This window comes from Neoarius graeffei, chromosome 17, assembly GCF_027579695.1.
Source record: "Neoarius graeffei isolate fNeoGra1 chromosome 17, fNeoGra1.pri, whole genome shotgun sequence".
Taxonomy (NCBI): domain Eukaryota; kingdom Metazoa; phylum Chordata; class Actinopteri; order Siluriformes; family Ariidae; genus Neoarius; species Neoarius graeffei.
In genome coordinates, this window is record NC_083585.1 from 56664686 (window position 1) to 56736774 (window position 72089).

Below are 72089 nucleotides of genomic sequence, written 5' to 3' on the forward strand. Positions count from 1 at the left end.
TCATAAAAAGAATTTTCCCCAACACTCAATTATTTTTGTTTAGTGGACCAAAAGCTACTGAATTCGAATCACAGACTTCCAGTTTTATTCGCTTTTTTAATAGAACAATTAATAAATTTCAGGCCATGTGGCCCTAAATTCTCTGCTATTTTTTCCTGCTTCACCATGACCCAATTCAATATGCTACATCATGCGTCACGTGGTAGGCTTTCCCCGTTCACGCAAGGCATTGTGGGATACAAATTTGAAACAGGAGAGAAAAATGGAGGACGCGAGTGTGAGAATGAAATGTGAAAGACCGACTACAGTAACGGAAAGCAAGAAGAAAAGACGTTATGTTATATACGAAGGAAAGGAAGCACAATGCAGGACCAAACTAATAAATATCGGTGCTCAGCGAGCACCTCGGTGTGATCAGCTGTTCGTTTAGCGACAGAATGATGGAACTGTCAGTGCACGCTCAAAGGGAAACCTGTAGATGGCAGTAATGCAACACTGTGGATGCCAGCTGCCATAAAACCCAAAAGAAGAAGAAGGAGGTAAACCTGCGCATGCGCACACGGACTTCCTCTGTCTGCTTGACTGCGTGAAGTGAGTGATTTCATGCACATTATTTGCTTTAATCCGCTCAAATTAAATAACTTCCCAGCCACAGAATGGCCTGGGGATTTTTTTTTTTGAGATATTACAGAAATAAACATATCACAATGATCAAATTTCAGAGGGAACTAAATTTCACTGATTTTACGAAATCGAAAGGCCATCTAGCTTAAAAAAAAAAAACACCTGGAAATGTAAACACAGCTGCACTTACAGAATTGCTGTGAACACAGGAAACACCTGTCAAAGGCTCTGTGGCTATTAAATCTGTGTAATAATCGACATTTAAATGTAATAAAGGTGTGTGGGGGAATAAATGAAAGAGAAAAACACTACACTAAAACATTACAGTGGTGTAAATGATTATACGGCGCTACTTATTACATTCCAGGATTTAAAAATATACTGTAATCATATTGACTGCTCATGGTTACAGGTTTTGTGGTCTTACTCTCAGATATTTAGCTGAATGCTCTGGACAACTCTGCATGAGGATCTGCTTACGCTAGGAAGTCCGAAAATACGCTTTATTTCAAGGGACGTGATCTTCTTCTTGCAAGTTGGCGTTCATGGTGGGGGACATCTGAACATTAGTTTCGGAAGTTCTGTTACATGGTGGTCTTTGTATGATGTGTTTAATGTGTGATGTCATGCTGGGTAGATTCTATTTCATGAGTCCAATGACAGAAATTAGCACACTGAGCTGATATAGCAGCACTAGCAGGAAACAGTTAAGTGTTGTTGAATGTGGATATGAGCAATCGTGTGCCCTGATTGGCTACTCTACTACTAGGATATCAGCTCATATACCATGAGTAGAGAAAAACAAAATGGCGGAGTGTGTTGCTGAACCAACCAAGGACGAAATAAAAGCTCTCCTTAAAAACAAAACCCCAAACAATAAAAAAGCAACAAAATATGGAATATAAAAGTATTTGATGGTAAGAACATATCTTTTTTTTATTTTTCAAGAATTATTATTATCGCATCTTTCACAAATTGCTCCTGTCATTTTGCTGGTTTGTTTATGTTCTAAGCGGAAATTATTTTGTCGGACGCTTTGTATTTATCGGATTTTTTTATTTATCGGATTTGCAAAAAATAAAAATGCTCTGTTTCTCAAAATCCAGTGAATGTGGATAGAATAAAACAGTTCTTCCACATGGCCGCCAGGTTTGCTTCATTAAATACGGAAGATTTTGAGAGAAGTTTGAAAGAGAAAGATGTGTTGAACACCCGAAAGGAATGTGTATGTATAATAATGATAATATTGGCTAGCTTTTTTTGTGTGGTCTATCAATTGCTTTCGCTGTGAACACTATCTAATGACTATGTGTCATTATCGCTGTCCATGCTGTAAAATGAATGCTATTTTGAATCCTCATTCACGGCTGTAATGCAAATTGCTTCCTCCTCGGTATACAAGTGCACTTCCATGGCAGGAAAAAAACTACATTTTGCCGCCTATGTAGTCCCCTATTTATACAAATAGGAGTCATTCAGCATTCAGCCATGTTTTTGCTCGGCGTTAGCAACAGTTACAGGTTTTTTGCTTTCTCCTGAAATGTTTTCTTTTATTTCTTCTTCCTCAGGGTAGCAAAACTCGCTTTCGCTGTGAAGACTGTCGTTATTGCTATCCATGCTGTAAAATTAATGCTATTCTCCTAAGAAATGCTGGCAAAAATGTATAAGATTTTTTATAAAAATCTTATAAATAAATCTTATTTATATAAAAGATAAATGTTGACAAAAATTGCTACTATGTTTGTTGTTGTGAACAAGCGAGTCACCAGAGGTCCGTAACTGGGGTCCGTAACCGGGGTCCGTAACTGGGGTCCGTACCGTAGGATACGGACCCGCTCGCCAGCCAATCAGAATGCAGGATTTGATGGAAACCGGACCGCGAAAAAAATAAAGAGATTTATATCATGGTTTTGGTTCTCCATGTCCTGGATGGAGCTCGGGTGAAAAATACGAGTGGCGTATTTCCCAGTAAAACACTCATGTTTATATTATATAAAGGATATATATGAGACTGTCGTGTGTGAAACTCCCAGAAAATTAACAGTTTCTGAAATACTCGAACCAGCCCTTCTGGTACCAACATCCATGCCACAGTGAAAGTCACAGCGATCACACAATTTTCCCCATTCTAATGCTGGATTAGATTTGCTGATTCGATAACTGCATGAATGAACAGATGTACAGGTGTTACTATGGAAGTGGATGGTGATATCAATAAATAAATATTTTAAAAACTATTTGTGGCAGCAAGGGTGTGATCGAGCGCTGACTGTGAACGGCGAGGAGTCGGATTGAACCAGCAGGTAACGTGATGAGTTACACCGGTGTCTAATTACTGGCTGTCTATTAATATGTGTCTCTGTGTGCCTTTCAGATGGCCAGAGAGAGAGAGAGTGAGAGAGAGAGCTGAGTTACCGAGCACCATGTTTGTGTGAGATTGTGTGCAATGTGCACTGTCGTCACTAAAAATGAAGGCAACAAAAAATATAAAAACGCACCGTGACCCGTGAAGCCTGTCTCCCAGTTCCTCATTGCCCCAACTCAAAATTGTCACACTATTATTTCTCAGAATAGTCACTGTATATTCATAGTTTTGTTGAGCAAATTGACCAAAATAAGCTTTTTATTATTCGGGATCAGGAAAACAAACAAACAAATAAACAAGAACGGCACTCAGTAGAGTGCATAACTCCGCCAAGCCACATATTCGGCTCTGCAACAAAATCTAATCGATTATTTCTTGGTCCATGGCTCACCTTTCCTCCAAACATCATCCAACATAACCTCCACCAACACAGCTGGCGGAGGTAATTAAATCAGGATGAACTCGTTTTATGTGAATATTTCATTTTTGTTGAACAGATTTGTCCAAATCTTCGTCTTCCTTCAGCTGCTCCAGTTAGGGGTCGCCACAGCGGATCTGTTCCACATATTTGATTTGGCATAGGTTTTAGACCAGATGCCCTTCCTGACACAACCCTCTCCAGTCTGTCTGGGCTTGGGACCGGCACAAAGTATGCACTGTCTTGTGCAACCCCAGTGGCTGGGTATTTTACCTCATCTACATGTCTTTGAACTGTGGAGGAAATCCACAGACACGGGGAGAACATGCAAACTCCACACAGAAAGGCATGGGGATCAAACCCAGAACCTTCTTGCTGTGAGGTGACAGTTCTAACCACTACACTACCATGCTGCCCAACAGATTTGTCCAAATAAGATGTTATTATAGATCAGGAAAATAAAAAAACTCAAGGAAGGAAGGATTGATAATTCTTTAAAAAACTTTTCTTCAAGAAAAATTCATTGCACATTAAATTATTTTGTTAATATTTCAGTTTTGTTGAACAAATTAGTCAAAATGACCATTGATTATATACTATATGCTTTACACCGATACGGGTATAACACAGTGAATAACAATCAAATAGTCTATAGTTCATGAAGTATTGTAGTTGGTAGTTGTCTGTTTGTTATGTCTCTTTGCATGCTTTCTTTTGTCGTCCTCTTTTCTTCTGATGTCAATCCTGTGACAGATGTTAAAGTTCAGAAGTCTCCTCTTGCTGCGGTCATTAACTGTTGAACTCCAGTCTTCCAAAGCCTCCCCACGCTTAAAAGCACTCTTGCATGTGTCCTTGTTGAGAAGCAGTGGTCGGCCCACTTTTCTGGCTCCATCAGCTAACTCACCATATAATAGAGCTTTGACTGGGCGATCATCATCCAAACGGCAAACGTGCCCCATCCAGCAAAGGCGATTTCTGACCAGTTTGATCCCAGTGTCGCCTACATACATTTGCTTTATCTAGGACCTTCTCGTTTGAAACAAAGTGGTCCCATTTAATTGACAGAATGAACCTTAGATGACGCTATTGTATGGTTCTTAACTGATTTACATGTTTTTGATGAAGGGTCCATGTTTCGTTGCCATACAGAAGAAGCGGGATGACACATTGATCGTAAACTTTGATCTTTGTAGTTGTAGTCAGATCTCTGCAATCAAACACTCTTCTCCACAATCATCCAACAGCACAAGAAGCACTTTGTATTCATACATTGATCTCTTCGTTCATCATACAATCTCTGGAAACATGACTGCCAAGGTACTTGAAGCGATCAACTCTTGCCAGCTTAACATCATCTCCAAAAAAGTCAAGTGGGGTTCCAATACTCATGGTTTCAGTCTTGGAGGTGTTGATGCGGAGTCCCATTTTCTTAGATATTTCATTGTAGGCTGTAAGAAGGCATTGTAGTCCCTCTGCATGATTGCTAAAGAGAGCTATATCGTCTGCATACTGGGCCTCTTGAATGTACAGTACATATACTGGACTTTTGTCTTAGCCTTTAATCTTCACAGATCGAAGCGATCACCATCATACCGGAAGCACACTTTTACGCTGCAGTCGGGGGTGATGGACTTAAAAGAGGGTTGGAGAAGTATAGCTGCGTAGATGCCATAAACGGTTGGCGCAAGTTTGCAGCCTTGTTTTACACCACAGTTATAGTTGAAAGCTTGCGAGAGTTCTCCATCAACAATGACTCTTGCTTTTACATTCAAGTATAGTGCTTTGATAACTCTTGTAAGTTTTGTCGGACTGCCAAGCCTTTCCAAGATGACAAAGAGCAGCTCGCGATTAACACAGTCAAAGACTTTTGTTAAATCAACAAACGCTATGTGACGATCTCTTGACTTATTTCCATAATTTGACGTAGCATAAAAATACCATCCATCATACTTCTACCGCTACAGTACCCAGACTGAGATTGCGCATAAACACGTTCAGCAAGGACCTGGAGCCTCTGAAGGATAATATCTGCAAAAGCTTTCCCAACAACACTGAGAAGAGAAATTCCTCGGTAATTGCTGCACTGGCTGCGATCTCCTTTTTTAAAAAGGATGTTAATGTTTGCATCGATGAATTCCGATGCACTGTAAAAAATAGAATTACGCTTTGTTCAAGTAATTCCATATTCACAATTGAATGAAGAAGAAAATATGAATAATTATTAACGAACAGAAAAATCCACATCAAACTGATAGGGTGCACCTCAATGATGTGTAAATATACAATAGTGAATAATCTGAATTGAAAATACATAATTGCCACAGGCGTTTATTCAGCGCATGCTCTTAATGACCAAGACACGGGGTTTCCTCTCCCAAATGCAAGGGCTGGGCAATGTGGTTCTCTCTCCGGTTGAAGTTCATGGCTCAGGTGGATAAGGCGCCATACCATAAATCCGGGGACCCGGGTTCGATTCCGACCCGAGGTCATTTCCCGATCCCTCCCCGTCTCTCCCGCTCATTTCCTGTCTCTCCCTTACGAAAATTAACCATGGTTTATAGTTATTCATGGTTTTTTGGGTAACCATGAAAACCATGGTTCATCTCATCTCATTATCTCTAGCCGCTTTATCCTTCTACAGGGTTGCAGGCAAGCTGGAGCCTATCCCAGCTGACTATGGGCGAAAGGCGGGGTACACCCTGGACAAGTCGCCAGGTCATCACAGGGCTGACACACAGACAACCATTCACACTCACATTCACACCTACGCTCAATTTAGAGTCACCAGTTAACCTAACCTGCATGTCTTTGGACTGTGGGGGAAACCGGAGCACCCGGAGGAAACCCACACGGACACGGGGAGAACATGCAAACTCCACACAGAAAGGCCCTCGCCGGCCCCGGGGCTAGAACCCAGGACCTTCTTGCTATGAGGCGACAGCGCTAACCACTACACCACCGTGCCGCCCACCATGGTTCATGACTATTATTATTATTTTTTATTATTTCATGACTAGTATTTTTAGAGTGTATTATTATTGTTGTTGTTGTTTAGGATGTACTATATGCATTTTACCTCAATGTTCACTTAAATTTTTAGGTTCTAAGTAAATGTTAATGTATCTGGGCTGTTAATCGAGATCCTTCTCTACAGCATTGACTGTTGGACGAAAGCATGGTAATACTACAGTTAGTGCATCCTTTTAAAAACCATACTATCCCTTTTTAAACTAATTTCGTAGTTACTATGACCTATTACACATACAACTATGATGCTACCACAGCTACTGCAGTACTATGGATAAACCACAGTAATGCTATGGTTGGTTCATAGTACTTAGAATCACCATGAAATACCATAGTAGAACCATGGTTACTACCTGGGTGCGATTTGCTGGGGGGGATGGTGGGGTTATTCCCCCCCTCTGGTTTTTATCTCTGCTGAAAAAAAATCCTCGGGGACAACCCCGTCAATAAAACAAACAAACAAAAAAAAAAGTTGACATGACAGGCATGTTGTGACACAGTTTTCTATGGTCTACATTGCACTCACTTTCAAATGGCCCTTTTCCACTACCCTTTTTCAGCTCACTTCAGCTCGCTTCAGCTCACTTCAGCCCGACACGGCTCGCGTTTCGACTACCAAAAAACAGCACGACTCAGCTCGCTTCAGCCCTGCTTAGCCCCTAAAACTCGCAGGGTTTTGGAGTGGGGCTGAAGCGAGCCAAAGCGAGCCGAGTGAGGCTGGGGGCGTGAGCAGACACTCCCCTGTGCACTGATTGGTGAGGAGGAGTGTCCTCACATGCCCACACACGCCCCGCGAGCACGCTGGGATCTGTAAACACCGCAAACCCGGAAGGAGAAGAATTACGAATTACGAGAATTTCTGAAGCCTTATGCGCCTCGCCTCATCTATACGCTCTTGCCAGTATCTGTTGGCATTGTCGGTGACAACAAGCCACAGCACCAAGACCAGCAACACTAACTACTTCATGTTTATTGTTTACTATTCGGGTTGTGAGACTACCGCTTAAAAGCTCACTGATGTCACTGTTTGCGCTGCTTAACGACATCACCTGACGTCCACCCACTTTCGCTAACTCCACCCAATGTGTCCACCCACTTCCAGCCAGCATGGTTCAGCGCGGTTGTAGTCGAAATGCAACTCCAACAGCCCCGCTCAGCTCGACTCAGCCCAACTCAGCACGGCACGGCTCAGCCACGTTTGTAGTGGAAAAGCGGCAAAAATGACCCGAAGTGGCAGCTTTGATGTTCACGAACGTCCCCAGCAAATAGATACATTGTAGATAATAACAATATCTTTGTGTTCTATCGCAGGGATGCAAACAGCGTGCCTTTTGGCGGATGCCTCCTTTTTCACGGCCGATTTTTTTTTTTTAGGGGGGGCGTTGGAGTGTCTGATTATAATTTCAAAGTAAATTCTGTATTAAAATTACTAAATAAGCAAATCCGTTACAGTCCATGAAACAGGAAGTATAAGGATGAGAAAAAAAACAGTTTAAATCGGAAAGCTGCGCACAATGTGAACTGCGCCATCAGAGCAAACTGTTCATTTAGTATTCATGTATTTCAGTGATTTTCGAGTCACTGTCCATTTAATCCGGAGGGAGAGAAACATCACAGCAACGCGACAAGCAATGCGAACTTTGTTGTGTGTTAGTGTTCGTGTATTTAGTCAGAGAGATAGGAAGATGAATTTACTATCTCTGGTTTAGTGTTCGTTTTCATTTAGTGTTATTCATTTGATATCATCGGATGTTATTGAGCTGTTAGCCTATTGTTACCTTAATTTTGTGACGTTTCATGATTAAAAAAAAAAAACATCCCCCCCTTCTGTTTTTTTGACAAATCGCACCCTGGTTACTACCATGGATGAACCATAGTAATACTATGGTTGGTTCATAGTACTTAGAATCACCATGAGATACCATGGTAGAATCATGGTTACTACATAAAAACCATGGTAAAACCATAGTAAATCATGGTAGATTTTCGTAAGGGACACTGTCCTATCTAAATAAAGGTGAAAAAAGCCCCAAAAAAAATCTAAAAAAAAAAAATTGTGATAACCTCAATTGCCTTTTTGTACTACTGTGAATGCCACTGTTCAGCAAAAAGAGAAATCTATGTTGGCAGAATGAGGAATTGAAAATTGACTTCATTAAGAATTCTTAATAAAGATAACAGTGTTATCATAGTTTGGATTATCATGGGCACATCGTTGGCAAAACATAAAATTCTTAATGCAGACAGTTGCCTTGAAATTTCAAGTATTCTCAACTATTCTTTTTTTACAGTGCAGTTGATCAGAGATGATTGAAAAAGCACAGCAAAGATGACTAAATATGTTGTTGAGGCCATATCACTCAGCCCGTATTCCCTTCGCTGTTAATATCCTGGGCGGCACGGTGGTGTAGTGGTTAGCGCTGTCGCCTCACAGCAAGAAGGTCCGGGTTCGAGCCCTGTGGCCGGCGAGGGCCTTTCTGTGCGGAGTTTGCATGTTCTCCCCGTGTCCGCGTGGGTTTCCTCCGGGTGCTCCGGTTTCCCCCACAGTCCAAAGACATGCAGGTTAGGTTAACTGGTGACTCTAAATTGACCGTAGGTGTGAATGTGAGTGTGAATGGTTGTCTGTGTCTATGTGTCAGCCCTGTGATGACCTGGCGACTTGTCCAGGGTGTACCCCGCCTTTCGCCCGTAGTCAGCTGGGATAGGCTCCAGCTCGCCTGCGACCCTGTAGGACAGGATAAAGCGGCTACAGATAATGGATGGATGGATGTTAATATCCTGAGAGTGAGCTGTTGTGTGTTATATAAATCACAGACGGCTGTATTTTAAACCGATAAAGCACTTTGACTGACCTCCTCTGGCAAACCTGAGACAATGCAGCTGTTTATCTAAATCAGCACTAAAATGAGCAGTGATTCTATAAACCGGCTGCTAGACAGAACGACTGTCCACCAAAATGTCTGGTTTTAACCCTGAACACAGATTGCGATTTTTCTTCTTTTTTCGTCACCATGGTGGGAATCCCAACCCATATTAGCAAATCTATTTGATGAGTTATTGAGTTCATATCACCTCTCCTATTCTGCAAATCTGTTCCTAAGAATTAGATTTTTTTTAAATTAAATATATTTATATGTATATTTTATATTTTTATATTTATCAATTTTATAATTTTGATATTTTTTTAAATAATGACTTTATATTCTTTTAACAGATTTTTTTTTTCAAAGAAAATAATGTTTCCCAAACCAACCAGGAGCCATTATCGAGATCCATGGATCAAAATACCTAAACTGCTTGGAATATCAATCGAGAAAGCTAAAAGATTTCCACAACCAAGGAATGAGTTTGCCGAGCGAGTACAGAAGCGTACGATCTCGTCTCCGTGACGACAAGGATCACTGATGGAGGATTCTTCAGGTAAAGGTAGGTTAGCCGATCTAGCCGATCCCTCGAAGTGTATGGGTTTAATCCAGACTTCATTAATTCAAATGCAAGTCAGCTTATAAATAAAGTAAACTTTGATCAAATGACAAGATCAGGAAAAAAAAAAAGCTGTGACTCGAATGAACAGATGAAATACTACTGTCCACATTTATTTTCTCCAAAAGAGTCAAGAATTATGTATTATAACCAATTCATAATGAATTCGCAAAGTCTATGTGCATGACTATTACTTGCTGTGATGCTGTATCTCTGTTCACGTACTGTATATAAACTAACTGTCCAAAAGTTTGTGCACCCATCTCATTACACTACAGGCATTTAGCAGACACTCTTAGGGCCTCTGCATGCTCTTGCGACAAGGCTTTCGCAGATAGCTTTTCGCAGACAGTTGTAATTTATCGTTGAGCGGGGAGTAATAGGCGTGCGCGATGTTATTCACCGCCACAACGCAAGGGGGCGCGAAGTCGCTAGGAGTAGTTGGTGGGTGTGGTTAGTGGAGTGTTTATCCTCCGGTTACTTATAATGACGAGAACTGGAGTCGTATAGCTGTACGTACTTCCTCACTTCCTCGATCAACCGCTCTTCGTGCTGCTCCATCTTCGCTCGTGTTTTTAAAATGGCGGTCGTGAAAACAAACCAAACCGAGAAAGTAGGGAAGCGGAAGTGCGTGTACAGCGGATGTAGAGTGGACCAATCAGAGCCCTCTTGTCTGTGACGCTGTCTGCGAGGCTTCTGCGGTGGTCACAATTTTTGAGAGGTGCGCGCAGAGCGTCTGCGAAGGTGGGGGGGCTACGCAGACGCTATCTGCGACGCCATCTGCGAGGACTGGGTTGTCAGCATAAATTGGCCTTTATCCAGAGCGATGTACCAGTACAACATACCCAGAGCAGCCTGGGGAGCAATTAGGGGTTAGGTGCCTTGCTCAAGGGCACTTCAGCCATTCTTGCTGGTCCAGGGATTTGACCGAGCAACCATTTGGTCGCAAAGCTGCTTCGCTCACCATTACACCATGGTTTAGCCCTAGAAGCCCCGTTTGCTATTACAATATCCTCCACTCTTCTGAGAAGGTTTTCCATTCGATTTTGGGGCGTGGCTGTGTCGATTTGTGTTCATTCAGCTTCCAAGAGCATTTGTGAGATCAGACACTGAAGTTGGGTGAAGACATCTGGGGTGCAGTCTTGTTTTAAACATCCAAGTATCAAGAACCGACGTGCTATCTTTCCATCCTTGATGTCACCAAAACAAATCTAACTGCTAAATATGAAATCGTTCTACTGATTTTGCACTGACAGTAATGAACTCTGAACTTGAAAAAATAGCAGCCCTTTAATTTCTAATAAATATTGTGTTTCGAGGGTGGAAGAGTCATCATGACAAAGTGTGTTTGAGATTTACAAACCCTCCCTTCGGCTCTGCGCAGAACCTCACAATGGACTTGGAAAGCTTCAGACAGCTAGAACATCAAAAACAGAACAGAACATATGAAGAACCTACAATATCACTGCTTTCACACCTTCTGTTCTTCCCTGCATGTCTACTCAACAGTCTTGAGCCCTCCAAGAATATTTTGAAGCAAATTATTCCTAATAAGTGCCGATTGTTATACTCATTGAAGACTCGGTGCTTTGTTGATGAAAATCAGGACCAGAATTCATGCAGAGAATGCAGAAATGTAGTGCATTAGTGCACTAAATAGTGAACAGGGTGTGGTTTTGGACACATCCCGAGTCTTGCACCGAGCGAGTGGAACAAAACAGCGGCTGCGGCGCACTGGCGCCTCTGAGCGCAGGCGGTGATTGGGTCCATTGTAGGGCTGTTCGAGTCCAAAAAAAAAATGGTCAGAGTCGACTCTGATTCTGATTCAAAGGTGTCGGGATTCATTGGAGTCAATTCCAGGAGTCAGGTTCACTATAATATGAAGGTTTTTAAATTTCAAAACCTAAAACACAGAATAGGAGACAGAGATCTTGTGAAATAAACAGGGAAATACAGGATATAATATTTAATAAGTGCATTATTATTCTTATTATTTGATGGAATGGATGACAAATAGGTTTTGACTCATCGCTACTACGATGCCGTTTTAGTCAGCAGTGTCAGTAACTGATTTCTCAGACGTTAATTTCTAAATTAATGACATAGTGTATTATTTCATGGTTTGTTGTTTCATCCTCATTTCCTGGGGGGGGGGGGGGGGGGTGGGGGGGGGATGAAATCCCACAATGCACTGTGTTTGCCTGACTTGTGCCCAGTGTTCCCAGGATCCACCATGACCCTAAAGTGCAAACTAAAGATGAACAAATAAATGAATCCTCTAAATAATGTCAACGTGCACATCATGTGTTCCATCGGTGTAATAAAGAGAGGATGTTCCACGGTTGTGCGAAGATATGAAGTTTACCTTCGAATGGTGAATATATTTTCAACACGAGAAGATAAACTTCATATCTTCATGCCACCATGTAATGTTCTTTATATTATATGGACGCATCCACAAAAAAAAAAAAAGCAAGTTAATCAAAAGAATTTTAATGTTGAACCGGTTCGCCATTTTGCCAACGCGCATCTAGTCAGCAGGAAAACACTAGGAGTGACGTCATCGGAGTGAAATATCTGGAATTATTATCCATACAGGACACTTTTTCCATGGATGACACTTTTTCTATATCCCTTCTAGTAGGTTTCATTCCTTTGGTTTGATAGCATGCATTGTTATTGTTCGCATGTCACTTATCCTACGTGCATTACGTCATTCTACCCAATGGAGCATGAGCGTTGAATATGGTTTACGATATTGCACGGTTGTCAAGACATGACGTCACACGTCAGAGACGTAAAACTTCTGTACTGGCGAGAGACTGGGGACAATTTGTAAACAAACATGGCTGCCAGGTTTCTCATCTCAACTCATTATCTGTAGCCGCTTTATCCTTCTACAGGGTCGCAGGCAAGCTGGAGCCTATCCCAGCTGACTACGGGTGAAAGGCGGGGTACACCCTGGACAAGTCGCCAGGTCATCACAGGGCTGACACATAGACAACCATTCACACTCACATTCACACCTACGCTCAACTTAGAGTCACCAGTTAACCTAACCTGCATGTCTTTGGACTGTGGGGGAAACTGGAGCACCCGGAGGAAACCCACGCGGACACCATGCAAACTCCGCACAGAAAGGCCCTCGTTGACCGCTGGGCTCGAATCCGGACCTTCTTGCTGTGAGGCGACAGCGCTAACCACTACACTGCCCCATCTGGTTACATTGTTTACACATTAAAGTGCATATTCTGGACCAATTTCGTTTTTTTTTTTTATATAAAAGTCTGTCCCTTTACACACTCATCCAGAAGGGTAATTTTGCACAAGGCCATCTGTCTACAGCAGAAAAAAATAAAATAACAAAACGCGTCTGGAAAAATCCCAACGGAGTCTGGAGCCAGATTCGTGACGTTACCTGCAGAAGCGCCAGCAGGCTGTGCGAGCTTTGGACGGTTTCAGTGCGCAGCCTGTGTAGACCAAGCGCTCCCATTTCTCTCTCATTGTCCGGTCTTTTGGAAAACGATGAGTACTAATCCCATCATGATTGGTGTTGCTACACCCTCCTACGATACATCTGTTAACCATTTTAATAATTACGCGATAACGTTGAAGAAATTTGCAGAAAACCACCAGGTCGTTTTCTCATAAACAAACCAGCGCTGACGTAGGATTCAGAGGGAGGCGTCCCGCACGCGACGTCACGAAAATCAATGTTTGCCTGGAAATCCAAACGCCAAGTTTTTTCAGAGGCGGACCAATTCGCCTCAAATGGCTTAATTTCAATTGAATTTTTCTGGTATTGCGCAAGGTAAAAAAAAATTGCAGAGAATGCAGAATGTTACAGATATTTGACCAAAGTTTAATATAAAATAGGAGAATTACATTGATCTTGCTCCTGAATTTACCCAAGATATGCACTTTAAGTCAAGTCAAGTTTATTTGTATAGCGCTTTTAACAATAAACATTGTCGCAAAGCAGCTTTACAGAATTTGAATGAGCTAATTTTATCCCTAATCTATCCCCCGATGAGCAAGCCTGTGGCGACGGTGGCGAGGAAAAACTCCCTCAGACGACATGAGGAAGAAACCTCGAGAGGAACCAGACTCAAAAGGGAACCCATCCTCATTACTGCCCTTTTTGCTGCTACGTTCGATCATTGCCTTATTTTTGTATTACACTACCTATTTTGCACTACATTTACCTTTATTTTGTACTATACTGGGTGTTTTTTGGTTTTTATTTTGCACTATATTGTCTTTACTTTGTATTACTTCTTTCGCCTGTTTATTTATTTGTAATTTGCATTTCTCATCCTAGAGAATGAGAAAATGCCAAATGAATGGAGAAAGAGTGTGCTAGTCCCAATATACAAGAATAAGGGAGATGTACAAAGCTGCAGTAATTACAGAGGAATAAAATTGATGAGCCACACCATGAAGCTACGGTATGGGAAAGGGTATTGGAGGCGAGATAGCAATCTGTGAACAGCAGTACAGGTTTATGCCAAGGAAGAGCACGTCGGATGCAATTTTTGCTTTAAGAACGTTAATGGAGAAGTACAGGGAAGGCCAGAGAAAGCTACATCGTGTGTTTGTAGACCTGGAGAAGGCGTACGACAGAGTACCGAGAGATGAGTTATGGTATTGTATGAGAAAGTGTGGAGTGAATGAGAAGTATATCAGAGCGGTGCAAGACATGTATGAGAACAGTGAAACAGCAGTGAGGTGTGCAGCTGGAACGACTGAATGGTTCAAGGTGAAGGTGGGACTCCATCCAGGATCTGCTTTGAGTCCTTTCTTGTTTGCCATAGTGATGGATAGCTTGACGGACGAAGTGAGGCAAGAGTCACCATGGAACATGATGTTTGCGGATGATGTTGTGATCTGTGGTGAAAGTAGAAAGGAGGTTGAGTTGGGTTTGGAGAGATGGAGGTATGCATTGGAACGAAGAGGAATGAAGGTGAGCAGGAGCAAAACAGAATACATGTGCATCAATGAGAATGGGGATGAGAGTGCAGTGAAGATGCAAGGAGTAGACGTAAAGAAAGTTGGTGAATTCAAGTACCTGGGGTCAACTGTGCAGGAAAATGGGGCTGCGATAGTGAGGTGAGAAAGAGAGTGCAGGCAGGGTGGAGCAGCTGGAGAAGGATTTCGGGAGTCATTTGTGATCGGAAAGTCCCAGCAAAAGTGAAAAGTAAGATGTATAAGACAGTAGTGAGACCAGCTGTGATGTACGGATTGGAGGACCGTACCCTTAACGAAGAGACAGGAGGCAAAGTTGGAGGTGGCGGAGTTGAGGATGTTAAGGTTTGCGACGGGAGGTTGGACAGGATAAGGAACGAGCACATCAGAGGGACAGCGCATGTGGAGAGCTTGGGAATTAAGCTAAGAGAGATGAGACTGACATGGTACGGGCACATCCTGAGAAGAGATGCAGAAAAAGAAAGAAAGCACAACTTTATTCATCACACACTTGTGAAATTTCCCCTCTGCAGCAGTGAACACACACTAACAGCGCCTGGGGAGCAGTTTGGTGCCTCGCTCGAGGGCACCTCAGCCCAAGGCCGTCCCATATTAACCTAACCGCATGTCTTTTGGATTGTAGGGGGAAAACCCATGTACTGTAGATATGGGAAGAACATACAAACTCCACACAGAAAGGCGTTCGCCAGCTGCTGGGTTCAAACCCAGAACCTTCTTGCTGTGAGGCGACCGTGCTAACCACTCCACCACCGAGCTGCCCGAGAGCATGTTGAGGATGGACCTGCCAGGCAAACGAAAACGAGGAAGGCCAAAGAGGAGATACATGGATGTGGTGAGAGAGGACATGAAAGTGGCAGGTATGATAGAGAAGGATGCGGAAGACAGGGAGCGACGGAGACGAAAGATCCGCTGTGGCGACCCCGAATCGGGAGCAGCCAAAAGAAGAAGAAGAAGAATCATGGTGGACAGCAAACTAAGAATTTCACTGTCCAAGAGGACATGCGGTGGCACGGTGGTGTAGTGGTTAGCACTGTCGCCTCACAGCAAGAAGGTCCGGGTTCGAGCCCCATGGCTGGCGAGGGCCTTTCTGTGCGGAGTTTGCATGGTGTCCACGTGGGTTTCCTCCACAGTCCAAAGACATGCAGGTTAGGTTAACTGGTGACTCTAAATTGACCGTAGGTGTGAATGTGAGTGTGAATGGTTGTCTGTGTCTATGTGTCAGCCCTGTGATGACCTGGTGACTTGTCCAGGGTGTACCCCGCCTTTCGCCCGTAGTCAGCTGGGATAGGCTCCAGCTTGCCTGCGACCCTGTAGAACAGGATAAAGCGGCTAGAGATAATGGATGGTTGGATGGATGGATGGAAGGTTCTGATTTTGGGCGGCACGGTGGTGTAGTGGTTAGCACTGTTGCCTCACAGCAAGAAGGTCCGGGTTCGAGCCCCGTGGCCGGCGAGGGCCTTTCTGTGCGGAGTTTGCATGTTCTCCCCGTATCCGCGTGGGTTTCCTCCGGGTGCTCCGGTTTCCCCCACAGTCCAAAGACATGCAAGTTAGGTTAACTGGTGACTCTAAGGTGGTGTTTACATTAGACCGGATCATCAGATTAACGTTTTTAAAACGATTCGCGTGCACACAGCAACGCCAGTACACGGATACGCTCGGCTCCGCAGGCATCCTGCGCTCCAAATCACTCCGCCCTGAACAGCGAGTGCCCTCTGGAGGGTGCGCACTCCGGCCCTGCGCAGCTCACAGAGCGCGCGAGTGAAGCGCACGAGCAGTGATTCGGGACAAATAGCAGGAAGTGAAAGTCCGCGCCGTTTTTCAGCAGTCGTGTCACATGACCAACGCCAGCGAATCAGGAAGGTGGATGTCACAGTGACGTTGTCCAATGACGACGTCAGCTAGAGCTCAGCACAGCGTATCCTCGTTTCTCAATGTTTACACAGCACCGGATCAGATACGTAATGGATTGAATACGTGGGCCCTGGCGGATTCAAGTCGTTCCGCCTGTGGAGTCGTTTCTAATGTGAACGGACAGTGCATCCGCGACGAAAACAAGACGGATACGGTCTAATGTAAACACCACCTAAATTGAGCGTAGGTGTGAATGTGAGTGTGAATGGTTGTCTGTGTCTATGTGTCAGCCCTGTGATGACCTGGCGACTTGTCCAGGGTGTACCCCGCCTTTCGCCCGTAGTCAGCTGGGATAGGTTCCAGCTTGCCTGCGACCCTGTAGAACAGGATAAAGCAGCTAGAGATGATGAGATGAGATGAGAAGAGGACATGCCCTTACTGTGCAAATGACAACAAACACTTGGAACTTGGGGCGGCACGGTGGTGTAGTGGTTAGCGCTGTCGCCTCACAGCAAGAAGGTCCGGGTTCGAGCCCCGGGGCCGGCGAGGGCCTTTCTGTGTGGAGTTTGTATGTTCTCCCCGTGTCCGCGTGGGTTTCCTCCGGGTGCTCCGGTTTTCCCCACAGTCCAAAGACATGCAGGTTAGGTTAACTGGTGACTCTAAATTGAGCGTAGGTGTGAATGTGAGTGTGAATGGTTGTCTGTGTCTATGTGTCAGCCCTGTGATGACCTGGCGACTTGTCCAGGGTGTACCCCGCCTTTCGCCCGTAGTCAGCTGGGATAGGCTCCAGCTTGCCTGCGACCCTGTAGAAGGATAAAGCAGCTAGAGATAATGAGATGAGATGAGATGAGATGAGACTTGGAACTTGAAAAAGAGTCATTTCTGCATGAATCAATCGACTCAGAGTCGATTCATGATTCGCAGCGCTTGCGAGTCTTTTTCTGGAGTCGACTCACAGCTCTCCTCCATTGCCCATGTCTGTGCTGCTCCTGCTGTGGTGGACAGACCCAGCTGAGCACATTTCACTGTTAATGACACTGTTATATGGCGGAGCGGCCCTCTCCAGGGGCGAGCGGAACACGGCTCAGTCACGGAGCGGACGATGGACCGGATCGATCGAGATTACCGGTGAACGATGATCAAAGCTGCCGTCAGCTCCAGGACGAGGAAACGCAGACGAAGAAAACAGGTTAGTGGTAGTGTTAAGCCTCGATTTTTAACTTCTTTAAACTTCAAAATATCATCACACGACCTATCGGTGCAACTCACTGACACACTAGACCTCATCCCTTGGCTGCGTTTTGCGTTTCATTTCATGCTTGTCATCAACACTGAGCTGGTGAAATTAGCTCGGGTTTTTTTGTTATTATTAGCCTTCGGGAAGCTAGCAAGTATGGACATTGACCTTGTGCACCGGCTTCCATTCATGCTAACCGATTTTTAACCGTCATAGCAGTTTATTAATCATCACAGCAATTAAAAATACGACTTGTACGTTCTTTTTCTTTTTTACGGGGAAAAAAAATAACCTGAATTAAGTCAGTCGGCTTTCCACAGCGACACTAACCGGCTCCTGTGGAATGCCGCTAAGACGGTTAGCTTCGCTAAGCTTATTTCCTGTCCGCCATCTTGGATGGGATGGACCACGTATTTTTTTTTCCTCTCTGTCTCTCCACACCCGTATTCTCGTATCATCACCCGCCTTCGTTTCTAATTGGTTAGAAGGTGATTTCCAGATTGCGGATTGGTCAGGAGTAGAAATGAGCCACCAATCAGAGAACAGGAAGTCGGAATGTGTCCTAAAGCGGATGGGGAAAAAATAAGAAGGAGGGGGGGGGGGGAAAGCCGACACAAACTTATTTTATGTTAGTCTGACAGGATAACACAGAAGAAAATAGGATTTCTTTGGAATAAAATGCATGTTTTGTACTGGAGGGAAAACTGAATAATAAAAAACGATATTTAAAAAAACCCTATATATCTATTTTTTTTTAAATAAATTCAGGCTAGGCAGGAGAATCTAGCTAGCTGTGATGCTAACAGGCTGTAGGCCCTGTTGCTCTAGCTGGCAGTCATGTGAGAGTGCAGGAGGCCTGACTGGAATTATACCCGCAAAAAAAATAAACAACTATTTACGGATACTTGGCTATAATAACAACCACTGTTTTTATAAAACATGCTGTTAAAACTCGGTTCTTTGCGGATTATGACCGTTTCTTGCTTCATTAATGCATTCAGCTTGTTTGCAATTTGCTTGTCACTGAATCCTAACAACAACAAACAAACATCACCTTTACTTATTTTAAAAATAATAATTAAATATCTATAAATTCCCTAATTTGTCATCCATGCACCCGGTAGAACCGTTTAGCTTGACTGTGACACATTCAGATATTTTTTTAATCCGTAATTATTTTATCTCCTACACAGTGCTCCTGAATTCTCCATTCTGATTGGCTAGGAATGAACCCCTCCATGTCGTGCTGTAATAGGAAAGTAATCAACAACCAGCTGGTATCATTATTAACATTTTAACGAGACTAGTTAGTTGTGTATGGAATCAATTTTGTGCCAAAATGTTCATACAATACTTTTGAAATATCAAACAAAAACGACAAATCAAAATACAAAAAAAAGTAAATTTTTTTTAGACTGGCAAACAAATTATTCGTGTAATCGTGCAAAATATCAGTCTGTTACTCTTCAGAAACCTTTTATTTTTGTTCCGCGTCTTTCTCAGTTTTGTTTGACGTAATTTATTTTGGTTGCGATTCCAGCTTTCTCGTTTGCGCTCCCTGACTTTTTGCTCGCAGTTTTGGCACAAACTTGATGTGTGGGTGGGCTGTCCAGGAATGCATTCCCATTGGCTAACTTGTGTTTGACTGACAGCTACGCCCAGCCATTTCCTACTCGGATTCTGTTTGACGAGTGAGCGATCCATTGACGGTAAACAAGGATGGAGTGGACTTCAGTGGCGACTATGATATTGAATTAATTCAACAAAGTGTAAGTACGGGACAAATGTGCTGTATGTGTTGCAGTAGTGCACATTATGCAGGCGTTTCGTGGCAAGTCAAATGTTAGCCTTAGCTCCACTACCCAATATAATAGCTGTCTTGCTAACGTTAAACACGCCTGCATAATGTGCACTACTGCAACACATTTGTCCCGCACTTACACTTTGTTGAATTAATTCAATATCATAGTCGCCACTGAAGTCCACTCCATCCTTGTTTACCGTCAATGGATCGCTCACTCGTCAAACAGAATCCGAGTAGGGAATGGCTGAGCGTAGCTGTCAGTCAAACACAAGTTAGCCAATGGGAATGCGTTCATGGACAGCCCACCCACACGTGAAGTTTGTGCCAAAACTGCAAGCAAAAAGTCAGGGAGCGCAAACGAGAAAGTTGGAATCGCAACCAAAATAAATTACGTCAAACAAAACTGAGAAAGACGCGGAACAAAAATAAAAGGTTTCTGAAGAGTAATAGACTGATATTTTGCACGATTACACGAATAATTTGTTTGCCAGTCTAAAAAAAATTTACTTTTTTTTGTATTTTGATTCGTCGTTTTTGTTTGATATTTCAAAAGTATTGTATGAACATTTTGGCACAAAATTGATTCCATGGTTCTGTTGTGGAAACTCTCCCAAGCTAGAATAATTCCAAGTCAGAGTTTGCAGAAAAGTTTAGACTTTTATTAAATCCGTTAACAAAAGCCGAGTCGGTCTGCAGAGCGATCTGAAGTCACAAAGCGTTCATTTTTCTCATATTCTGGCAAAGTTTGATAAGTTAAATTAATTCTGATTGGTTCACACATCTCACCAAACAAGACCTCGTTTCCACCAACAATTAAAGCTTTTCAGATTTTTCAAGTGTAGGTCATAAATTTTTCCCCCGACACCCAATTATTCTTGTTTAATGGACCAAAAGCTACTGAATTCAAGTCACAGACTTCCAGTTGTTTTTTTTTGTTTGTTTGTTTGTTTTTTTTTAAATAGAACAATTAATGAATTTTATCTCCACGTGGCCCTAAATTTTCCACTATTTTTTTTTCCCGCTTCACCATGACCTGATTCAAGATACTACGTCACGCATCACATCACGTGGTGGGCTTTCCCTGTTCGCGCAAGGCATTGTGGGATACAAATTTGAAACCGGAGAGAGAAATGGAGGACGCGAGTGTGCGAATGAAACGTGAAAGAGCGACTACAGTAACGGAAAGAAAGCGAGAAGAAGAAAAGACGTTATGTTATATACGAAGGAAAGGAAACGCAGGAGCAAACTAATAAATATCGGCGCTCAGCGAGCACCTCGGTGTGATCAGCTGTTCATTTAGCAACAAAATGATGGAACTGTCAGTGCACGCTCAAAGGTAAACCTGCGCATGCGCACACACACGGACTTCCTCTGTCTGCTTGACTGCGCAAAGCGAGCGATTTCATGTGTTATTTGCTTTTATCCCTTCAAATTAAATAACTTCCCAGCCACAGAACAGAAATAAACATCACAATGACCACATTTCAGAAGGAATTAAATTTGACTGATTTTTATGAAATGGAAAGGCAGACTCGCTTTAAGTTATTCCACGAAATCGAGTCGTACATGAGCTGATAGCCAACGAGGCGCGTAGCACCGAGTTAGCTGTAATCCGTGTACAACGAGATTTGAGTGGAATAACTGTTTTATTCTATCCACATTCACTGGATTTTGAGAAATGGAGCATTTTTTTTTTCTTTGCAAATTCAATAAATTTAAACTTTTGTGAAAAATGCTATAATTCTTGAAAAATAAAGATGTTCTTGCTATCAAATACCTTCATTCCATATTTTGGTGCTTTTTATTAATCTATTTTTTATTTATTTGGTCAGTTTGTTAGTATTTTTTACTTTTATTTATTTATTTTTTTCGTCCTCAGTTGGTTCAGCGACACGCTCTGCCATTTTATTTTTCTCTACTCGTGGTATATGAGCTGATATCCTTGTAGGAGAGTAGCCAATCAGAGCACGCGATGATTCTATCCACATTTACTGGATATGAACAATTTCTATTGGTCCAGATAAACCTTCTGAGTTTTTCCAAGTTTGTCTCCACCAATTTTTCCATTTTAAAAAAAGATATATGTTCAGGTCTCACTCCACCAATATTTCCAAGGCCACACTGAGCTCATGAAAAAAATAATCATTTAAGCAAGAGTTTATTCTGACTTAATATATGATTCAAAGTTCTAGAACAGTATAATGCTTTAATCAGTCTATTTGTAATTTCTTTTTAAGTAAAATCAACTTTATGTACTCTGATGAAAACGAACGTGACTTAGCTTTAAATTAAAACGCAATCAGCATAAAACAAATTACTGTATGTGCAATTACATTAAAGTGTGTGTGGTTACATATGCATTTAAAATCACCACAGTTCCTGTTCATTCTCTCTCGCTCTTTCTTTCTTATTATAGCAGCGATAAACAGTCGTTCCCTCTCCAACCTCTCTTTCATGAAGTTAATAAGACAAAAAAAAATGTTTGTCATGTTGTATTTGACTCAAGGTTGCAACTTTTCCACCTCCAACTGAGAAAAGTATAAAGGAGGGGGGGAAAAAAAGACACCCTCTTCTTCTTCAATTTAAAATTCCAGCTCGTAAACTTGGGGTCGTCTTTTACAGAGTGAAATTAGAACAAAACCCCATCCGACTGAAACACAGCAGCTCTTCTGGCTTTTTAAATGAGTTGTCCGCTGTATACCTACTTTAGATCCATCAACATATAGACATGAGCTTGTTAAATCGATAACGCTGACTTGAGAGTTTCAGCTGTATTGAGGAGGAAAAATATACAGTAGCAGTCAAAAGTTTGTACACCCCTACTCTACTCATTTATAGGGTTTTTGTTTGTTTGTTTGTTTGTTTTCCCCCCTGTATTGTGATTATTGTTCTACAGTGTAGAAAATACTGAAGACATCAAAACTCTGAATTACCATCTGGAATTATGTGGTAAACAAAATCGTGTTTGATGTTTGAGATGCTTCAGCGTATCCAGCGTTTACCTTAATGATGCTTTGCACACTATCGGCGTCATCTTCGCCAGCTTCATGAGGTCGTCACCTGGAACACACTTTTCAATTAACAGCTGTGCCTCGTCAAAAGTTAATTAGTGGACAAGTTTCTTGCTTTATTAATGCGTTTGAGAATAAATAATAAAAATGCTAATTACAGGGATGAGAATTTTCTGCGGAATTCCGAGTTTTTCCCGCTGAAAATGACATTTTTTTTTTTTTTTGTGCAACGTGTAAATCCGTTGAGAATTTCAGGGGGTAGGGATGGCGAAAACTAAAAAAAAAAAATCTTGACTGACCACCGAGCCTCATTAGCCGGTTAAAGTCGGTTAACCTATGAGTTTAACGGATGCAAACGGCGCGCCTTTTGGCGGATGCCGCTGTTTTCACGGCTGAATTGTGCAGATCCGGTTTTTTTGGGGGGGGCTTGTTGGAGTGTCTGAATAATTTCAACGGCATTTGCTTATTTAGCAATTTTAATACGGAATTTACTCCGATGAAATTATTCAGACACTCCAGCGCTCCCCCCCCCCCCCCCCCAAAAAAAAAAAATCGGATCTGCACGATTCAGCCGTGAAAAAGTCGGCATCTGCACCTTTAGTTTGTGTGGAGCGATATGATCTGCAATAACATGCATTGTTGGCTACAGACTGAAACATACTTTCAGAATGCACTGGCCAAGGCAGGACTAAACTCCATGTGCCTTCTAATAATTAAAAAACAAAACAGAATAGTAATTTGTAAGCTAAAAAGCCTGTGTCTACACCTTTTCTCTTGCCGAGTGGCAGCTGTTTTCAACTGGGGTGGGAGGGCGGGACATGACTGAATGGGTGTTTCTGATTTGTCAGCTGTCGTCCTTACACCGCATGGCATGCCCCAAGCGTTTACAACATAGAATTCCAGGTTCTCCGCTCCAAAATCGGCAGCTTCAAAACGATTTTATTTATTTATTTATTTTTTAACCGACAACCAAAAAAAAAATTAACCGGTTGACGTTGATTCAGTCAACCACCGGTCAAACGGTCATCGGTTAACATCCCTAGTAGGGGGTCGGTGCGAGGCGAGGCTTGTGGTGGCACAAGCAGGCAGGACCGACTGACCGCCCGCCCGCCAGCATCTTTCGGCAGCGCTCATCGCAAAATTAGTTGCAGCTGTGATGACGGAAATCGTCATTGCTTTCTTCAATATTTATGCTAACGACGATTTCCGGCAACATTTTGGCGCTAGTTTCATCTCACTTCTACAATTCGCGGAGAAACAAGCTATACGTACACGGTTTTGATCGCTTCTTAAGTTCTAGTTATTTTGGTTAGTTTTCAAAGTTACTTCGCCAATATGGCGAAAGTTTTGGACCGCAAAAATGAGGATCGTGCCAGGGAAATCGATAAATCGAACGGGATAAAGAACTGTTTCCGATGGGCATGGCTCGATAGTAGCGTTACCGTGCAGATAGGGACACAAACTGTGACGACGTGCCTGACGGAACATGTCCGAAAAGTGGACGTGCCGGGAAAGGTTCTGTGTATTCTGTGCTCAGATATGATCAATTATGGAAACAGAGGAGCTAGAAACATCCAGGAGCACATCAAAACAAAAAAGCACAAAGGTACGTTTTGCTTAAATTGTCAAAGATAGTCAGGAGGAATCTAATATATGGTTACGGATATATAGGGATTTGTTATCTTAAAGTTTACAAACGTTTTAAACCATCATTGAATTTGAAAACATGTCCCATTCTCATCCCTGTAATTAAAAATTATTCGCTGAAGGGGAAGTGAATATCGAGGAGTATAAATACGGAGGTGATTATAGAAAATCACGCGTGCTGATTGGCCGAGAAATTCAGACTATTCCTCGATAATCACCTCGAGTCACTCGGCAAAATGGCGGCCGATCACGTCGTCACTGTAAATGAGGAAGAGTTACAAATGATGAAGGAGAATTCTGTTCCTAAAAGCCATAAAGATGCTCCGAAGTTTGGTCTAAAACTATTCAAAGGGAAGGTGGAGTTGTGATTTTATTTTATCGATTTCAAAACCAAGTATTTTATATGACACAAGTCTGCGCCACACTGTTATTACATTCGCATGCTGCTTTTGAAGATTGAAATGCATTATTTAAAAAAAAAAAAATAGTCTACTGTGTATTTATACTAGAACAATTATCCGCCTCAGGCTCAGTGAATAATAACCTCGACTTCATCTCAGTTATTATTCATCGGTATTCACTTCACCTTTGGCGAATAATTGTTTAATCATAATAATGGCGATGAAGTCAAGGTTATTGTTCACTGAGGCGGCTAATTGTTTTAGTATAAATACCAGGGGTTTTTCTAGAAAAGTTTAGTCTGAGGGAGCTCACCATAGCGAGGGATCGACGCGACCCAGCAGGAGCGATGGTGCGGAGGGGGGGCCTTCCGCCGTGCGAAGCCTTTGAAAACTTGAGGCTACAATAGGACCTTCTGAGGCTATCTGAGACCCTGTCCACACGTAGCCGGGTATCTGCTAAATCGAAGATGTTTTTCTACGTTTTGGCCTGTCATCCACATGAAAACGCATCAAAAACGAATATTTAAAAAAAACTCCGGGCAAAGTGAAGATTTTTGAAAACTCCGTGTATGCCTTTTTGTGTAGACCGAGATAACCGGAGTTTTGCGTTTTAGAACGTCACAATCTGCGCCAAAAAAAATGACAACAAATCTGCCCTGACGTCAAACGTGCGACCTTTTTGTTGACTGCAGAAGCCAGATTAAGCATGGACAAAGAGTAATGGATCGGAGTAGTGCCTTGAAAGCGTTAATTATCGTGCAGGTGCTATTTACATGTTTAATTTTAGAAGCCCAACTACTACTGCTCCAAAAACAGGGTCAATATGTCCACATATTTGCTTGGACAAGATTCCCAATCAACGTTTTCTTGCGTCTTTTGAAGTTTATACTCCAAAATTGTGTTTAGAAGCAATTCCGTCTCCGAGTCTGTCCAGACGAACGAGCTTGGCGCCATGTTTTATGTTTAGGTGGAAGTGACGCCAACAGAGGGCTATTCTGATGTGATTAGGGGGCAGGATTTGGGGAAATAATGCCATCTACAGGTTTGGAATGCTTATGAATGTGATTGAAAACGCAGATGTTCGGTTATGTGTGGAAGGGATTTTTTTCAAAGATGAGGTGGTGTGGATAAAACATTTTTATAAACTGAGGGGGGGAAAATGTTCGGTTTTAAAAATACCCGGCTACGTGTGTACATGGCCTGAGAGGGAAATTGTAACAAATTGTTTGTCAACATTGAAAAAGAAAATAGAACTTTGTCACAAACAACACTTAGTTCAAATTCTAATACCTCATAATTCAAATTACACAATACTAATTCCTCATTCAAATTGAAATTTATAGTTCAAATCAGGGCGGCACGGTGGTGTAGTGGTTAGCGCTGTTGCCTCACAGCAAGAAGGTCCTGGGTTCGAGCACCGGGGCTGGCGAGGGCCTTTCTGTGCGGAGTTTGCATGTTCTCCCCGTGTCCGCGTGGGTTTCCTCCAGGTGCTCCGGTTTCCCCCACAGTCCAAAGACATGCAGGTTAGGTTAACTGGTGACTCTAAATTGACCGTAGGTGTGAATGTGAGTGTGAATGGTTGTCTGTGTCTATTGGCCCTTTTCCACTACCCTTTTTCAGCTCACTTCAGCCCGACACGGCTCGCGTTTCGACTACCAAAAACCAGCACGACTCAGCTCGTTTCAGCCCTGCTTAGCCCCTAAAACTCGCACCGTTTTGGAGTGGGGCTGAAGCGAGCCAAGCCGTGCCGAGTGAGGCTGGGGGCGTGAGCAGACACTCCCCTGTGCACTGATTGGTGAGGAGGAGTGTCCTCACATGCCCACACACGCCCCGCGAGCGCACTGGGATCTGTAAACACCGCAAACCCGGAAGGAGAAGAATTACGAATTACGAGAATTTCTGAAGCCTTATGCGCCTCGCCTCATCTACACACTCTTGCCAGTATCTGTCCGCGTTGTCGGTGACAACAAGCCACAGCACCAAGACCAGCAACACTAACGACTCCATGTCCTCCATGTTTATTGTTTACTCTCCAGGTCGTGAGACTACCGCTTAAAAGCTCACTGATGTCACTGTTTGCGTTGCTTAACGACATCACCTGACGTCCACCCACTTTCGCTCACTCCACCCAATGTGTCCACCCACTTCCAGCCAGCACGGTTCAGCGCGGTTGTAGTCGAAATGCAACTCCAACAGCCCCGCTCAGCCCGACTCAGCACGGCACGGCTCAGCCCAACTCAGACGCGTTTGTAGTGGAAAAGCGGCATATGTGTCAGCCCTGTGATGACCTGGCGACTTGTCCAGGGTGTACCCCGCCTTTCGCCCGTAGTCAGCTGGGATAGGCTCCAGCTTGCCTGCGACCCTGTAGAACAGGATAAAGCGGCTACAGATAATGAGATGAGTTCAAATTCAAACGAATGAAACTTACAAAGTATTAAACGTTCACCAGAGAAATCTGTTTTCTTCTACTAGAATAAGGCAGAGTTAATTGTTCAAAATGAAGAAGAAAATAATTCCAGAGCAAAACTATTTTCTTTTAAAGGAAACTAAAAAAGTAAACATTGTAAGGCCATCCTTACAAAAAAAAATCCGTTTCCTGTCCACCGGGTGAGCAAAAATTTTCGGGAGGGATATTTTTTTATATATATATATGTGTATATATGTGTGTGTGTATGTGATTCCACGCTTATGGGTACTGAAATGGGGACATGAACTTATTTTTAAAAATTCACCTAAAACCATTTCTTTTTTTACCATCAGGTCACAAAACATGTAATCTTTAATGAATGATATGTTAAAAGATAACTTTAATTTTCTGAGATGTAATAAAAACATATTTATATGCCAAAGTCAAGCCTATGAGTTCCAAAATGATGTCTGTTACATTACTTCTGTTACGATTGTCCATCTCGCGTCTGTTACAAATTAATTACAATCTCGCTCTATACCATGTTAATCTTATTGAAAGAATGTGTATGTTTATTCTACTACACATGTTTATTCATTATATTTGCTAAAACATCACCTTCCTATGTTTCAAAAAGTAATTCTACATTGTTAAAATTGAGAATCTATATGTCCACAACACTTCTGTTACGTTCTGACTTTGGCATATAAATATGTTTTTATTACATCTCAGAAAATTAAAGTTATCTTTTAACATATCATTCATTAAAGATTACATGTTTTGTGACCTGATGGTAAAAAAAAGAAATGGTTTTAGGTGAATTTTTAAAAATAAGTTCATGTCCCCATTTCAGTACCCATAAGCGTGGAATCGCGCGCATGTATATACATTTTTTTTTTTTTTGCAATTCATTCTTTTTATTTGCTACAGACACAGTTTTTAATTCTGTCCAGCCAACCTGCATTAGGTCCGTAAACGCATTTTTTTTTGTTCAGTTCCGTTCTCATTTTGAATAGATCTGTTAGGTTCTCCTACAGGTCTGTCAGGGTCATTAACAAAGTAGGTAATGAATTTCGCATAACAAAACTCAAAAGCTGTTTGTAACGTCTCGGATGGATCAAGATCAAACGAATTTTCCAGTAACGGTTTGTGATGGTCCGACACACGGACTTTTTGTAGTTCTAAATCGGCCGTTAGTCCTAGTTCGGATGAAATTACACTATTAAAATGATCACCGAATGATTTGTTTTTCTGAATCTTTACTATTTTGTTGTTTGCTAGAATACCATTTTGCGATTTCACACTTAAGCAAATGTTTGAAAACTCCGGATCTCCTTCCTTCATGGTGGCTGCCATTTTTTTTTTTGTGCTGCACGGCGCATGCGCAGAGCTGATTCGATTCTATATTCTGCGCGGAATGTGTAAATGTCAAATTCGATTTTAGATTTACGAACCCGAAAAAAATGTCGGAAAACCGACGTTAAAAAAAAAATTTCAACCGCACAAACGGCACTCACCCGGCCGGTGGACCGGAAACAGAACATTTTTTTAATAATGGCCTAAAGTTTGAATCCAACCCAAGTCACATAAAATTTGAAACCATGCAAAAAATGTAAGCGTGCTAAAAAAAAAAATAATACATACTTGAGCTTTTCCTGGAACTCGGCCTTTTTCTCATTTTGCTTTTCCACTGAACACTCGGTGCCTTCATCAGACAAGACGTCTGGTCTTCGTTCGTCTCTGGTTCCACGATGCCGCTGTCACAGCACTCGGTTGGCGCATCCTTCAATGAGGGCACGGACCGATCCCTAGATCATTGCAATCTCGCCATCGGAAACTTCTTTATCCGCTTTGTGACGGAAAAAAGAAGTCGTCGTCGTCTTCTGCCCCGGACAGTCTTTGGCTTTCTTCCGTTTCGTGCCGCAGGACGACTTCTTTAAATGCCCAAGTGTCAACAAAAACAACTCACGAACAACTTCTGTCAAAAGCTCCCACGCTGCTGGATGAAAGGTCATTAAATCTCGAGAAATCTCACTCTACAAGTCAGCTGATCTTGTATGTAACCCATGTCAAATCTTGTGAGAGCAACTGCGACAAGTAAACAAACATGGTGCCTCGGTCTGGAAACCGCCAATTCGGATCGTTTTGCACCGTCTGACGGTGTATCTATTATGATTGGAATATTTTTGGAGTAATTATAACGTATTTGATGATCAGACACATTGTCACATGGTGTTGCTGGGATGTTTTCACGGAGAAAAGATCGTTTTGAGAAAGATTGCATGTTGTGCCGTAGCTTGGCCTAAGTGTGACTTGGGGTTCAATCGGCATTTCGGTAAGGGGGAGCACGCCGAGAGTAAAGGCCAATTTATGCTGCCAACCCAGTCCTGGCAGATAGCGTTGCAGACAGTGTCTGCGTAGCCCCCCCACCTTCGCAGACGCTCTGCGCGCACCTCCCAAAAATTGTGACCACCGCAGAAGCCTCGCAGACAGCGTCGCAGACAAGAGGGCTCTGATTGGTCCACTCTACATCCGCTGTACACGCACTTCCGCTTCCCTAGTTTCCCGGTTTGGTTTGTTTTCACGACCGCCATTTTTAAAAACACGAGCGAAGATGGAGCAGCATGAAGAGCGGTTGATCGAGGAAGTGAGGAAGTACGTACATCTATACGACTCCAGTTCTAGTCATTATAAGTAACCGGAGGATAAACACTCCACTAACCACACCCACCAACTACTCCTAGCGATTTCGCGCCCCCTTGCGTTGTGGCGGTGAATAACATCGCGCACGCCTATTACTCCCCGCTCAACGATAAATTACAACTGTCTGCGAAAAGCTATCTGCGAAAGCCTTGTCGCAAGAGCATGCAGAGGCCTTAAGAGGGCGCAGCGCCCCGTTCCCCGGTTTAGACGAAAGCATGAATACACAGGTGATTTTATTGTAAAAAAAAAAATCATATTAAAAATAATTTATTTCAAACTTCAGAAGCAACATGCAAATGTAATTACTTTGTGGCGCAGACTTGTCACTTATCTCCGCCGAGTCACATAAAATACTTTTTGTTTTGAAATCGATAAAATAACTCACAACCCCACCTTCCCTTTCAATAGTTTTAGACCAAACTTAAGAGCATCTTTAGTGCTTTTAGGAACAGAATTCTTTTTTTTTCTTTCATCATTTCTAATTCTTCCTCAGTGATGAAGCGATCGGCCGCCATTTTGCCGAGTTGCTCGAGGTGATTATCGAGAAATAGTCCGAATCTCTCGACCGATCAGAGCACGATTGGAGTAAATGGCTCGATTCCACACGATTACAAAAGTGATCCGTACGTATTGTCAAAAACCGCTCAACTAAGTAAAGAGGAATGACTTCTATCATTAAGGCATAAAGTGTCTGAATTAATAAAAATAAAGAAAAACATTGGATGAGAAGCTGTGTCCAAACTTTTGACTGGTACTGTATAGCATTTTATTACAGTAATGGGGCTTTTCTGCTACCAACGCGGCCGAGTTGGGCTGAGCCGTGCGGTGCTGAGTCGAGCTGAGCGGGGCTGTTGGAGTTGCATTTCGACTACAACCGCGCTGAACCGTGCTGGCTGGAAGTGGGTGGACACATTGGGTGGAGTTAGCGAAAGTGGGTGGACGTCACGTGATGTCGTTAGGCGGCGCAAACAGTGACATCAGTGACCTTTTAAGCGGTAGTCTCACGACCCGAATAGTAAACAATAAACTGGCTGGCCTTTCCTCGCTTGGGTTGGTCTTCCGTCTTCTAGTTTTCTGATCATCTTCTTTGTCGTAATTCTTCTTCCGGGTTTACGGTGTTTACAGATCCCAGCGTGCTCGTGGGGCGTGTGTGGGCATGTGAGGACACTCCTCCTCACCAATCAGTGCACAGGGGAGTGTCTCCTCACGCCCCTAGCCCCACTCGGCTCAGTTGAGCTCACTTCAGCCCCACTCCAAAACCGTGCGTGTTTTGGGTGCTGAGTAAGACTGAAGTGAGCTCAGTCGTGCTGCTCTGAGGTAGTCGAAACGCGAGCCGTGCTGGGCTGAAGTGAGCTGAAAAAGGGTAGTGGAAAAGGCCCATTAGCAAACAGGGCAGCACCAGGGATGGCGAAAACTAAAAAAAAATCTTGGCCGACCACCGAGCCTCATTAGCCTGTTAAAGTCGGTTAACCTAGGAGTTTAAAATTCTAGAATTGGAATTATTACAGGGATGCAAACGGCGCGCCTTTTGGCGGATGCCGCCGTCTCCACAGCTGAATCGCGCAGATCCGAGCTTCCTTTCCCAAGGGGGGGGCGTTGGAGCGCCCGACCACGAGTTCATCAAAGCAAATTCTGCATATAAGCAAATGCCGCCACAGTCCACGAAACACAGGAAGTACAAGCACGAGAAGAAAACAGCAAATCAGAAAGCCGCACACGCCCGCGCCGAAGCCGCGCAAAATTTAATGTACAGTTTAATAAACTGATTGCGCTGCTTCCGCGCAAACGCGCGCAGCCCCCCGATCCACTGCCCTCCTCCCACACACCCCACGCCTCATGGACTGCAACGGCACCCGCCTATTTAGTAATTTTAATACAGAATCCACCTTGAAATTACAATCAGACACTCCAACCCCCCCCCCCCCCCCCCCCCCAAAAAAAAACGGATCGGCGCGATTCAAAAAAAAAGTCGGCATCTGCGGCTTTAGTTTGTGTGGAGAGATATGATCTGCAATAACATGCATTGTTGGCTACAGACCGAAACGTACTTTCAGAATGCACTGGCCAAGGCAGGACTAAACTCCATGTGCCTTCTAATAATAATTAAAAAAAAAAACAGAATAGTAATTTGTAAGCTAAAAAGCCTGTCTACACTTTTCTTTCGCCGAGTGGCAGCTGGGTGGGACATGACTGAATGGGTGTTTCTGATTTGTCAGCTGTCTTTAACTAGGGCGGGACATGACTGAATGGGTGTTTCTGATTTGTCAGCTGTCATCCTTACACCGTATGGCATGCCCCAAGCGTTTACAACACGGAATTCCAGGTTCTCCGCTCCAAAATCGGCAGCTTCAAAATGATTTTATTTATTTTTTTTTTTTTTACCGACAACCAAAAAAAATTTAACCGGTTGATTCGGTCAACCACCGGTCAAACGGTCATCGGTTAACATCCCTAGGCAGCACCCCCCCTTAGGGTGCATCAGTTGCCCCCTAAAAATGAAAAGTTCCTCCAGTCATGATGCATTTTTGTTTTTATGTTCCTTTTGGTAAGAAAACACACTGGGTGAAATATTTTGACAAAATTCAAAAGTTTAATGGTGGCACCAGGAGCTCAAAGTTATGGAAAAAGCTGCTATTTTATGACTTTTGACGACAATTTCGATCACTTTTCATGAAACATTATGGCACCTTATAGAGTATACCAAATATCTTAGATACACATTTTTAGTACATATTCTAAATATATTATCAAGCACAGTTTGAGTTTTAGCTGTTCATTGAATCATTGTTCAACTACTTTTAAACAATACAAATGTATTATGAATCACATTAATGCTTCTCAATCCCTTGCAAAGGTTCTTAACATGATCTCTGGCTCACAAGGAATCAATAAATGGAGTCCAACATTGTGATTCAAAACTTACGCAGAAACATAAAATAAGCGTTTTTTGGCAAAAAATGAACCTCATGGTGCCACCATTACACTTTTGAATATGGTCAAAAAATTCTACAGGATGTCTTTATTGGTGAAAAGGAACACCCAAACAAAAATGCATCAGATTTTATGAAAGTGAGGGCAACTGATGCGCCCTAACCCCCCCTCCCAAAAAAAATCACCTTGCAAGACCAAGTTTCCGAGGCGGAAAATGTTGTAATTCCAACCTGCAAAGTTGCAACTTCACCTCTGTCTGTCAGCACTGACACTGGAAGGTTGTTCCATAAACATTCAGAAAGCTTCACCAGTGGGGGTTTTTTTATAATTAAAAAAACAACAAAATAACATGTTTTGAAATCCAGTTTGATGTAGATGTTGTGCTAAATTATTTCAAGATTTGTTTAGTAAAGTGGCTGATTCGATGTTATTCTTCACTTAAAGCTAGACGGCCTTTCGGTTTCATAAAATCGGTGAAATTTAGTTCCGTCTGAAATTTGCTCATTGTGATATCTGTTTATTTCTGTAATATCTGACAAAATAACAGGCCATTCTGTGGCTGGGAAGTTATTTAATTCGAGGGGATTAAAGCAAATGTGCATGAAAACGCTTGCTTTGCGCAGTCAAGCAGACAGAGGAAGTCCGTGTGCGCATGTGCAGGTTTACCACCTTCTTTTGGGTTTTACAGCAGCTGGCATCCAGTGTTGCATTTAGGGATGGCGAAAACTAAAAAAAAATCTTGACCGACCACCGAGCCTCATTAGCCGGTTAAAGTTGGTTAACCTAGGAGTTTAAACAGGGATGCAAACAGCGCACCTTTTTGACGGCTCATGCAGATCCGATTTTTTTATTTTTTTTTTTTGGGGGGGGGCGCGTTGGAGTGTCTGAATAATTTCATCAGAGTAAATTCTGTATTAAAATTACTACATAAGCAAATGTCGTTACAGTCCATGAAAAAGCTGTGAAAAAGTCGGCATCTGCGGCTTTAGTTTGTGTGGAGAGATCTGATCTGCAATAACGTGCATTGTTGGCTACAGACCGAAACATGCTTTCAGAATGCACTGGCCAAGGCAGGACTAAACTCCATGTGCCTTCTAATAATAATAATAAAAAAAACAGAATGGGATAAAGCGGCTACAGATAATGAGATGAGTAATTTGTAAGCTAAAAACCCTGTGTCTACACTTTATTTTCTTTTGCCAAGTGGCAGCCAATGTTGCCAGATATTGCTGACGTTTTCCAGCCCAAAATATGTTCAAAATCCACTTAAAACTGCCCAAATGGGCGGGAAACCGCCCAATCTGGCAACACTGGTGGCAGCTGTGTTCAACTGGGGCGGGACATGACTGAATGGGTGTTTCTGATTTGTCAGCGTCGTCCTTACACCGCATGGCATGCCCCAAGCGTTTACAAACACAGAATTCCAGGTTCTCCGCTCCAAAATCGGCAGCTTCAAAACGATTGATTTTTTTTTTTTTTTCACCGACAACCAAAAAAAAAAAATTAACTGGTTAACGTTGATTCGGTCAACAAACGGTCATCGGTTAACATCCCTAGTTGCATTACTACCATCTACAGGTTTCCCTTTGAGCGTGCACTGACAGTTCCATCATTCTGTCGCTAAACGAACAGCTGATCACACCGAGGTGCTCGCTGAGCGCCAATATTTATTATTAGTTTGGTCCTGCGTTTCCTTTCCTTCGTATATAACATAACGTCTTTTCTTCTCACTTTCTTTCCGTTACTGTAGTCAGTCTTTCACGTTTCATTCGCACGCTCACGTCCTCCATTTTTCTCTCCGGTTTCAAATTTGTATCCCACAATGCCTTGCGCGAACAGGGAAATCCCACCACGGGATGCATGACGCAGTATCTTGTATTGCGTCATGGTGAAGCAGGAAAAAATAGTGGAGAATTTAGGGCCACGTGGCTCTAAATTAATTAATTGTTCTATTAAACTAAATAAAATTGGAAGTCTGTGATTTGAATTCGGGAGCTTTCGGTCCACTAAACAAAAAATAATTGGGTGTCGGGGAAAATTCTTTTTATGACCTACACTTAAATCTGAAAGGCAGTATAGCTTTATTTAATCTTGTATTTTATTTTTGTCATTTTAAAGTATGAAATATTTTGCATGCATTTTTGTAGACATTAAATACACTATTGTAACTGAACTTGCATGCAAACCTAAATATAGTCATGATGCATATCTCCTCTATCATGTCTTAAGAGATTCAGGATATATTTTTGTCGTGCTGCTCAACTCTTCGACAGATACCTGATATCTGTGTCCAGTTCAAAAAAAAAAGGATTGTCCAAGCCGTAATTGAGTATCTTCTCAGTCACTTATGAATTCTTGCTCATCATGTGCTCTTCAGCTAGCTCGTCAGCATCTAGTTGGTTGATGGCACTCAGTTTACACAATGGGTCGTAATCTCATTCTGTATCAATAACCAGCACTTATTCTCCTGTAAGCATCTGCGTCTGCTGTTAGCGTGTTAAAGTGCTGTGGACATCCCTGATATGACGGACATGTCAGGAGCACAGAGGTGAAAAATAGGGTGAGGTCAGCGTATCGCTGTTTAGTTACTCCGAGGCCGAGCTTGTCGTCTGCGAGCTTCTTTTCCAAAGTTATGCAAAACCTCAGAAGCACGACACATTCCTGCTTTAAAACGAGTCATGCCGTGTGTTCATGTGAAAGATCTGTGCTGTCAGTCAGCACCACGCATCCGAAGAGCAGAAAAGACGTCAATGGAAAGCAGAAGGGAAAGTGTCGGATCTGATCCGGTGCTGAACTGGGGTTTCAAGCCGGTACCCTGTATCGGATCTGCATATCCATGATGTTTTGAGTTCAAAATTTGCACTTTTTTTTTTAAATGTGTGTGTTCGTGATTGACCAAACAATGTGCAGGCCACCTTGCTTCACCCCCACCCCCTCCCCTTCTCATGGCAGGCAATCATCCTGATCCGTCTGGTCCTCTACTGTTTAACATATGTTTCAAATATTCCCACTTTTTGCAAACTTTGCCCAGGCGTGACCTCCTCCTGCAAGGAGACCTGGCTTAGATTTGTACTTGGGCTCTCTGTTAATCGGATGACTTGGTTCGATTTTTATTTTAATTGCATGTGTGTCCTTTTTCTACCCACAGAGAATGGAAAAATAAATGGATTTGTAGTTGAGGGAGAGGAGACTCCCACTTCCCTTGACCTAGACAGCTCTCTGCACTCAGCGAGCCAAAATGGTGATAAACTCCTACTAGAATCCGACTTGAACCCGAAACCCTCCAGACAGCCCTTACACACTGGCCTGAAGGGGGAAAGGAAAGGCAATAACACTAGTAGAAACAGTATGGACTGCAAAAATGACAAGCCCTCAGAGTTGACTGCGCATGAGGGCAAAAAGGAGGCCCTGGCATCTCTAAACGGCGTGGTGACGCTAAACTGTGGGCCACTCACTAACGGTTATCCCGGCAAGCCAGGTACGGACAACGATGGCAGCGGTTCGGAAAGCGGTTACACCACACCAAAGAAGCGCCGAGCCCAGAGGAACGGCAAATCTTTGGACAATGTGATTGCTTCAAGCCAGGTCAAGGCCATGCATCAGGCCAGTCAGCAAGAACCAGGGCCAGCTGCTCTAGAACTGGCCGACAGAACCTCAGCGGCTCAGGTGGAAATCAGCCGAGCCTCCTCAAAGACAGACGGCCACCCTAGTGGCTTTACAAAAACTCGAGAGGCAACCACTACCCCATCTGCGCTACCGACGTCCGAAGTTTACCGGAAAAGCGGTGGGAGAAAATTCGAGGACAAGTCCACTAAATCGAGAGTGGCAGCGTCGGCTAAAGAGGACTCGTGGACTCTGTTCAAGCCGCCGCCTGTCTTTCCTGTGGACAACAGTAGCGCGAAGATAGTGCCTAAGATCAGTTATGCAAGCAAAGTGAAGGAGAACCTCAATAAGGCAGCCCAGACTGGGACGGAGATTCCCGCTCCTGCTCCACAGGTACCCGGGAGGCCATCACAGGTGCCCATGTCGGCTGTGAAAACCATCACCTCGGCCAGCTTTAGCAACGGCGACGGCAACACCTGCCCTCTGCCTGGTCCCCACTTCAGCTCGGTCCCCAGTTCGTCCCCCGTGCCAGTCGTCTCCTCAGCAGGCTCTGATCATGTAGCATCTTCCTCCGGCAGTAGCTGCAATCCCTCCACCTCGACTCCTGCTCCCACACTTGAGCCCAGGAAGCCGAATCTGTTCGTTTACCCCCTTTCCGCCTCTTCCTCTTCCAATATGCAACTTTCTCTCCCCAGCGGCCGTCAATCCGACCCCCCACCCAATCAGAAATCTCTGGGCGACATCTTCCAAAACCAGTGGGGTTTGTCGTTCATCAACGAACCCAGCGGTGGCCCGGACGGTCCAGCGTGCGGCTCGACGGCAAAGGCCAAACCCGGAGAGGTGAGCTTTCAGGGAGGCTGCACTGCTGCTGTGGCGACACAAGGCGCCCCCCAGAGGCCGGATCAGTCAGCGTTCCCAGACAAACGGACTAGCATGAGTAAAGGAGGAACCCTCGCCCCGTCAGTGGCCACCGAAGGCTCGCCTCAGGCTCCGAACCTCGAGGTGGATACGCAAAAGGACGAGCCTGGGGTTTCTGGTGCAATAGTGTTTTGCTCTTCCTCTAAGGACGTTGGGGCAGAGCTACCACGCAAATTGTCCCTGCCCAGAGAGCAAGGCTACACTAAGGGCTTCGAGAGGAGGGCCAGCTGGGACTTTTTTGATCTTAAAGCTGCTGTAGTATATCACACTAAAGGTGAACCACAATCACTTTTTTTATTTGTGCAAATAATATCTTTTAACTTCATGTCATGTGACCGTATTTCCTGTTCGCCATATGCAAACCCTTTTTTTTTTTTTTTTTTTTTTTTTTTTTAATTTCGTTTGTTAAATACAATGTTAAAGATTTTGTCGGAGGCTAATTTAATTCCAGTAGTCTTTAAGTGAACTTTTGAACTCTAAGCAGGTCCTAGTCTGGAAGATGAATTTGCTTAAGCAAATATTTAACGCACAAATTTTGTGTGTTCAAATATTTTGACGCACAAGGTTTGTCTGTAAATGTAAACATTTGAATAAATAAAGGCTCCTTGCAAGTGCTTTTAAGCATCTTCATTAGGAACGTAAGGACGGATAATAAGCTTGTTTTTTTTTTCTTTATTTTTCAGAAATGGAATATATTTTGAATTTGCAAAAGCAAGGTAAGTGTCAACTTTTAATCTCTGAAGTGAAAAATGCATTCAGATTGTAGTCCTGATGATAAAGTACTACTTTATCTTTTTTTGACCAATTATCTTCATATAATTAGGATACCAAAGTAATGGTTTATACTTGCCTGGTAGACAAGTACACTTCACAGCCATGAAGAGTTACCTCTTATTGACTTTCTTACAAGTGTTCCTTGGGTTTGTAGCGTGCTGTAACTTGGGATTGATGATACGATCAGGAAATGTTGCAAGAGTCCAACTATTACGCTGGCTATCGAGTTGTCTGTTTGAAAACGTGGTTTCTGTACCTTTTTAAGATCAACAAAATATTGCTGTAAGAAAATATATTACAAGGTTGAGCAAAGATATGAAGTTTGTCTTCGAGTGGAGAGTATACACTACCGTTCAAAAGTTTGGGGTCACTTTGAAATGTCCTTATTTTTGAAAGAAAAGCACTGTTCTTTTCAATGAAGATCACTTTAAACTAATCAGAAATCCACTCTATACATTGCTAATGTGGTAAATGACTATTCTAGCTGCAAATGTCTGGTTTTTGGTGCAATATCTCCATAGGTGTATAGAGGCCCATTTCCAGCAACTCTCACTCCAGTGTTCTAATGGTACAATGTGTTTGCTCATTGCCTCAGAAGGCTAATGGATGATTAGAAAACCCTTGTACAATCATGTTAGCGCAGCTGAAAACAGTTGAGCTCTTTAGAGAAGCTATAAAACTGACCTTCCTTTGAGCAGATTGAGTTTCTGGAGCATCACGTTTGTGGGGTCGATTAAATGCTCAAAATGGCCAGAAAAATGTCTCGACTATATTTTCTATTCATTTTACAACTTATGGTAAATAAAAGTGTGACTTTTCATGGAAAACACACAATTGTCTGGGTGACCCCAAACTTTTGAACAGGGGTGTGTGTGTGTATGTGTGTGTATATATATATATATATATATATATATATATATATATATATATATATATATATATATATTAGTGCTGTCAAAAATGTTGCGTTATTATAAGCAATATAGACAGCATTTATGGTTAATATTTTACAATTGACCTCTTTTAGATCATATTTATAAATAAAAGTGCCATTCATTTTTTAGTGGTAAAATTGAATAAAACAGAAAAATCAATTATTATTGATTGATTGCTTTATTCCAAACAGTAAAGATATAAAAACTAGTGCTGTCAAAAATGTCGCGTTATTAACGCGTTAACTTGACTCAATTTTAACGGCGATAATTTTTTTTATCGCGAGATTAACGCTCTGTGACATGATGTAGGTTTTTCATAAGCTTTTGAAACTGCCAGGAACTTGGAACAGAGACTTTGCTTAGAAAACCGATAGCAGCTAGACTGTAATGCCACGCCCCGCACAGCCAGAGTCCTCTGCCCTCCCCCCCAAAGAACCAGCGCGGGCAGGGCGCGCTAGTAGAGATGGGATTTATGGCTCTTTGATGGGATCCGCATCTTTGTGATCCGTTCTTTGAAAAGAGCCGTTCAAAAGACTGGCTCATTTGGCTCTTTTTAAATATTTATTCAGTTTTAAGAAGACAGCGTCTAAAGAAGCCAGATCCCTCTGAACTGTAAACTCAATGCTATCCCAGAAATCCTTCCTGTAATATGCAAATTTGGCCGCCTCTGATTGGACAGCGCGACGCATCAACAGGCAGAAAGTGTAAAAGTACAAAATGTGTTAAGTGAGCTGAAACAGTAAAGATCAGATTCAGTGCAATATTTATCAACGAACAACTTTAAACTTAATATAATAGTGTACTTTATATTATAATCAAGCATGTCAAGCCTACCGTCACTGTGTAACCTGTCTCTCTGATTAGAGACTAACTCAAACAGTAGATCATTTCACTCATGGTTCTCTTGCTAGCCCTGCGCCGGTGCTCGGCTTAGGTTTCACTTTGCAGTGGCTGTGTCAAGACGTGTTATGCTTTGCAATAAAAAAAAAAAAAAACATTGGTACAAAGCAAGCCCATTCACTTTTTTATGCTGATAAGAGAATTACAATGGTTTTTTATGTGACAAAAATGTGCGATTAAATTGCGATTAATCGCGAGTTAACTATGACTGTCGCGACATTAATCACGATTAAATATTTTAATCGCTTGACAGCACTAATATATATCTCTCTCACAAGTGAAAATATTTTCAGCATGAGAAGATAAACTTCATATCTTTGAAAGAGAAACGTCAGTGTACAGGAAATTGTTTACGATTCAGGATGCTTTGGCTCTGTGCTTTTGAATAAATGTCACATTTAATCCTCCAGATGTACATATCTGGAAGTACACACCACTCGCGTTGCTGCTGCTTCCGAACTCGGAAGTTATGCGTGAACAGAGATGTCCACAAGCTCTGGCAACCGGTGGTGATCTGCGCCAGCTACTCGATCCCAGGAAAAAAAAAAAACTTGCCGTTCAAGTGATTTTATAGATAATTTATTTTTTAAATATTGTCTCCGCTGCCCATAATTTGCTGCAAATCCAATTATTCCACCACGAAATTGTCTTCGATTTTGGTCTAGTATGACCTGGATGCGACACTATATTTGCTGATCGACTCTCGCGCTCTGATTGGCTGAGCTGGACCACGTGACCACGCTGTAGCATATAGTTATGTTACACCGTGTAGTTATCAGGGTTTCCCCTAGAAAAACTGTAAAGCGTAACCCCACCCCACACACAGGGGAATGGGATGCAAACGGGGATCCTGGGGCATGCTCCACCGGAAAATTTTGAAATATAAGGGTTCGTTTCGTGGCTTCTGATGACCTCGAGAGCGGATTTTTGCCAGTTCAACCTGTTTATTGTTAATTTACCCACACACACAGTTTTTATTCCACTTAGTGTTTGGCAAACCAGCTACCGGATTTGGGACACTACGACATCCTGAACTATTTCGCATTTGGGGTTTCTAAATACACCGGAGATGCTGAAGGCAGACCGATGCCTACCGATATTCCGAGGCAGGTTTCGTGCCGGAATGTTATGGGAAATTCCCAATAAAGAAAAATGCCTTATTATGACAAGTAAGCTCAAATATGGACAAGCCAGGGCCTAGATCTAGCATGTTTTATGGTGTTTAGCTGAATCTACATGATGAGTACATAACAAATATGCTGCTCGTTGAACCAAGCACCAAGTCCAATAAAATATTGCATCCAAAGCCCATAGCCAGAGATCCGCAGTTGCCATGACGTCACGTAAACGTGACCACGCTGGTGTGACCTTTTCGTTCTGTTCACTTTTTTGCTTTGTTTGTTCAACAACGTAATATAACAGATTTGCCAAGGCAATCGGGAAAAATTCAAGTCAGGAGCCCGGCGTCCCAGGATGCATTAAAATTCTGAACTTTGTTTGGTGTAGAAAAAATGCACAATTCCTACTTTGATGCAGTCCATGTAGGCCTAAATTGTAAGTGTCGTGGCGGCGGTTTAATGCGTAGCAGCATGTCGATAAGCGTATCGGTCAGTAAATTAAGCGTAGTGGGATCGCTACAGTATGATGCTTTAGGGGAAACCCAGAGTTATGTTACAGATCTAGGCAGCGTACTACAGAAGGGAACTGAGGAGAGAGACACACACACATCTGGAGGGAAATTTCATACAGATTTTGCAAGTATTTTACTGGTTAGTAATTTATTAGCTGAGAATGCACCAGAAGGCCTGTAAATTTCAAAAATTTCTGGAGGGCCAGAGCCCTGTAGTATTAATGGGTGTTCACACGGCAACTTTTACTCCGGTGTAGCACCGGGGCTGCCCCGGTAGAGCGTTCACACGGTACAAAGTTATACCGGTGTCGCCCCTGAAAGCTGCTTCAACCGGTGCAAATCTAACCCTGCTCGGGAGGTGGTTTAAGAAATTTACTCCGGAGTAAATGCTAGTTTGCGGGGCAGCACCGATATAAAATGGGACGTCTGAACGCTACAGGGGTAGACTCGCTACGCGTGAGGAGAGTTGATTACATACGGGCATTGCATAATTTGCATCCTGGTATTTTGCGCTTCCAAAATGGCGGATATCAGCAACAACAGAACTGCGTGTCTTCCAGTGTTGCCAGATTGGGCGGTTTTAAGTGCATTTTGGCGGCTTTTGGGCTGGAAAACGTCAGCAGTATCTGGCAACACTGGTGTCTTCATCCACGTTGTTTTCCCGGCACTTGGTGATGCCATGACAACCGGGAAAAGGAAGTACATTTTTCATGCATGCGCGTATTTCATTTCCGCATTATTACTATCGTATAGCACGGTCGCAAAAACTGCCGTGTGAACGCAAGCGGGGCTGCACCGGTGCTAACACGCTTCTCTCTAGTAAGCAGGTTTGTGACGTGTGAACGCTCCACAAAATTTACACCGGTGTAAGATATATCGCAACAAAATACATCGGTGCAGCATCAATGCAAATACGTGCCGTGTGAACACCCCTTTAGTGTGGCTTTTGTGCAGCTTCACTGCTGCAAGCTCCAGAGCCGCCTACCCATTTTTATTTATTTATTTATTTTTAAAAAAGCTGGCTACTTTGGATTTTCTGGAGAACTCTGCATGAAAGAGACGCTGTTACGATCGAATTGAAATGGCACTTTTTTTTTTCCCCTTCATTTCCAGATCCAAATCGCGTCGTGCTCTACAGTGAATCGAAGAACGGTCCTGATCAGTGAGGCTCAGTCTGGACACGCCGTCTCCTCGGCCGGACTCCTCTAAGAATAAGGCGCGCTTCAAGGAAAACCGGTCACAGCCTCGGACTCGGAAACAAACATCGTGACTCGGAACAAAGGCCGCTCTCGAGACGGAGTGTTTTAAAGAGGCTGAGCGCGGAGTGGATCAAATGGGTCGGCTGAATAACGGACGGGAACCAAGGACCTGGAGCCAAGACGCTCTGCTTCTAAAGCAGGACCTGGTTTGTTTTTTTTGTTTTTTTTCTTTGCCGAAGACTTTTTTTTTTAAAAAGGGATGTTCACGATTTCACAAACTCTTACAGTACAGCTTTTCTTTTAAAAGCGGAGAAGGCGGACTTCGTCCTGCTGGCTGCCTGAGAAGAGGAAGCACCTCGCATTCGGACGCACTGCGCTCACGTGTTCGAACACACTGAAATCCTTTTGACGGGCATGAAATAAACCGGCGCCCTCTAGTGACTGGGGGAGTTGAATCACCGATGATGAACTGTTCAATGTTTCAGGGGATACACACACAAAGAAAAAGGAAAAAAAAAAAAAAAACACGTAGGTCGAGCTGGCACTTGCTAAGGCCTTGGGATAATTGTCTTAATTTTGTGAATGAATTTCAATGAGTCATGTTTGTTTTTCTGCCTTTTTTTTTTTTTTTTTCAATTTCGTTTCAGTTCTACTTTAAATTAGAAATGAAATTAAGGTTTCCAGGGTGCACTTAGGCGAGACTCGACTTGCAAACTGCTGTCTGCGTACGTCCTCTGGAAGATTCACTAGTCTTATCGTCGTCTTTTTTCACCTTTCGCGTCACCTTGTAATCGTGCCGGTGCACCCGCAGCAGAGACGAAGCAACAGTCTGACTTCTTCTTTTTTTTTTTTTTTTTTTTTAAACCATTTTACATTTTCAGTTTTATACGAACTCTTAGATCGCAGTGGACGAGTAGATGAGTTAATCCGCATCACGGACGCTAAAATCGCCTCAGCACCTCGGTTCTGTTTCAGCTCATAGTTTCATTCGAGCGTCTTTGCTTCATCTCTTAATCTCTTGTATGTATTTTTTTTTTTTTTTGCACAGAATCTACTGTTTTTAGCGTGACACGACAAGTTTGTTTGATGCACCTGAAAAGGCACCCAGCTTTTTTTTTTTTTTTTTTTTTCTCCTCCTTCCTCTCAACACTGCTTGTTTTTATTTCTTTTCATGCGTTTCAGAGTTACAGGGCTCTTTTTTTTTTTTCTCTCTCCTTTTTTTCTTCTCAAGCTCATGGATTTATCATTTAAAGCGAGTGTCGTCAGGCTGAAGATGTTTTTGATTTTCTTTTTTTTTTAGTGTCAGGAAGCAAATATTAAGATTTAATCTTTTTTTCATCTATTTTATCTCGTCACAAGATAATTGATTCATATATTATTATATATATAATGAGTAGCACTTTATGTATTTTTAAATTGTATTATCTTGACAGAACGTCGACAGATCAGTGCGTAACAGAAATTATAGCGATTACGAATAGGATACTAATTTCTAACAACAGACTGGAGGTCCTTGTAAAGGAGAAAATACTTAAAAAAAAAAAAAAAAATGAATAATTTAGGAAATGATGCAAGGAGAATGAAATGGGGGTGGGGGCGGGGGGGAGTGAAATGTACCAACAGTGTTATTGCCAAAAAATGAAAAAGAAAAAAAAAAAAGGGTGTCTGTTTTGCTCTGGGTTTTTTTTTTTTTTTTTTTTTTCCTTTTCGTCTGTCTGATGAATCTGATTTTTAAACTGTAGTCGAAAGCCATGTGGATCATTTTAGCGTTCTGTGTCCCAGGGTCATAAACACTGCCGGCTCCAGAGGTGGGGAGAAAAAAAAAAACCCCAAGCAACGATTTCCTGCTTGAGATAAAAAGCTCGAAATCTGCCGGTTTCTTTGGCTTCATTGCTGCTTTCTGTTTCTGAAGCTGGCTCACGAGACATTTCACTGCATCACCAAGATAATTAACACGTATCCAAGATAAACATAAGGTTATTAATGCTTTTTAAATGTTGATTATCCTCTGGTTTAACCACCTGCTTGCTTTCTTTTTTTTCTTTTTTTTCTTTTAATGCTATAACGCACCTTCACTACTTTTTTCTCCTCGACTTACTTCCTGACAGTCGTGTTAGAGATCAGTTCACGTGAGTTGGTCTGAATCTTTAGTAGTGTTTTAATTCAGACCATAGAAAAGCTCAGTTCCCCCCCCCCCCTCTTTTCTGTCCTTTTCTTTGCAAATGATGTGATCAGAGTCGCATGGAGAACCTGAAGGGACCTTTACAAAAAAAAAAAAAAAAAATCCATAAACATGAATACACACTTTTAAAAAAAAAAAAAAACACATGAAAACAGAAAATTATCAATAACTTTTTGCTCACATGAGGGGTTTTTTTTTTTTTTTTGGTTTGTGCCCCCCCCCCCCCCCCCCCCCAAAAAAAAAAGGAAAAGAGCATGGTGTGATGTAATTTTGTTTCGAGAATTATTGTGTGCAAACTGTTTACTGGTTTTTTTTTTTTTATTTTTTTTTTTTTTAAATCTTATGAAAATTAAAAGTTATACAGCTGGAAATAATTTTCTGTTTTCATGAGATTTTTTTTTTTTTTTTCCTTTAAAAAAAAAGGACGTTTTGGTGTCTTTGGTTGGGGTGTGTGGGGTTTTTTTTTTTTTTTTTTTTCTCTCCCCTCCTTTTCTTTTCAAATGATGTGATCGGAGTTGTACAGAGAACCTGAAGGGACCTTTTGCAAAAAAAAAAAAAAATTTTAAACATCTGTTAACATGAATACATACTCATTCATCTCATCTCATTATCTGTAGCCGCTTTATCCTGTTCTACAGGGTCGCAGGCGAGCTGGAGCCTATCCCAGCTGACTACGGGCGAAAGGCAAGTCGCCAGGTCATCACAAGGCTGACACATAGACACAGACAACCATTCACATTCACACCTACGCTCAATTTAGAGTCACCAGTTAACCTAACCTGCATGTCTTTGGACTGTGGGGGAAACCGGAGCACCCGGAGGAAACCCACGGGGAGAACATGCAAACTCCGCACAGAAAGGCCCTCGCCGGCCACGGGGCTCGAACCCGGACCTTCTTGCTGTGAGGCGACAGCGCTAACCACTACACCACCGCGCCGCCTGAATACATACTTAAAAAAAAAAAATCGCATGAAAACAAAATTATCGATAACTTTCCGCTCACATGAGGGTTTTTTTTTTTAATCAATAAATTTGGGGAGGGGGTGTTTTATATATATTATTTGTGCACCACTTTACTGTTTTGTTTCTGTTGGGGGGGGGGGAATCTTGTGAAAATGGAAAATGTATTACGTATTATTTTTAAACCCTTCCCCCACCCCCGGAAGACAAGTTCATGTTGTAATGTTAATCAGGTAATTATTGCTTACGCTGCACGCACTTTTTCATTTGCTTTAAGGAAAAAAAAGTCTTTGGGGGGGGGATGTAAAACTATCTCCTGTGTTGTGTGATAAGTTTCTTTTTTCATTTTTGTTGGTGTATGTAAAGGGTGGGTTTTTTTGGGGGGAGGGGAGGGACTGTCCCTTCAGGAGCTCTGTGGAGTCGAGGTGTGCGTGGGTTTACTTTTTAAATCCTAGTCCTGCTCAATCTCATGATCCCATAATATACATAATCAAACGTATTAAACAGGATGGAGAGGAAACACTGACCCAGCGCTGCTCAACTCTCGATTCAGAACCGTAACGGTTTTTCCACCACAGGAAAGTCTTCAGGACGCTTTCCGGTTTCTCGGTAACATGACGAGCTTCACTGAAATGTCTCTTCTGTCTTATTAACTGGCGAAAGGAGGAGAGCGACGCTGGTGATGGAGCGATTGATTGATTGTTTAATATGTGATGGAACATCACTTGGTTCCTGTTCTCATGAGTTAAAGTATTGTTTAATCCTCAAATGTTGTGGTATTCCTGTTCCAGAGGAATAAATCACCCTGGGATGTGCTGTTCAGGGAAAATAATCAGCGTCGGCGTGTCGCTCTGACATGACGTTGGTAGTTTTCTAATAATTGCACGTTTTGTTCCTCTGACGCCACCAAGAGCTTTTCCGCTCCTCTGATGATAATAATGAACGTGGTATTCCTTTTTCCTGCAAGCTTTATATCTGACCGTGTGTGTGTGTGTGTGTGAGAAAGTAAACGCACCCTTTCCCTGATGCACACCTCTAACTCGGTTAGTCATGTAGTACGTACTGCAGCACACTTTTTTTGTTATTGGTGGTGTTTAACCTTTTAAGAATGTGCTGAACAACTACTTCTTTTGTTCTGCCGTTTTATTTTATTTTTTTTAAAAATTCAATCCTTCTGGTGTGGAGCTGGAAGCCGCGGTGGATGCACATACACAACCTTTTGATGCACAGAAATCCTGTTTTAGGGGATGCACATCAAGCATAAGTCTTTTATTCGATCCATAATAAGCACTTATTCCCTGTCGATTTTAGAGTTACTAGCTATATATCGATATGTATGTATAATTATGCACACTAATCGAAACCCTTGATTTCACCTCTTGGTTCCAAGCCCACGAATTACAGTTGTAAAGCCGTGCGAGAGCAGGGAGAGATCATCGTACCGAAACTCGACTGTTTATTCTGTACATTGGAAAGGTTTCTATGTCAGCGTATACATTTTTCTACTGCGTGTTGCGTTCTGTTGTGCCGTTCCAACTGGTACGTCTGTCTGTCTGTCTGTCTGTCTGTCCATCTATCTGTCTGTGTGTATGTCTGAGCATGTGTATTTGTCTTCATCTAACCGCTCAACGATGCGCAGTGTTGAGAACTTGCTTACTCCTGAGTCCAGGCCGTGCTGCCTGCGCTGTAAGAAATATTAAACGAATCCTATCAGAACATAGAAGGGGAAAAAAAAAAATCTCTCTCTCTCTCACGTTTCCCTTCTCTCCATCACTGTTTAAGTTGTGCCATGTTTTGACTGTTAAAAATTTGAATTAATTTCATTTTGCGTGTTGCTCTGTCTGCATTTCCTCCTGTGGTAATGAAGAGGAGGGCAACGTTCCATTTCAACAATCTTCATCACTGCTAATAAACTCGAGGAAAATGAAAGCGGTGTGTCTGTGAGTGTTTTCAATAGTAATGACATGCTTATGAACAATGTGAAGAGTCTTTCTGTACATCTGAACCAAGCACAGGGGTGTTACACCGTGTTCTACACACCGGACTCTTACAGAAGTCAAACGTGTGTGTACATGCTACATATTGAGGACCGGATCATACATCTCATCTCATTATCTCTAGCCGCTTTATCCTGTTCTACAGGGTCGCAGGCAAGCTGGAGCCTATCCCAGCTGACTCCGGGCGAAAGGCGGGGTACACCCTGGACAAGTCGCCAGGTCATCACAGGGCTGACACATAGACACAGACAACCATTCACACTCACATTCACACCTACGCTCAATTTAGAGTCACCAGTTAACCTAACCTGCATGTCTTTGGACTGTGGGGGAAACCGGAGCACCCGGAGGAAACCCACGCGGACACGGGGAGAACATGCAAACTCCGCACAGAAAGGCCCTTGCCGGCCCCGGGGCTCGAACCCAGGACCTTCTTGCTGTGAGGCAACAGTGCTAACCACTACACCACCGTGCCACCCGGATCATATGTGAGTGGGTTTTGGTTTTTTTTTTTTGTCTTTTTGTTTTTATATAAACGCCAACAGAATTGGGACATTTTTGGAAAGCGAAGACGATTTTGTCTGGTCCTCACTTCTTCAAAGGGCTGCTGGAGGTTTAAGACTTAGTTTAAGGTAGCAGGTTTAGGTTACGGTTAGGGTAAGGGCTGGGGTTGGGCATTTAGTTGTGATGGTTAAGGTTTGGATAAGGGGCCAGGGAATGCATTATGTTAATGAGTCCCCACAACGATCTGTGTGTTTTGGCTGGTCCTCACTTCTTCAAAGTGTTGTCTGAGAGTTAGAGTTTTATGTTCGAGTAAGGGGTGGGGTTGGGTATTTAGTTGTGACGGTTGATGTTAGGGTAATGGACTTGGGAGTGTATTGTTGGTGAATCCCCACAAAGCTAGAAATACAATGTGGTGGGGGGGGACTTGTGGACTGGAACATGATTGATTTTTTTTTTTTTGGAAAGTGAGGACCGTTTGTCTGGTCCTCACTTCTTCAAAGGACTAGTTGAGGGTTAAGACTTAATTCTAACCCGATCCCTAAAACTAAGTTTATGTTTTGGTAAGGGGTGTGGTTAGGCATTTAGTTGTGGTGATTTGTGTAATGGGCTAGGGAGTGCATTATGTTAATAAGCGTCCCCACAAAGGGGTGGGTAGGTATGTGTGTGTACTTTGCTACATACTGAGGACCGGAACACAAAATAGGAGAATTACAGTGATCTTGCTCCTGAATTTACCCGTGATATGCACTTTAACCCTCAAACAGCCCTTTGAAGAAGTGAGGACCAGACAAAATGTCCTCACTTTCCAAAAAAAGTCCTAACTCTGTTAGTTTAAAAACAAATAATAATAATTTTATATTTATTAAATTATTTGTTTTTAAAGTAACAGAGTTAGGACTTTTTTTGGAAAGTGAGGACATTTTGTCTGGTCCTCACTTCTTCAGAGGGCTGTTTGAGGGTTAAAGTGCGTATCACGGGTAAATTCAGGAGCAAGATCAATGTAATTCTCCTATTTTATATTAAACTTTGGTCAAATATCTGTCACATTTTGCATTTTGTGCAATTTTTTTTTTTTTTTTTTTACCTTGCGCTATACCAGGAAAAATTCAGTTGAAATCGAGCCATTTGAGGTGAATTGGTCCACCTCTGAAAAAACTTGGCATTTGAATTTCCCAGCAAACATTGATTTTCGTTATGTCACTTGCGGGACTCCTCCCTCTGAATCCTACGTCAGCGCTGGTTTGTTTATGAGAAAACGACCGTATTATTTACATCCCCGGTGTTGTCTCCGTTGTCTTCACTACTTGAATCATCATCAAATCCAAACAGATGAAGCCCCAATTCTGACATCTCATTATATTCTTCATCCAAAGGTGAAGTAACATTACACTCGGGTGACAATTCCATATTTCAATGCAAAATCGCTCGCTGCTAAACTTGGTCTACACAGGCTGTGCACTGAAACCGTGCAAAGCTCGCGCAGCCTGCTGGCGCTTCCGCAGCTGACGTCACGAATCTGGCTCCAGACTCCCTTGGGATTTTTCCAGATGTGTTTTGTTGTTTTATTTTTTTCTGCTGTAGACAGACGGCCTTGTGCAAAATTACCCTTCTGGATGAGTGTGTAAAGGGACGTACTTTCATATAAAAAAAAAAATGAAATTGGTCCAGAATATGCACTTTAAGGCTTAGTTTTAGGATTGAGGTTAGAATGATGTTATGGTAAGGATTGGGGTTTAGCATTTCGTTGTGATGGTTTGGATAATGGGCGAGGGAGTGCATTACATCAGTGAGTCCCCACAATGACGGAACTACAAAAATGTGTGTGTGACTGTGCCAGACACTGTGTATATATTAAACACATAGGCCGTGAACACTCCTGCATGAATGTCTTTTAAAATGAACCTTTTCAATGAAGAAATCAGTAAAGCCAGGTCAACTGTGGGTGGTAAAAGAGAGCAACTGGACTTGCTTGAAGATTCTTGAAGACGTTTCACCTCTCATCCGAAAGGCTTCTTCAGTTCTGTCTGACTAGTACATAGTTTTCACATGACGTCACAGTCAGGGATTCCCTAGTGGCGGCCATCTTGTGGGTCAAGCTTACCGTATGGGTCACTGAGCACACATTGTAACGCACGAGTAAAAAGTCTGCAAAAGAACCCAAGCAGGCTATTTTAAGCTAGCAATGGTGCACACTTGTGTTCACGGCTGTCGTAATAGGTCAGATGATGACGTCAAGCGGAGTTTTTATGGAATTCCCACTGTACGGGAGCACGAAGGCGAGCAAACAAAGAAGCTCAGCATACAAAGGAGAAATCTATGGCTTGCGAGAATCAACCGCAAGGATTATCAGCCTTCCAAGCATAGCAAAGTCTGCTCTGATAATTTTCGAAGTGGTAAGTTGTTTAAATAAACAATCAATTGTGTTTAAGTTTGTTTTTGTCGGATGCCGGCATTTTCACGGCTGAATTGCGCAGATCCAATTTTTTTTTTTGGGGGGGGGGAGGGGTTGGAGTGTCTGCTTATAATTTCAAAGTAAATTCTGTATTAAAATTACTAAATAAGCAAATCCGTTACAGTCCATGAAACATAGGAAGTATAAGGATGAGAAAAAAACAGTTAATCGGAAAGCTGCGCACATTTGCTCAGCTTCGCGCAAATGTGTGCAGCTTTCCGATTAAAAACATCCGCCAAAAGGCGCGCTGTTTGCATCCCTGATATTTATATGCAGTGTTGAGAGCTCTAAAATTCCAATGTTTACATACCTTGGCTGTAATTAGGACACAACTGTCACTTGTTTTTATATGGTGGACTTCACGGACCCAGCCACAGACAAAATAATTGTATGACTCCAGCGACTTGTATGCTTTGAGGTCGTCAAGTGTGTAGGCACTTTTACTATTCACGAACTAGTTCACAATATCAGGGTACGATATGGATGGCAGCCCTGCATAGTCACTTGAAAATGCGTCTTTGTCCACTTCATAGGGGTCAATTCCCCCAATCAAGGCCAGTTTGGCTGCATACAATTGTCGTGAGATGTCGTCTAATGTATCTATATACTTCTGTTTGCTTGATTTTGCCGACATTGATCTTTATTTTAGAAAACTGACTATATAACTTCATAAATTCGTCCGAGATAACGTAGCCGGTTATGGCGATGCTCCGTTTTGTTTGACCCACAAGATGGTGGCTGGAGGGCGTTCCCCGGAATGCCGTGACGTCAGTGAAAAACTATCTATAGGGAGTATCAGGTATTTATCCTGTCATGGATGAAAAGCAATCCTAAGGTGTCGTTGAGTCATCCGGTTGGTGTGGGCCACTGGGGCTGGGTGTGAATGGCCAAGAGCGTCGTTGGGTTTAGGCCGTTCACACCCAGCCCGCAATAACCCACACCAACAGGATGACTCAACGACACCTTAGAATTGCTTTTCGTCCGTGACAGGATAAATACCTGATACTCCCTATTAGTCAGACAGAACTGAAGAAGCCTTTCGGATGAGAGGTGAAACATCTTCAAGAATCTTCACACAAGTCCAGTTGCTCTCTTTTACCACCCACAGTTTACTATGACCTGGATGACTGAGAATCTTCACAGACAGACAAGTAAAGCCAGGTCTTTTCCTTTTAATTCACTTTACTACCACTAGATGTCGGTGTTCTCTAATACATCACACCCATCTCATCTCATCTCATTATCTGTAGCCACTTTAACCTGTTCTACAGGGTCGCGGGCAAGCTGGAGCCTATCCCAGCTGACTACGGGCGAAAGGCGGGGTACACCCTGGACAAGTCGCCAGGTCATCACAGGGCTGACACATAGACACAGACAACCATTCACACTCACATTCACACCTACGCTCAATTTAGAGTCACCAGTTAACCTAACCTGCATGTCTTTGGACTGTGGGGGAAACCGGAGCACCCGGAGGAAACCCACGCGGACACGGGGAGAACATTTAGGTAAAAGTGCATATTCTGGACCAATTTCATGGGTTGTTTTTTTTTTTTTTATTATATGAATGTCCCTTTACATACTCATCCAGAAAGGTAATTTTGCACAAGGCCATCTGTCTACAGCCGAAAAAAAAAATAACAAAACGCGTCTGGAAAAATCCCAAGGGAGTCTGGAGCCAGATTCGTGACGTCACCTGTGGAAGCGCCAGCAGGCTGCGAGAGCTTTGCACGGTTTCAGTGCACAGCCTGTGTAGTCCAAGCGCTCCCATTTCTCTCTCATTGTCCGGTCTTTTGGGAAATGATGAGTACTAATCCCATCAAGATTGGTGTTGCTACACCCTCCTACGATACATCTGTTAACCATTTTAATAATTACGCGATAATGTTGAAGAAATTTGCAGAAAACCACCAGGTCGTTTTCTCATAAACAAACCAGCGCTGACGTAGGATTCAGAGGGAGGCGTCCCGCACGCGACGTCACGAAAATCAATGTTTGCCGGGAAATCCAAATGCCAAGTTTTTTCAGAGGCGGACCAATCCGCCTCAAATGGCTCGATTTCAACTACATTTTTCTGCTATTGCGCAAGGTAAAAAAAAAAAATGCAGAATGTTAGATATTTGACCAAAGTTTAATATAAAATAGGAGAATTACATTGATCTTGCGCCTGAATTTACCCGTGATACGCACGTTAAACACGTCTATTCTTCACTTTCCCCTGTGAACAGGTTTCATTCGGGATACAGCTGAACGTCAACGAGGTCTAAATAAATATTCCACTGAACATCCTGATCATTCAGAACGTTTACGAGAAGGTGTTCAACTCCTTTCTTTGTCTAATCAAGAAAGCAATGTGCCATTGTGCGGGATAAAACCTGGAACATCTTTCTAATTAGGAACAAGGAGCAGAAAAAAGTATTCAGGCACGTTTAGTTTTTTTTTTTTTTTTAAACTGTAAACATCTCCATCCGTACACTTGGTTTGAGGTGAAAAGTTCATGGAAGCACATCCCTGGACAGGTGAGTCACACACGGTTTCACAACACACTCATGGAGGAGTCATAAGGAAGGTATGAGAAAGGAGTTGCAGGACGACCTGAAAGCAGCAGTTACACAGGAGACAGGGTGTAATGAATGGCACCACGATCTCTGTTCCTTCTTTCTCGTGTTTGGAGAAAGAAGAGTTGTGTGTATGATGAGAACATGACAGCAGGAGGGGGGGGAAAAAAAGGAAAATAATTTTAAACAATACAAAGAGACAAAAATACAAGGAGAGATAATGATGAAGGCCATGGAGTAGGAAAAGGTACACGAGATGAGAAATGAGTTATTTTATTTTGCGTCATAAAGATGAGATCAGGCGGCACGGTGGTGTAGTGGTTAGCGCTGTCGCCTCACAGCAAGAAGGTCCGGGTTCGAGCCCCGGGGCTGGCGAGGGCCTTTCTGTGCGGAGTTTGCATCTTCTCCCCGTGTCCGCGTGGGTTTCCTCCGGGTGCTCCGGTTTCCCCCACAGTCCAAAGACATGCAGGTTAGGTTAACTGGTGACTCTAAATTGAGCGTAGGTGTGAATGTGAGTGTGAATGGTTGTCTGTGTCTATGTGTCAGCCCTGTGATGACCTGGCGACTTGTCCAGGGTGTACCCCGCCTTTCGCCCGTAGTCAGCTGGGATAGGCTCCAGCTTGCCTGCGACCCTGTAGAACAGGATAAAGTGGCTAGAGATGAGATGAGAAAGATGAGATCATTCTGAAGTGTGTTGAAACGCACGTGTGTGTGTGTGTGTGTGTGTGTGTATTGTTTGTCCTCCAGGTCACCTGTTTTCTGCTCCACCTCCACATGATGGTTTGGCTTCTTTGTTGTTCTCGGCATTCCTGCGTTTTCTCCAGTTGCTGCCCTCGAGCTACACGACACACACCTTCACTCGTTCCACCATTACGCTGCCATGTCGCTCTTTATTTCTTTTTTCAGCACTTAATTTAAAGAAAAAATTCAATTTACCATTTAATCATGTGTGTTAACATGTTATCTCATCACAGAGTCTTATATTTTGCTCTTTAATGAGTAACAGGGTTGCGTTTTACACGAAATGTACCATGAGGACTTGAAGTACATTCGAGTTGAAACGTTACAGAATGTCTCATCTCATCTCATTACCTCTAGCCGCTTTATCCTGTTCTACAGGGTCGCAGGCAAGCTGGAGCCTATCCCAGCTGACTACGGGCGAAAGGCGGGGTACACCCTGGACAAGTCGCCAGGTCATCACAGGGCTGACACATAGACACAGACAACCATTCACACTCACATTCACACCTACGCTCAATTTAGAGTCACCAGTTAACCTAACCTGCATGTCTTTGGACTGTGGGGGAAACCGGAGCACCCGGAGGAAACCCACGCGGACACGGGGAGAACATGCAAACTCCACACAGAAAGGCCCTCGCCGGCCACGGGGCTCGAACCCGGACCTTCTTGCTGTGAGGCGACAGCGCTAACCACTACACCACCGTGCCGCCCGTTACAGAATGTAAAATGTATTTTTTAAACGAGTAGTTTAGTTTTCACGAACAAGGCTGGAGTTTCAAAGTGACCCCCGGAGAGTCAATATCACTGAAAAAAAAGAATGAAAGCGCTTTCCTTCTTCTCGAGATCTTCAGGAAATTTGGATAATACAGCTTCGTGTTGTGTTGAGATGAGACCCAAAGTTTTATAAATAAATATCCATGCCCTCCATAATTATTGGCACCCCTTGCAAAGATTAATTTCAAGGGTGAGGGGAAAAAATATACACCTTTTGGTAAAGTCACTTCATCTCGCGCTGAAAAAAAAAGGGGAAAATTCCAACCTTTCATTAAAATAAATATATTCAGACAAAAACAAATTCCTCATCAAGAAATAATAGTTTTCAACAAAAACATATGTGGCACGATTACCTGTATTTTATACTTTGCCACTCCTTTGCCAGTAAAACAGCCCTGAGTCTCTCCGATCACGTTTTATAAGGTTGGAGATCTAGAGCAGGACATCAGATCCCGTTCCTCTTTACACACTCTCTCCAGATCATCCAGGGTTCTCGACCCTTTCTTGTGCTCTCTGCTCTTCAGGTTTTCACTGGGGTTCCGCTCAGGGGACTGAGATGGCCAGGGCAGAAGCTTGATTCTGTGCTCAGCGAACCATTTGTGTGTTGATTTGGACATCGGATCATCGTTCTGCTGGAAGATCCAAAGACGACCCGGTTTTAGTTTCCGAAAATGCAGAGGCAGCCAGGTTTTGATTTAAAATCTCCTGGTATTTCATGGAGTCCATGACGCCGTGAACCCTAGCAAGGTTTCCAGGGTCTTTGGAGGAAAAACCGCCCCAATAATAAACATCACAGAACCTCCACCATATTTTACAGTTAGGATCGGGTCCTTTTCATTATAGCCATCCTTCTTTTTACACCAAACACACCGCGAGTTTTTGTTGGAAAAACACTCCATTTCTGTTCCATCAGACCAGAGAACACGGTTCCAGTCAAAGTTATCGTAGCATTTCACAAACTTCAGGGGATTGTTTGTGGTTAACTGACAGAAAAGGCTTTTCCTGGAACCTTCTAAATAATCTGTTGGTATGGAGGTGGAGTCTGATGGTGGTTTTGGAGACTTGGAAAACCCAAGAGTTTACTTTTGCTTGTAATTTACCAACAATGATCCTTGGGGAGTTGGGGTTTGTTTGTTTTTTTTTGTTGGTGGTGGTGTTTTTTTTTTTTTTTTTTGGCTACTTTGCAATTTACCGTACCGCGTATTCAGAAATGTGTCATGCGGTATACACTACTGTTCAAAAGTTTGGGGTCACCCAGATAATTTTGTGTTTTCCATGAAAAGTCACACTTTTATTTACCACCACACGTTGTAAAATGAATAGAAAATATAGTCAAGACATTTTTCTGGCTATTTTGGGCATTTAATCGACCCTACAAATGGGCAATTCCATGTAAATGTCGACCTCACCATGCAAAAATAAAGCAACATGTACCGTAATACATCAAAACCACTCCCAGAGATATCACCTAGGCCTGTATTTTACAGATGTGAATAAGCTGAACCAATTTGTAACCAACCTAATATGTCACTCAGTCTTTCTTTCTTATAATGTAAAACCCAAGCTAAAATCAACTTTGATCATGTACAATTCTATATTATTGCCACAAGCCACAGAAATGTATGCTAAAATCCGCAAAACAATAGCCATCCTAAATATGATTTAAGAACTTTGATAGTTTTAGCTGATATTTAGAGAGTTTTTCAAAGGGTTATGGTGGTTAAATTGCTGATTTTCTAAACATACGCCATGTCTATTTCAGACGCGTCACATCCATAACGGAATTTCGTCACATCCATAACGCTGACTTTTCCTTCCGAAACTCTGCATGAAATACAAAATATTTTAAACAAAGATTTTTTAATATTCACCTTGGACCCCTCTATCAAATCCATATCTCCATTTCGACATTAGGTTTACAATTTCACAGAGTTTGATAAAAATGTACAGTCACCCAAGAAAAGTGATACTTTTTCTGTCACATCCATAACGCATCTTTTATTGGCATTTTCTGGCATGTCCGAGATGTACTATGGGAATTGTTCTTGTTCTATCACTTCTCCAGTATGGTACAGCCTTAAAATATGCAACACCTGTTTAAATACTGGGAGACAATAAAACATGCACTGGGTCATTTGTTGCCATTTTGAGTTCAAGTGTCGCGTCCATAACGCTGGAATTGCTCAAATGTGATGCTCCAGAAACTCAATCTGCTCAAAGGAAGGTCAGTTTTATAGCTTCTCTAAAGAGCGCAACTGTTTTCAGCTGTGCTAACATGATTGTACAAGGGTTTTCTAATCATCCATTAGCCTTCTGAGGCAATGAGCAAACACATTGTACCATTAGAACACTGGAGTGAGAGTTGCTGGAAATGGGCCTCTATTGAGGTATTTCACCTGACGTCACAGGGTCACGTGACGCCCCGGTGTCCACCATTTTGGACGGCAAGCTAGCTAATGTCAACAACAGTAGCTAGTATGTTACTGTAGCAATATTTACGTTCAGTCATTTGGATGACTGTTAAAACCTTTCAGTCTCAAGTTTTTCCTTTACTGGATTTACTAGTTTACTGAGCTAGCGCGCGATGGCTCCCGGCTCGGCCGCCGAGCGCGCGATGGCTCCCGGCTTGGCCGCCGAGCGCGCGATGGCTCCCGGCTCGGCCGCCGAGCGCGCGATGGCTCCCGGCTCGGCCGCCGAGCGCGCGATGGCTCCCGGCTCGGCCGGAGAGCGCGCGATGGCTCCCGGCTCGGCCGCCGAGCGCGCGATGGCTCCCGGCTCGGCCGCCGAGCGCGCGATGGCTCCCGGCTCGGCCCGAGAGCGCGCGATGGCTCCCGGCTCGGCCGGAGAGCGCGCGATGGCTCCCGGCTCGGCCGGAGAGCGCACTAGCTCAGTAAACTAGTAAATCCAGTAAAGGAAAAACTTGAGACTGAAAGGTTTTAACAGTCATCCAAATGACTGAACGTAAATATTGCTACAGTAACATACTAGCTACGATGTTGTTGACATTAGCTAGTGCTAACAGCTAGCTGCTAATACACTGCTACAACTACACCGACCCAAATAATACAGTTCTTGGTCATTTCCTGGTAACAGCAAATTTATAACGGGCCATGTCTCAACAGACTAAGAAGTTATTTCAATGACATTTAATAACATTTTGTTTATCCTGAGGACCAAAAGTAAATGAAAATGTGAACAAACCTTAGCTGTAATCAGATGGCGACCACCAGCTCCAGGGACGACCCGCTGATGTAGGCCTGTTACCCAGCCTGACACTAGTTCAAATGCCACTATTTGTAGGCATCCAAACTCGTATACGCTTTCAGATCAATACCTGTGTATGGCGATGGGTTTTTAATGACATAGGTATACAGATCATGTGGGCCGAAGTCAGAGACGAGGGCTTCGTGTACTTCCGTACGTCAGTGAACAATCCTGGTGGAAGCAGGTAAACGTCGTTCTCTAAGCCTGCTAACCTCAATTTTTGCAAATACCTCTCCCTCTGCTCGCCCTGTAAATGCCCTACATCACTGGATAGTGAAGGTGTTTTCTGCATCTCGCTCCTTTTTCTTTTATGTTTTTCGTTTGTCGCCTTCCTCGCATTCAAACTGATTCGAGCCGTGCCGTCCAAAATGGCAGCGTCACATGACTTGGTCACGTGAGTGAAATACCTCAATACACCTATGGAGATATTGCACCAAAAACCAGACATTTGCAGCTAGAATAGTCATTTACCACATTAGCAATGTATAGAGTGGATTTCTGATTAGTTTAAAGTGATCTTCATTGAAAAGAACAGTGCTTTTCTTTCAAAAATAAGGACATTTCAAAGTGACCCCAAACTTTTGAACGGTAGTGTATGAACCATGAATGAACCACTTCTCTTTGTATTCATGCGTGGGTTAGGGTTAGTTAAGGTTAGGGTTAGTTCCTTCACATAGTTCCAGTGGTACAGTAAAGTGTAAACCCTCCCCCCCCCTTTTTTTTGCCTCTCTTACCCTCCTCCTCACTGTACATGGGGGCAAAATAAACTTGGCTCCTCTTCCAGGCGAGGTTATAACAGTTCCAGTTGGTGTCCACTTTTTATTATTATTATTATTATTATTATTATTATTATTATTATTGCCCCAACAGTAGAAAGGGACATTTTTAGGCGTGTAGCTTTTTTTTTTTAATAACCATTCCCTGACTTATGAAGGTCAACACACTTCTCCCTCATGTGGTTTGTGTGTCTCTTCTCCTTCCCATGTTGATGTTGAGGGAATTTAGCCTCTGTACCGTATGTGTCACCTCATATTTGTTCCCCAGTTAATCAGGAAGTCATGGATTACAGCTTGAAAAGTTCCTCCACACTCCAATCAACTCAAACTTACTGTGCAATTTAAGTGGGAAACATGCTTCTGTGTTTGTGTTCACTATACCGTAATTTCCTGGGGTGCCAATAATAGTGGCACATGTGTTTTTGTTTGTTGAAAATGTACTTCTTGATGAGGGATTTTATTTCTCTCTGAATAAATGTGTTTCAATTAAAGGCTGGATTTTTCTCATTTTTTTCAGCGGGATATGAAGCGACTTCACCAGAAGGTGGATTTTTTTCGAACCCTTTTTACGAATCTTTATAAAGGGTGCCAAAAATTGTGGAGGGCAGTGTATATACAGTTGTGTTCAAAATAATAGCAGTGTGTTTAAAAATGTGAGTAAAGCTCAAAATCCTTATAATAGTTTTTATTTCCATGCATTGGGAACACTGCACATTATATTCTACATCAAAACATGAAGAAAAATGTATGAATATTTTAATTACTTGACAGAAAATGAAGAAAAATGAACATTGGGCTGTTCAAAAAAATAGCAGTGTCTGCATTTTTCATTACAAACTCCAAATATTTACTGTATAAACTGAAAAAATCTTAAGGATTTAGTATTCCTGTGAATCACTAAACTAATATTTAGTTGTATAACCACGGTTTCTGAGAACTTCTGGCACCTGTGAACAGGTATTCCAGCCCAGGATGATTTGACAACATTCCACAATTCCTCTGCATTTCTTGGTTTTGCCTCAGAAACAGCATTTTTGATGTCACCCCACAAGTTTTCTATCGGATTAAGGTCCGGGGATTGGGCTGGCCACTCCATAACTTTCATTTTGTTGGTCTTGAACCCTGATGCTGCTCGCTTACTGGTGTGTTTGGGGTCGTTGTCTTGTTGAAACACCCATTTCAAGGGCATTTCCTCTTCAGCATAAGGCAACATGACCAAGTATTTTGATATATGCAAACTGATCCATGATCCCTGGTATGCGATAAATGGGCCCAACACCACAGTAAGAGAAACATTCCCATATCATGATGCTTGCACCACCATGCTTCACTGTCTTCAGAGTGTACTGTGGCTTGAATTCAGTGTCTGGGGGTCGTCTGAAAAACTGTCTGCGGCTCTTGGACCCAAAAAGAACAATTTTACTTTCATCAGTCCACAAAACGTTTTTCCATTTCTCTTTAGGCCAGTCGATGTGTTCTTTGGCAAATTGTATCCTCTTCAGCACGTCTTTTTTTTAACAGTGGAACTTTGCGGGGGCTTCTTGCCGATAGATTAGCTTCACACAGGCGTCTTCTAATCGTCACAGTACTCACAGGTAACTTCAGACCATCTCTGATCACCCTGGAGCTGATCATTGGCTGAGTCTTTGCCATTCTGGCTATTCTTCGATCCATTCGAATGGTAGTCTTCTGTTTTCTTCCACGTCTCTCTGGCTTTGCTGTCCATTTTAAAGCACTGGAGATCATTTTAGCTGAGCAGCCCATCATTTTCTGCACTTCTTTACAGTATACGTTTTACCTCTCCAATCAATGTTTTAATCAAAGCACGCTGTTCTTCTGAACAATGTCTGGAACGACCCATGTTTCTCAGGTTTTCAGAGAGAAATGCATGTACAACATGTGCTGGCTTCATCCTTAAATTAGGGCCACCTGACTGACATCTGTTTTTTCACAGAATGAATGACCTCACTAATTAAACTCCACACTGCTATTATTTTGAACACGTCCCTTTCACTTAATTATTCGATTACACAGACTCAGGAGCATGCATATCATGAATGTTGGGTCTGTTGGTTTTCTATGACTCTACTACACCTACTGGTAAATTATTTGCCATGTAGTGATATAATTTCCACCAAAAACAGTGATTGATCTGGTTAGTCATGTTGGACTGCTATTATTTTGAACACAAGTGTATAAGCACTGTTTATAACACAATATATCAATCCCAAATAAATTCACGGAAAACTTTCTCTTCAGACCGTGTGTGTATAGTGACATGAATATATATATATATATATATATATATATATATATATATATATATATATATATATATATGAGTGATTCCACGCTTATGGGTACTGAAATGGGGACACGAACTTGTTTTTAAAAATTCACCTAAAACCATTTCTTTTTTTACCATCAGGTCACAAAACATGTAATCTTTAATGAATGATATGTTAAAAGATAACTTTAATTTTCTGAGATGTAATAAAAACATATTTATATGCCAAAGTCAAGCCTATGAGTTCCAAAATGATGTCTGTTCCATTACTTCTGTTACGATTGTCCATCTCGCGTCTGTTACAAATTAATTACAATCTCGCTCTATACCATGTTAATCTTATTGAAAGAATGTGTATGTTTATTCTACTACACATGTTTATTAATGATATTTGCTAAAACATCACCTTCCTATGTTTCAAAAAGTAATTCTACATTGTTAAAATTGAGAATCTATATGTCCACAACACTTCTGTTACGTTCTGACTTTGGCATATAAATATGTTTTTATTACATCTCAGAAAATTAAAGTTATCTTTTAACATATCATTCATTAAAGATTACATGTTTTGTGACCTGATGGTAAAAAAAGAAATGGTTTTAGGTGAATTTTTAAAAATAAGTTCATGTCCCCATTTCAGTACCCATAAGCGTGGAATCACTCATATATATATATACACACAGGTGATACCTTGGGTCTGTAAAAAATCATATGTGGCCCCCCTTCCCAAAGTCCCTCATCCGTCTTCTCCCAAGGACTATAGACCCATTTCCCTCACCTCTCTCGTAGTCAAATCATTCTCATTATCTCTAGCTGCTTTATCCTTCTCCAGGGTCACAGGCAAGCTGGAGCCTATCCCAGCTGACTACGGGCGAAAGGCGGGGTACACCCTGGACAAGTCGCCAGGTCATCACAGGGCTGACACAGAGACACAGACAACCATTCACACTCACATTCACACCTACGCTCAATTTAGAGTCACCAGTTAACCTAACCTGCATGTCTTTGGACTGTGGGGGAAACTGGAGCACCCGGAGGAAACCCACGCGGACACGGGGAGAACATGCAAACTCCGCACAGAAAGGCCCTTGCCGGCCACGGGGCTCGAACCCAGGACGTAGTCAAATCATTTGAGAGGATTGTCAAAACTCACATTATTAACTCATGCAAGCAGGCCCTTGATCCATTACAATTCGCCTATAGGCCCGACAGAGGAACAGATGATGCCATTGTCACATCTTGGCTGAAAGACTGAGACAAGACTTCTGTTTTGATTTTAAATTAATTGCATGGATTTTGGACTTTTTACAGGACAGAGCACAGCAGGTGAAGGTAGGAAACATCTTGTCGGATGTGCGTTTTACATCTATTGGCACTCCACAAGGGAGTGTCTTATCACCCTTGCTTTTTATTTTATATACAAACAGCTGTCGTAGTAGCTATTCTGATCGTCATATAATTAAATATGCCGATGATACTGCCCTGGTTAGCTTACTGAATCATGATGAAGTCAAACATGGTCCAGTGTTGGATGAATTTGTTGATTGGTGTAAAGTCTCTAACCTGCACCTCAACATATCCAAGACGAAAGAGATGGTTTTTGATTTCAGGCAAAAATCCTTGCCAGCTCCCCCCTCACTTATTGGAGGAGAGGAGATTGAAGTGGTGACAGAATATATACTCAGCAAAAATAAAAACTTGACACTCATTATTTTTCAAATAGTGTTTAGAAACTTTTCTTGAAAGAGTTCTTGTTGTGATTATGGTTAAATGCATTGTCAAGGGCATTACGTCACACATTTATTCTGCTGGTCGGGCCTACGTAGCACGTGCGAGAGCACTGCACGCTAAAATCACGTTTCCACGTGACACAAGTGACGTGACCTATTGATACACGTGCAATTGATCTCATGGTAGCAGAGTAGAGTGTCATCTCAGAAAAACAAGGTTTTATGGTTAATTATTCGTTAATTTGCAATGCCACGACTGTCAAACATTCAGCGTGAACGTGCCATTGGCATGCTGAATACGGGAACATCCGTCACTGACGTTGCGAGGGTTATGGGATGCAGTCGACAGACCATCCATAATCTCCAGACACGTCTCCATCAAACTGGCACCACAGGAACCACTGGAACCCTCCACAGGACTTGCAGGAGCTTGGTGCCATGTTGGTACAAATATGGCGGCGCATTCCCCAAGCTGTGTTCAGACGCATCATCCAATCCATGAGGAGACGTATCGCAGTTGTGAACGCCCATGGAGGACACACCCGATATTGACATGATTTCATTAAGTTGTGACTCACAGTTTTTGATCATGGACATTGTCGTCGCATTTCCGGTGGAACCGATTCCATGACAAACATGATCTGTATGCTATAGCATCTTTAATGACAAGATACTTGAATACAATCGTTATATCAAACCTATTTTCCAAAATGTTCAAATTATTGACTTTGAAACGAGTGTAAAGTTTTTATTTTTGTTGAGTATAAATATCTTGGCCTTATTATACAGTTGTGCTCATAAGTTTACATACCCTGGCAGAATCTATGATTCTTTGACCATTTTTCAGAGAATATGAACGATAACACAAAAACATCTTTTCCACTCATGCTTAGTGGTTGGGTGAAACCATTTATTGTCAAACGACTGTGTTTTCTCTTTTTAAATCATAATGACAACAGAAACTACCCAAATGACCCTGATCAAAAGTTCACATACCCTGGTGATTTTGGCCTGATAACATGCATAGAAGTTGACACAAATGGGTTTGAATGGCTACTGAAGGTAGCATCCTCACCTGTGATCTGTTTGATTGTAATCAGTGTGTGCGCATAAAAGCTGAGTGAGTTTCTGGGATCCAGACAGACTCCTGCATCTTTCATCCAACCACTGACGTTTCTGGATTCTGAGTCATGGGGAAAGCAAAAAATTGTCAACGGATCTACGGGAAAAGGTATTTGAACTGTATAAAACAGGAAAGGGATACAAAAAGATATCCACGGAATTGATAATGCCAGTCAGCAGTGTTCAAACTGTGATTAACAAATGGAAAATCAGGGGCTCTGTTAAGACCAAACCACGGTCAGGTAGACCAACAAAAATTTATGCCAAACAGCACAGAGACAAGCCTCAAAACTTCTGGAACAAGGTAATTTGGAGTGATGAGACCAAAATTGAACTTTTTGGCCACAACCATAAACGTTACATTTGGAGAGGTGTCAACAAGGCCTGTGATGAAAGGAACACCATTCCTACTGTAAAGCATGGAGGTGGATCGCTGATGTCTTGGGGATGTGTGAGCTACAAAGGCACAGGAAACTTGGTCACAGTTGAAGGAAAGATGAATGCAGCACGTTATCAGCCAATCCGAGAGGTTCACATACTTTTGCCACTCACAGATATGTAATATTGGATCATTTTCCTCAATAAATAAATGACCAAGTTTAATATTTTTGTCTCATTTGTTTAACTGGGTTCTCTTTATCTACTTTTAGGACTTGTGTGAAAATCTGATGATGTTTTAGGTCATATTTATGCAGAAATATCGAAAATTCTAAAGGGTTCACAAACTTTCAAGCACCACTGTACACTTGTGAAATTCCTCTCTGCATTTAACCCATCTGAAGCAGTGAGCAGCTATGCTACAGCACGCAGGGAGCAGTTGGGGGTTCGGTACCTTGCTCAATGGCACTTCAGCCCACGGCTGCCCCATGTTAACCTAACCTGCATGTCTTTGGACTGTGGGGGAAACCGGAGCACCCGGAGGAAACCCACGCGGACACGGGGAGAACATGCAAACTCCGCACAGAAAGGCCCTCGCCGGCCACGGGGCTCGAACCCGGACCTTCTTGCTGTGAGGCGACAGTGCTAACCACTACACCACCCAAATGTTTTATTTAATGTTAAAATAAAACAATGCACTTTTATTGACAAAAGTGTTTCATTTTAATTATATAATTTTATTAATTTTATATTACTGGTGCAGTGAATGATAGCCTCATGCATATCTTTCTTTGTTTCACTTTTTATCAAATCTCTTTTAAGATCTACTGTATTTTTGAAGGCGGCACGGTGGTGTAGTGGTTAGCGCTGTCAACTCACAGCAAGAGGGTTCTGGGTTCGAGCTCAGTGGCTGACGGGGGCCTTTCTGTGTGGAGTTTGCATGTTCTCCCCGTGTCCGCGTGGGTTTCCTCCGGGTGCTCCGGTTTCCCCCACAGTCCAAAGACATGCAGGTTAGGTTAACTGGTGACTCTAAATTGAGCGTAGGTGTGAATGTGAGTGTGAATGGTTGTCTGTGTCTATGTGTCAGCCCTGTGATGACCTGGCGACTTGTCCAGGGTGTACCCCGCCTTTCGCCCGTAGTCAGCTGGGATAGGCTCCAGCTTTTCCATGACCCAGCACAGGATAAGCGGTTATGGATGGATGGATGGATGGATGGATGGATGGATGGATGGATGGATGGATATTTAGTGTATTTCTTTAGGTGTACAAACAAAATGTTTTCAAAATTATTGCCATCCTATCAATTAATATTAATAAAATCAGCGCACTCGTTCCAGTTGAGTCACGATATAAGGTCACTAAAACCGAAAATGTAATCGAATAACATGTTAATTAAGAAATAAAGGAATTTTAAAAATGACTTCAGTTCTCCTTTAAGGGAATCCGGTTATTCAGCAGAAAAGTCTTTTAGCACAACTCTGGATTATGGTCACTATAATAATAATAATAATAATAATCTTGATATAGGAAGGGGTATATTATGATTGCTTAGGGACTGGAAGCCGGAATTTCCGCTAGTGTGGAAGTTTTACGTCTCTGACGTGTGACGTTATGTTGTCTTGACAACCATGCAATATCGTAAACCATATTCAACGCTCATTCTCCATTGGGTAGAGTGATGTAATACACGTAGGATAAGTGATATGCTAACAATATTGCATGCTATCAAACCAAATGAATGAAACCTGCTAGAAGGGAATAGAACACGTTTTTATTCCATCAAAAACGTGTCCTGTATGGATAATAATAGTATTATTCTGATTCTGTATTAAAAACCGAGCACTTGTCGCCCACCTGTAGCTGCAGCTCACAGCAGGTCCTCAGTGAATGAAGCAGTGCGTTCATTATTACACTGAGTGCTGAAGGAAAGAGTTATTTTTATAGCAACATCTTCTCTTTTACAGCTGCAGGTTATTTTAAGATTATTTCGCAGCAGTGTTTCTACATCTTTGTAATCTCGAAGCTTAACAGGCATGCCATATGTTTTGCTTGAAAAAGCACACACACACACGAAATCACTCAGCTGCCAACAGAGAGACTTTAATCAGATGAATTCAAGAAAAAAGAAAAATCCTGAGCAAATGATGAAACAGATTGTTTTCAGATCTGTTTGTGTTTTGCAAAGATTTTCTGTTTAATGCCTTACCGCAGTTACCGACTCTGTCTATCAGGTAAAGAATAAAACACAACGGGGTGTTCTGATCTAGGAAAATAATCAACAACGAAGCGTTACCGCGTTACTGTTACCAGCCCAAAGGTGATTATTTTCCTCAACACAGCACTGTTTTGTTTCTCTTCCCACAGCAATTTTCAACAATGACCATTCTGAGTTCAGTAAAGAACAACATATTGTGCTTTTTGTCCATTTATAGTTACAGCTAATGTTATCGCAGCGGTAAACAGTCCTTCCTTCTTCAGCCTCTCTTTTTTTCTCGTTCTGTAAAGGAGAACTGAAGGCAATTTTTTTATTATCAACATCCTATTTATCTCATTTTATTAAATATAGGAATGCATTTTGGGGCAGCACGGTGGTGTAGTGGTTAGCGCTGTCGCCTTACAGCAAGAAGGTCCGGGTTCGAGCCCTGTGGCTGGCGAGGGCCCTTCTGTGCGGAGTTTGCATGTTCTCCCCATGGGTTTCCTCCGGGTGCTCCGGTTTCCCCTACAGTCCAAAGACATGCAGGTTAGGTTAACTGGTGACTCTAAATTGACCGTAGGTGTGAATGTGAGTGTGAATGGTTGTCTGTGTCTATGTGTCAGCCCTGTGATGACCTGGCGACTCGTCCAGGGTGTACCCCGCCTTTCGCCCGTAGTCAGCTGGGATAGGCTCCAGCTTGCCTGCGACCCTGTAGAACAGGATAAAGCGGCTAGAGATAATAAGATGAGGAATGCATTTTTGATCGTTATTTTTTCACTGCTATAGCAGGTTATGAGTGTTTGAAATATGCTCTGTAAAATATCAGTCCATATGTCAAAGCGATGGCCATAAATGAGATTCGTTGAGACCTGTGCGAGACATCGTAGGACGGAAGTAAAACATACAGCGGAAATCAAAGTGACCGGCATCTGCCAATTCTGTCAAAAGACGCGCACGCCCTCTTTCGAATGCTGACGTAATCAAGCTGGAAGTTTTGTTTGTTTTGATAGCAATCAGGAAAGTTTGAAGAAAGTAGGCAGTAATCGTCATTTAACCTCGTTTTTGTACAATATTTAATTTGGAAAACAGTTCATTTGGTGGAATAAATGTGACACAAGATGCTGAGGACACCTGGCTGACACTTCACGTTTCAAAGTCTCGCACAAGTCTCGCGAAGCTCGCGCGGATAAGCGACGCCTGCCGTGGACCAAATGAACTAAATTCGACGTGGCTAAAAACCGAATAGGCCGACAAGTATAATATTTAATTGCAATTGGTTGCCAATACGAGTCACAATATAAGGTTACTAAAACCGAAAACATAATTGAATAACATGTTCATAAAGAAATAAAGCAAGTTTAAAAATTACTTCAGTTCTCCTTTAAGTCAAGAGACTTTGTATAAACCGCTCCTGACATAAAGAAGAAGCCTTTATTTTTGTCACATATATACTCGAGCACAGCGAAATTCCTATTCTGCATTTAACCCACCTGAAGCAGTGAACACACAAGCGAGCAATGAGCACACACAGCGCAGTGGAGAGCTATGCTACAGCACCCATGCAGCAATTGGGGGTTAGGTGCCTTGTTCAAGGGCATTTCAGCTGTGATACAGAGGGAGGGGTAAGTGCTGTATATTCATTCATTCAACTCCCCTCACGTTTTTCCTGCCAGTTCTGGGAATCGACCTGGCAACCCTTTGGGCCCAAGGCTCCTTCTCTAACCTTCAGCTTTTTGAGTCTCCATTATGATTGGTCAGAAGGTGTTGATTTATTCTCTAAAACAGCATCTCTGTCAGTAGTGCAGCTCTAAATCACAGGATGATGTTACAGCGCTGGTTCTAATATGTTATAGTTTCTATAGTAACAGCTCATTCACAGGGACTTGTACTGTACAGTGGAAGCTCTGTATAAAGAGATTAAAATACATGTGTAATAACTGATATGGTGAAGTTTTCTGGAAGGAGATATAAATTTAACTCACATCGCATCACATGGAAGGTCTCCAGTGCCAGTGCTTCGTTACAGTAGGAGGTCAAGCTGTAACTTTTTTGACATTCTCAGGACAGATGAGTTTACATTGAGGTTTCTTGATAACATCTTGGAAGCATCATTAACTGAAGCAGGGGGCATGGGGCAAAGTAGAAACACCTGCATGCCCCCTGTGTTCGAAGACAGGAACCTTTGAGCACATCCTGAGCAACTGCTCCAAGGCACTGAGTGATGGCCAGTATCCTCTGGCCTCTGCTTATCTGTGAAGTCCCCATGACCATTGTAGAATGCTTGGAGTGCAAGTTAAGCAGCCATCTATGCAGATGGCTTGGTCTGCCATGCAGCCTGAGCAGTATCGCACTATATGGGAATAGCAACAAGCTCAAACCCCTGTTCAGCTCGGTCAGGGAGGAATTCATTGTGGCATGTACATGGGAACACCTGCAGTACGCAGAATCCAGAGACACCAAAGTGTCCAGTGCAGGGATTGTTGTGGGGATGGGGAGCAAGTGGAGGGCAGCAAAGGTAGTCCAACAGGCAGAAAATCAGCTGAAGCACAAGGCCATCCTTGGGAGTGTGGTGCAGGGCAGAACTGGACTTGGGAGCCTACCAAAATCCTCATACGACTCTGCTAGTGGGAAGGAGAAGCAGAAGCAGGTGCAGAAAGAGGTGCAAGCTTCAGTGGAGGTAGAGCAAACCAGCAGAGCAGTGGCCATGTGGAAACAAGGTGTCTGGATGAAGTGGGAACAGGCAATGGAGCGGCATGTCACCTGGAAGGATCTCTGGAAGTGGAACCCCCAGAGAAGCAAGTTCTTGATTCAGGGTGTCTACGACATCTGTCCGAGCCCATCCAACCTGTTCACATGGGGCAAAGTAGAAACACCTGCATGCTCCCTGTGTTCTAAGAAAGGAACCCTTGAGCACATCCTGAGCAGCTGCTCCAAGGCAATGAGTGATGGCCGGTATCGCTGGAGACATGACCAGGTCCTCAAGTCCATCGCTGAGGCAATCAGCAAGGGGATCAAGGACAGCAGATACACCCGTCCTACAGCCAAGGGCATCCACTTTGTTAAGGAGGGACAGGTGCCAAAGAGAACACCAAAAGACTGCTCTGTAGGTTTGCTCTCCACAGCCCCAGACTGGAGGATGACAGTTGACCTGGAGAGGCAGCTGAAAATTTCACCACACATCATCCAGTCCACGTTGAGACCTGACATCATCTTAGTCTCAGAGACCACAAAGCAGCTGATACTGCTGGAGCTGATGGTACCCTGGGAAGAGAGGATGGAGGAGGCTCAAGAGAGGAAGAGGGCGAGATACCAGGAGCTGGTGGAGGATTGTCAGAGGAATGGGTGGCGGACCAGATGTATGCCAGTGGAGGTGGGCTGTAGGAGATTTGCTGGTCACTCCCTGCACAAGGCTTATGGAACTTATGGCATAACTGGTGCCAGCAGAAGAATAGCCATTGGTAACAACATGGAGGTGGTAGAGAGAGCATCCAGATGGCTCTGGTTGAAGAGGGAGGAGCAGTGGGGGCAGAAAAATGCCACTAGGACACAGGCCAAGGTCTGATCAGCCTTGGTTGGGTCGCCTGGAAGGGGGTGTCTGTTGTAAGACCCAAAACACCCAATGACTCCAGGAAGCAACACTGATGATGTGTCCTAATGTGTGCATCAGAGGATGCTATGGAAAACTGTTTTTTGTGGCTACTGCCTCATATAGAGGTTGTAGCCACGATGTCATCATGATGTAAGAATGTAAGGGTGTAACAATCGCGCACTGCGCATGTGCATACACGTGTTCTGATTAAAATGGCCGGTGAGTGTATACAATTCAGTTCACCATTCGAAATAAATGGACTAAACTAAAGAAATCACTTTCAGACATTTTTATGCTTACAGAGGGAAAGTGCGTTTGTATTTTAAAATATACTCCAGGTTGTCCCCCTTTCCTCGCCTTCTTCGGCCAGTGGTCTCATGTGTGATGTAGATGTGACGCACTTCCGAGTTGTTACAGGAAGTTGTCGAAAAGAGTATTGAGACCACTGAGCTCTAGCGCCGGGCCATTTCTGGGAACTAAGAGTTTGGGGCATGGCGACAGCGTGTGTATGTCAGCCTTGACTCGGAGGTTTCAGTTTCGAAAACTGTAAGAGGTAAAAGTAGAATAATATAAAGTACAGACACTTGCTATATTTTACTTCTGTGATTTTTAAATTGTTCATTTTTGGATTATGTTTCATTTTTGTGGCTACTGACTCATAGAGTAAATATATATGCTATATTTACTGTATGGACATGGGATCAGAAAACTATTTTATTTATAAGCAGTAGCCACATGGACCCATAGGGGGCAGATTTTTTTTTGTCTTAATAACTTAAGAGAGAGAAAAAAAGTGAGGATGGTGGGGGAACAACTGTTTACAGCTACTGTAACTAACTTGGACTTGATGTGGACAATCAGCAGCGTTAAATGTAACTATAAATAGATAAATCGTATCAATAGTATGATGTGCATTAATAAATAAAAAAAGAATTGCAATGGATGGTAAATCACTGTGGTGTAGGAGGTGGTGTAAAACTTTGCTTCATCGCACCACTGAGTTGTTGATTATTTTCCTATAACAAAACAACACTCGGGTGGCATGGTGGTGTAATGGTTAGCGCTGTCGCCTCACAGCAAGAAGGTCTGGGTTCGAGCCCCGTGGCCGGCGAGGGCCTTTCTGTGCGGAGTTTGCATGTTCTCCCCGTGTCCGTGTGGGTTTCCTCCGGGTGCTCCGGTTTCCCCCACAGTCCAAAGACATGCAGGTTCGGTTAACTGGTGACTCTAAATTGACCGTAGGTGTGAATGTGAGTGTGAATGGTTGTCTGTGTCTATGTGTCAGCCCTGTGATGACCTGGCGACTCGTCCAGGGTGTACCCCGCCTTTCGCCCGTAGTCAGCTGGGATAGGCTCCAGCTTGCCTGCGACCCTGTAGAAGGATAAAGCAGCTAGAGATAATGAGATGAGATAAGAATTGCAATGGATGGTAAATCACTGTGGTGTAGGAGGTGGTGTAAAACTTTGCTTCATTGCACCACTGAGTTGTTGATTATTTTCCTATAACAGAACAACACTCGGGCGGCATGGTGGTGTAGTGGTTAGCGCTGTCGCCTCACAGCAAGAAGAAGGTCCAGGTTCGAGCCCCGTGGCCGGCAAGGGCCTTTCTGTGTGGAGTTTGCATGTTCTCCCCGTGTCCACGTGGGTTTCCTCCGGGTGTTCCGGTTTCCCCCACAGTCCAAAGACATGCAGGTTCAGTTAACTGGTGACTCTAAATTGACCGTAGGTGTG

At 42.8% G+C, this 72089-nt stretch overlaps 1 protein-coding gene across 1 annotated transcript; it reads left to right on the forward strand.

The window, feature by feature from the left end:
• Window positions 1–17747: 17747 nt before the first annotated feature.
• Window positions 17748–45218, forward strand: nufip2 (nuclear FMR1 interacting protein 2). The gene is made up of 4 exons (XM_060898204.1): window positions 17748–17943; window positions 36044–37690; window positions 38100–38132; window positions 42769–45218. The coding sequence occupies exons 1-4, from the start codon at window positions 17799–17801 to the stop codon at window positions 42819–42821; spliced, it is 1878 nt and encodes a 625-aa protein (XP_060754187.1). The 5' UTR covers window positions 17748–17798; the 3' UTR covers window positions 42822–45218.
• Window positions 45219–72089: the final 26871 nt, after the last annotated feature.

What these genes read in the sequence shown, in the direction of transcription:
- nufip2 (XM_060898204.1), top strand. Translation starts at nt 17,799, where the DNA reads ATGGCGGAGCGGCCCTCTCCAGGGGCGAGCGGAACACGGCTCAGTCAC. An exon ending in TGTAGTATATCACACTAAAG is followed by an intron (nt 37,691 to 38,099) that starts GTGAACCACAAT and finishes TTTATTTTTCAG; the next exon opens with AAATGGAATATATTTTGAAT. An exon ending in TTTGAATTTGCAAAAGCAAG is followed by an intron (nt 38,133 to 42,768) that starts GTAAGTGTCAAC and finishes CTTCATTTCCAG; the next exon opens with ATCCAAATCGCGTCGTGCTC.